The sequence below is a fragment of the Quercus robur genome, chromosome 2 (genome assembly GCF_932294415.1).
Source record: "Quercus robur chromosome 2, dhQueRobu3.1, whole genome shotgun sequence".
Lineage (NCBI taxonomy): Eukaryota > Viridiplantae > Streptophyta > Magnoliopsida > Fagales > Fagaceae > Quercus > Quercus robur.
This window is the reverse complement of record NC_065535.1, coordinates 72,168,776-72,229,723: the sequence shown is the minus strand read 5'-3', so window position 1 is coordinate 72,229,723 and position 60,948 is coordinate 72,168,776. Positions and strand designations below refer to the sequence as shown.

Here is a 60,948-nt window from a genome sequence, read left to right as displayed (position 1 = left end):
CTTTCATCAACTGGTAAATTTGTAACTTATTAAAAAAAAAAAAAAAAAAAAACTGGTAAATTTGCAAGCTTTATTGTAATAAAATTGGTAGTACGTAGTTTAAGTATTTTTTTTAATTTAAATACAATTTCTTTTATCCAAACCATATGAATAGGCATAAATAGGATGTCGTCCAACAATTTATGATGAAAATGACATAATAAGGTCCATAAGAATATAAAGACGGGTCGTTTACAAGAAGAACTTGAACAACAAAACCTCCCTACTTTTACACCCCCCTCATCTATTCTCATTATTGTGTTCTTTAACACAACTCCAGCCACTTCTCATTTAGTCCTTTGTCTTTAATTAATATTTTGGTCATATTGTTCATCATGTCCTTTATTGTTGTTAAGTCCAGTAAAAAGACGCTTTTATCACATATGTGAATTGTATCTATATTAGAAAACCACAATGAAATAATTTAAGGACTAAATTTTGGGGCGCCAAATAAACATTACAAATTAATCTTCAACTACGATATTGTTGATAGCAAAAAATTTGTAATTTATGGACTGCATTGCAGATAATCACATAGTTTAAGGTGTAAATCTTTTTTGTTTAAGATAAAAGTTAAATCACAAGCTCTGTTGTAGATTAATTTTTGGTAAAATGCTCAAATATAGTATAACACGCAATAAAAACATAAAATATAATTGTTTCATATACATGATACATAGATTTATTTTGGGGAGGGGGGGGGGGGGGTAATACATCTAATATTCTTTCTTAAACATCATTTTCAAGCCAAAAAAAAAAAAAATCCATGTTGTACCGTGGCATACATAGGAGTAATATCTAATTGATAAGATACGTTCCCATTTTATTGTTATTTATACCAATAATACATTAATTGGATAGGAAGTTTGCAATTGTCTTGCACACTTAATTAGGTATGCAACACCTTTGAAGCACTAACCTTGAGAGTCCAAGCACCAACAGTAGAAATCAGACCTTGAAATTTCCAATAGTTGTTCTGGGGTCATCTTTTCAAGTTCGCTTTGCCTCCATAATGCAAAATTGTTTTGATTTTGTCATTTTGTGGATGGTCCCCTTTTTGTGAACTTGGGATCTCATTCTTTTGTAAAGCCTCATTGATGCAACACAGTCCTCATAAGGGTCTTCACTGCCAGCTTGAATGTCATACCTAAATACTGAAGCTTCTTTACTTCCTCAAGGTATATATATATATATATATATATATATATATATATATATATATATATATATATATATATATATATATATATATATATATATATTGAAAATGAATAACAAAGAATGAAAAAGAGAAAAATAAAATAAAATCTCATGTAGGTTACTTACCCAAGATATGTTTTTGCTATGTATTTAAGAGAGTTGCTGAGCTTGTTTGTTTGCATCAGTGGGGGATATTTTGCTGTATCCCTGTGGTCACATTTTTTTTTTTTTTTGTACATCTCAAATGAAATAATCCTAGTATCTTAACATATATGGAGATGATATTGATGTGCATGAAATATATATAATAAAGTTCTCTCATATATGCATATTTAGCATTACTTTAATGTTATTTATTATTTTTGTCTTATAGGTGATAAAGGAATTACATGCTATTGCTAATAGGCTTTATTTGAGGTAGAATAATGGTCAATTAAGTCAAGCCAATTTGAGAGATCCAGCCCAAGCATGAAGTGAAGCAAGCAAAGATAAAAGAAAAGAATAAAAGCAGGCTGGGCAAGTCCAACAAGGTGTGAAGGAAAGAAAAAGAAAAATAAGAAGAGTGGGACTAATGTTAATCTGACGTGGTGAAGAAAAGTGGAGAAAAAAGAAATTGAAGGCTTGTTTTCGTTGTTGATATACAGATGGGCTTGACGGGGGCCACTCGATTTCTTCACCAAAACACATAGCTGAGAGTTCTTGCAGGGGCCACGTTGGGATTTTATTAATAAGGCTTTAGGTCAGCCGCATGTGATGGATTATAAAGGAGCAAATCAAAGCAATGTTAAGAATATTAGTCCGAATATCACTGTGCACTCTTGGTATGGTGATCACTCCACAAGTATAAATGCTTGTAGGGTGTGGGGGATAAAGGTCAGGATTCAAGTCTCTAGGAGGGAGCTTCACACATATATATATACTTAGATTAGGTTAAAGTAGAAATTCAATCTTGTATCCAAAAAAGAAAAGAAAAAAAGAATGCTAGTCCAAATTGTATTAGGAGTGACTTCTCTTATATAATGCTTTAGGTTAGTTCGTTTAAGGAGGACGGCTAGGGCTAAACGTATAGAGCCACGACTACTTCTTTGGTTTTCCTCCATGACAGTTAGTTTTATTTATTTGTTTAGTTTAATGCTTAGTATTTTATTTTTGTGTTTTTTTTTTTTTTCAATTACTATGAGTAGCTAGATTTTCAATTAAAGTTGAGGATGAAACCTTGTTAAGGATTATCTGTTTTATTTATGTGATTTGATCTTTCTCATAACCGTTATTCTTTAATGATTTAAATTATTCTAGCTTTATCTCAATTGACTAAGGTAGGATTCTAAATATGAGTTCAATCATGTTTTTCTCATGATTTAAGATTTATTTTAATTAATTGACTGCTTGATTTATTATTTCTTGATTTTAAAATTGGATATCTTTTATTATTTGTTTGTCAATGGATACAATTAACCGCTAACATCTTGTCATTGCGGTTCTTTTAATCCTAAGAATCTCTTTATATGAAAAAAAAAAAAAAAAAAAAAGCATTGAACTACTCGAACTGCGATCAAACCTTACAATTCCAAGAACTATGGCTGGTTTTCATGGTTCCTTTTTGTTTCGACCAATATCAGCCAAAATTGAAAATTCCACCAGTAACATTTTGGATTTTATTTTTATTTTTCAGATTTGGAATCAAATAATTTGTGAGAAGAAGAAGACGAAGAAGAAGAAGAAAGCACAAATCCAAGTTGAACAAATGAAGAACTTATTCCTCACAGCAGGCAGCCTTTATGTTGTGGGTCACTTGAACGCCCCTTCTTCTTTGTTTCATCCTCATCTCCACATTTCTCTATTGTTCTTCTCCAGTTGTTGGCTAATTTCTCTTTTGCTATTTTTGTTTTTTCAACTTTCTTTTGTACTGGCTTTTAGAGTGTGTTTGGTAGAATGAATTTTAGGGAGGATGGAAAAAAGGAGAAAAAAAAGGAGGGGAAACTTTTTGAAGGGTGTTTGGCTGGGAGGGAGGGAGAGAAAATTTGTGATGAGGCCCAAGTGTTTTCTCCCTAAGCCCACTAGAAAGTTTTCTCCCAAAAATGGGAGAAAATCGAGGGGAAGAAAATCACTCAACTAGGCTGACTAAAATGCCCATGTGAACAGTGCACATGGACGCTGTTCCTACCCCTTCTTCTTCTTCTTCTTCTTCTTCTTCTTTTTTTTTTTTTTTTTTTTTTTTTTTTTTTTTTTTTTTTTTGTTTGTTTGTTTCTTCCAGGGCTCTTCTTTTTTCATTTCTTTTTTTTCCCCACTTGCGCTGTGTATACACAATTATTTTTGCTAAAAAAGTATGTTACTTTTTTGTTTGCAAATACACAATAGATTTGCTAAAAATTGTGTAGCTTTTTTGTTTTATTTAATGGGGACACAATTGTAAATTTATACAAACTTCACTTTTCCATCCTCTCATTTTTCTTTTCAACCAAACAAATAAGTTTTCTATCTCTTCACTTTTCCATCCTCGCAACCAAATACATATAGGAGAAAATTAAATCTTTTCTATCTTCTCCTCATTTTCTATCCTCCCACTCTTCCACTTCTCAAACCAAACAGATCATTAGTTTTATAAGCCCAAGCATGTGACTAGCATTCAAAACGACAATGGAGAGTTAGAAAATTGAAGGGTAGGAGTGGATAGTGTCAGAATATACTTCCTTTTAATTTTGAGCCCTTCCACCATGTGATAATGATATGTCTATATCATGTTCTCTCTTTTTCTTTTTTTTCTTTTTGTGAGCGTGGTCTTCTTTTCTACTTTTTTTTCCATTATTTCTGGCTTCATACTATAATTATAATATTCTAAAAATGTAGTTGTCATCATTATTATTATTGGGTAGAAATTTGGGTTTGATATTAATATATTGGTTGAAATATCTTAATGAATTATATGGATTTTGACCAATAATATATAAATAAATATATTTTCATATAAAAAGAAATATATGTCTCTATATTTAATCAGACAATTTTAGTTAATTTTTTATATACTAATTTAATATATTCATATTTTAATTTAATTATGACGTATAACGGTCCATGGTATTTTTATAATCTTTTTTCTTTTAAAATATTTTTTTATCAGTTACTAGTATTCTTAGCTATGGAGTGTTTAGTCAAAGCTGAACTGTTGATGATACTATATATAGAACTATCAAAACTTTGTTACTTTCCCTGAAGAGCTTTAATTACCTCATCATTGTTGCTGGGTAATTTATTTGTAGGAGGCTCAGGTCACGATCCAAAGTATGACCCACAAGAATACTGGCTTTTCCATCAGTAGGTCTAAGCTTCCGCATTGGCTCTCTATTGTAGAGGAGGTCTTGAATCTTCCTCTGCGCTTGGCTCAGCGGCAATGCCTCCCTTAAGTATTCTGCTCGAATGCCCGTTGTTTGATACCTATAAGTTATTCAAAAAATGTAAATTATAGTGTTATATATATATATGTGTGTGTGTGAGAGAGAGAGAGAGAGAGACTGACCCAGATTTAACCATTGAGAATCCATAGCTCATCCAAAAAATGTGGACTACGGTTTTATTTGTTGCTGGTAAATATATATATGGTTTGAAATCAGGAGAAGCTTGGTGGAGACGTATCCATATATACCTATAATTTGTGGCTGGAGTTGGTGGCTTGACATAAGTATGGTAGATTATGCTTTCATATTCATCAATGAGGCAGACCCCTGCACAGAGATCTAGGGAGCCATCACTGCCACCACCATCAACCATTTTGCAAGCGAGTGCAACTACTTGTGGCCCTCTTATTTGAACATTATCGATAGTCAAATGATCAAAAATGCTCAAGTTAGCCAATTGAGAAAGCACTCCCTAGAACAAATAAAAAGGACAAAAAGATTTATATTCAACTCGATCAGCATCAGAAATACTTGATTTTAGTGCTAGTTGAAAGATATAGTATTTACACTGGGGAGTTGGCAAATTTCTTGGTGCAACTTGAGTGCATCTGGGTTATTGAGGATGATAGTTTTTAGACCCCTTAAAATCACAATCAGATTAACTTAGGTAATTAGCCAAGTGATTACTTAGTCAAATTAACAAATCTAGGTTAACACAAATATATCATGTCAATGTATAGCAGCGGAAAATAAAAAACACAACGATATGATAACCTAGGAAAACCAAACCGGTAAAAAACTTGGGGAGGATTTAACCTAGCTATCTTCAAGGTAAAAAGCAAATTCACTAGAAAAAATCGAAGTTCATACAATAAGACTTACAAGCCCCCACGTTCGACTTCTTATTACTATCAACCAGTAGAACTTACTGACACGACCACGTGCAAGCTCCGAATCCACGGACTCCTTCTTTCTTGGATTCACCACCAGATACAAGCACACCCGCTTGTGTTTTCTTTAAGTTTCAATGGCAACAACCGAGTTGATCATCAAGGTGTAGATAACATCTCCTCCTTGAAAACCCTAAGTTTGTGTAAAGGAAAGCTCCTCTAGATCTCACAAGAGATTTACACAAACCGCAATATGAGCAACACTAAAACGTGGTTAGGGTTTGCTTTTTATACTTAGGACAAATTATAAAACCCCAAAACGTTTTAAACAACTAGGGCTGAGTTGGAAATCTGTAGAAAAAAAACATTCTGCCAGAGCTTTGATCGATTGAGCCAGACCGAAATGCATAATGCTTTCTGCATTAGCTCGATTCCAACTTTACATAAAATGTACAACTTTGAGCAAGACTAAAACACTTCTAAACACATTGTTTTGATCATGGTTTGCCAACAATACACATTAGAGTTCTAAATACATAAATACTTAAGTCTTTAGAACCTAACAAACTCCCCCTTTGACAATCTGTAACAAAACACAACTAGAAACTCAAAGTTTATAAAATAAAAGCCCTTTACACAAATAATGCTCATAAAACAAATTCAATTCTAACTACTATCCATTAGTTGCAAGTGTAGACAGCAGCTCAATTGAATCAACCTGTATATTTCCTGAAACACTAAACAAAACGCATAAACGCATGTGTGACAGAAAAATCTAACTCTCCCCCTAAGTTAGATACAAAAACAATGCAATGCATGTGAATCCTAAATACAAATGATACATGAAAAAAAATTTTGGTCAAAAACATAGAAACTGAAAATTTTCAGTTGTGATCGATCGAGAATCAATTGAACATCAATCGAGTCAGGCAGACTCAAACCAAAAATTTTAATCGCAATTTTGATTGATCGAAAAACAGGTTCGATCGATCAAAAGTCTGGAAAAATCAGAGTTTTGAAAAACAGAGCATTTTAATGCAGAAACTCCTCAAAGCACATTGTTTTATAAAAAAAAAATGCATGAGTATGAGATGAAAAGTTTTTCTAAAACACTTGAATTCAACCCAAATCTTCCAAAATCAAGATTTTCAATCAATTTGTCCTCAAAGTGCAAACATTAAACACATTTTGCATTAAAATCAAGGAACTTTTAATCTTGGATGGCTACAACAAAATCACACACAATATAATGTACCAAGTTTAGCAAAGAGTAACTTGTGTAGTGTGTGCAACTAGCAAAAGCTTGAGATACATGTAAAGTGATATGTGAATAGCAATCAATCACAAAGTCTATAAAATTCATTACATAGAATTTAAAAGAGACTATCACCTAAAAAATTACATTATATAACTTTCACATCTCCTAGAACATAAGTTTGCAATCATGTAAGTTTATTGAATTTTGCCTCATAATATACACACCAATTTTAATTTATTCAGAAACTTATTAAAAAGCTAGGATAATGTACACACCAATTTTAATTATGTGATTTGGCATTAAGCCTAATAGTACACACCAATTTTAAGCATTAAGTAATTAAACCGAGGCTACATCTTATGTTCTTTTTGTGCATGTGCTACACTTTCTCAAGCACAAAATCTTAGAATATGCACTAAGGTGTTCATGATTGGCTAGTGAACAATAGTGAGATGGTTATTTATGCCTTTCTCAAAAGGTTCAAGTCCAACAGTCAAAGACATGTGACTTCAAGATCAAGACAAAGTGATCAAAATCATAAACATCTTTCCCACACAACATGCACTACAAAGCTCAAACTAGTAAAGTGCAATAAAAGAAACTCATCCAAGCTAAACAAGGTACATAAACATGTTATGTAAAGATAATATGGCAAATCCTTGATTATAAATCCAAGATGTGAAATACAAAACACAAAAATCTTTTTGGTTTTAAAAAAAATTTATGGCCAAAAATAAAAAGCACACATTATGCTAAATGAACAATGCAAATGCAATGCATGACAGTGTTTAACTAAGCTATAGAGGGTATACAAACAAGAAATATCAATTTCTTAATTAACCCTTGAGTACATGTACAACTAGTACATACTCACACAAAATCAGAAAAAGCTTAGCACTTATATAACACATACTATTCAAGCTTCTCCACAATGTCAAGCATGTTCTAAATCAAGAGAGAGATATCATAATTCATGTAATCCTCAAAAAGAAAAACTAGACACAAAATAAAATATTTTTGTCTTTTTGAAAATTTTCAATGTTTTTGGATTTTTTTTTTAAATAAAAAACAACCTAAAAAAAACACGACCAAAAACAGAAACAAAACATGTCCACAATTAATTGAAAGAATTAAATCAGGGACAAGTTAGCAATACTCACCTTGGAGAATCTTTTCTCACACATCTAGCACGAGTCTTCGGCTTTGTAGGTGAAAATCCATGTGAAGCAGAGTGTATTTGAAGTATTACAAAAATCTTCTGAGAAAGACTGAAATCCTGCAAATTCCTTTCACAAGCCAACAAGCTCAATTTTTTCAAAAGAATATGAAACAATTTATATGGACTTATGTCAAGAGAAATATCATCATAAATCCTAGACTGAAACATAGAATGCTTAAATTTCAGTTTATGACAATTAGGACGAATGTGACCAGAGACACCACAAAAGTGAGAAACAGGAATAAATTTAGGAACATCAGTATTCCTAACAACAAGTTTAGTCTCAGATTTTGGTTTTTTCCTCAACAAAGAACAATTTGGTCTAATTTGACCAACTACACCACAAAGGTGACAGGTAGGCACAAAAACAGATTTATTATGCTCTCTAAAAGTAGGTTTAGACATAGGTTTAGAAATTTCAGCATCTACATCAGAACTTTTATCTTTGTCTAACCTAGCAAAATAAGCATTTTCTTTATCATTCCTCTTGAAAGGAGAAATATAAACTTTTTCAGTTTTAGGCTTAAGAGAAACAGAAATACTTCTGTTATCAACAGCAAGCTTGGTATTAGTCAAATTTTCAATTTTAGCTTTAGATTCAACTAACTTTTGTTCCAAGCTTTTCATCTTTTCATCTTGAGAGGAAATTTGATTTCTCAAAAATTCATTCTTTTTATTAGATTCATCTAATCTAACAATCAATTCCTCTTTTTCAAGATTAGCCAATTTTAACTCTTCCTTGAATTTCTCAGCAATTTTCATAGATTTCAATAATTCCTTACGAAGAGTTTCACAGGCATCAATAAGATCAACAGAAGCATGAGTAGAAACATGATCAGAAAGACACTTCAAATAATCCATGACAACAGGGGTCAAGGATCAGCTCTTAAATCAAAAGATCTAAAACAAAAGAGTAACCCGCTCTGATACCACTTGATGGATTTTAGATCCTTTAAAATCACAATCAGATTAACCTAGGTAATTAGCCAAGTGATTACTTAGTCAAATTAACAAATCTAGGTTAACACAAATATATCATGCCAATGTATAGCAGCGGAAAATAAAAAACACAACGATATGATAACCCAGGAAAACCAAACCAGTAAAAAACCTGGGGATGATTTAACCTAGCTATCCTCAAGGTAAAAAGCAAATCCACTAGAAAGAATCAAAGTTCATACAATAAGACTTACAAGCCCCCACGTTCGACTTCTTATTGCTACCAACCAGTAGAACTTACTGACACGACCACGTGCAAGTTTCTAATCCACGGACTCCTTCTTTCTTGGATTCACCACCAGATACAAGCACACCCGCTTGTGTTTTCTTTAAACTTCAATGGCAGCAATCAAGTTGATCATAAAGGTGTAGATAATATCTCCTCCTTGAAAACCCTAAGTTTGTGTAAAGGAAAACTCCTTTAGATCTCACAAGAGATTTACACAAACCGCAATATGAGCAATACTAAAACGTGGTTAGGGTTTGCCTTTTATACTTAGGACAAATTATAAAACCCTAAAACATTTTGAACAACTAGGGCTGAGTTGGAAATCTGCAGAAAAAAACATTTTGCCTGAGCTTCGATCGATCGAGCCAAGCCGAAATGCATAATGCTTTCTGCATTAGCTTGATTCCAACTTTACATAAAATGTTCAACTTTGAGCAAGACTAAAACACTTCTAAACACATTGTTTTGATCATGGTTTGCCAACAATACATATTAGAGTTCTAAATACATAAATACCTAAGTTTTTAGAACCTAACAGAGGATAACTAGGCAGAATTTGCATCCTCGATTGCTGAAAATTCTTTTGCATTCTTCTTTTGGCAGTGGGCCTGTTAGAGGAGAGAAATTATCACAAGCTGTCTTTAATGGAATCAAGCAGTTTGAAGTTAAAAAGAAAAATTGCAGATTACCAATAAGATGTCCCCTTAGAGATTCAAAAGATCTGCAATGTTTTTTGCAAATTCTGCATGTGGGTTCATGAACTGAATGATATGAGGTTCTCATGTGCTCCACAAAGTGCTCCATTTTGACGAATTGCTTAAAGCATGCAGCACACTTGTTCCTTGTTGTGATTATCCTTGTATTTAAGTTAATACACTTTCAGCAACATCATTTTAATTAGTAAAACAATAAATGAAGTTTAAGTAATTAATCAATCTACTATACTTTATTTTTTGAGGGGAGTTAGTGAACAAGCATAAGTATAAAAACGCATAGTTACGTTGGCCATTGTTTTATGCATTGCATGGAAAACATCATTTGTTGTATACTTTCAAGAAATAAAACAAAAAGCAATTCTTTTTCTTTGGTTCCGAGTGTTTGGGTTCTGCAGTAACTAGCTAGCTACTCTACACCAATTCCTATTCTCCATCATCAACAACCTATTCCACTAGACCCAACATATTTTGTTCACAGAGCCTAGTTTACAATATATTTTTAAAAACTTTATGCGGCAGTGTGAGGATGGCTATGTTGAGCCTCAAGAAGCAAATTTGAGTGAAGTCAAGAAGTATGAATGGCAGCCGTACAAAGAACGTACGTGATGACTTTCTATTTCTTCAGTAAGGAATTTCCGAAGCGATTTTCCCACATATTATTGATGCCTTCAAAGCCAAAGATGCACGGGATATTTTGAAGAATAAATTTCTAGGCAACAAAGTTAATGAGCAATTAAGCATTGAACTTCAATCTCTCTAATGAGAATTGGAGAATGCCAAAATGAAGGAGATAGAAGATATGGGATATTATATTTCAAGAATTATGGAAGTTGTAAGTCAAATGCGTTCATATGATGAATGTATTACTAATCGAAACAGATTGTTGCGAAAGTTTGTTGCATCAAGGTATGTTTTCTCAACAGAAGTTTCTTGGAATTAGAACGAAAAGAAATTGCAGAGATTACCTCTAATTTCTAAAGCAGATCAAGAAGATTCATATATAACACCAATCAAGAGAAGAATATGAAAGAAATTTCACTGTTGCAATCACTTAAAGAGTAGAACCATCATTTCCCCAGGTCATCTTCATTAGAGCTCCTCCAAGAAGATGCATAACACCAATCAAGAGAAGACAATGAAAGAATTTTCATTGTTGCAATCACCTTAAAGTAGAGAACCATCATCCCCCCAGGTCATCTTCATTAGAGCTCCTCCAAGAAAGTTTAGAAGCTTTTGAGACATCTATGAATGTACAATTTTTCAGTTATTGAACCAGATGATTTTGAAGAAGCAGGATGTTTTGGGTGAAAGCCGTGAAAGAGGAAATGAAAATGATCGATAATAATAAGAATCTTTATCCTACATAATGATTCAAATTATTTCTTGACTTGCAAAGTCAAGAATCTTTATCCTATATAAAAATTAATATTTTTTATTTTTCATTCCGATATTTATTTCTTTAGTTTGAAAAAAAAAAAAAAAAAAAAAAAAAAAAAAAAAAAAAAAGACACATGCCACAACAATATTATTATTTGTAATTTTTTTTTGGTTAAATATTATTTGTAATTTATTAACATAATAAAGTTACAACAATATTATATATATATTATATATATATATATATATATTACATTTATTTATAAACTTAGATATTTTTGTATATTTATAAATTATAGATATAATCAATGAACTTATAAAAGGTTCAAAAGCCAAGAACATTTGAAAACTCTTAAAAATGCAAGTCTATTACCCAATCATTCACCAGCCCAAAAAGTCCAGACACTACAAAAAAATCGTCCTGTCCCAGCGTTTTTTTCCCAGCGTTTTTACAAACCGCCGTAATAGATAAGTCTGTACCAGCGCTTTTTGAAAACGCTGGTATAGGAAATCCTATTACGGCGGCTCAAAACCAACGCTTTATAAAGCGCTGCAATAGGAGGCCTATAGCGGCATTTTTCAAAAACGCTGTTATAGGAAGCCCAAAAACGCTGGGATAAGGTTACTGATTTCCCTTAGGGGGAAAGACCTATCCCAGCGCTTTTAAAAGCGCTGGAATAAGGTCGACCCTATTCCAGCGCTTCAAAAAGCGCTGGGATAGGTCTTTCCCCATAAGGGAATGAGGGACCTGTACCTGCACTTTTGAAAGCGCTCGGATAGGTGGACCTTATTCCAGCGCTTTCAAAAGCGCTGGGACAAGTCCCTACGTTTCCTTATGGAGAAAGACCTATCCCAGCGCTTCTAAAAGCGCTGGAATAAAGTCGACCCTATTCCAGCGCTTCAAAAAGCGCTGGTATAGGTCTTTCTCCATAAGGGAATGAAGGACCTGTTCCTGCGCTTTTGAAAGTGCTGGGATAGGTGGACCCTATTCCAGCGCTTTCAAAAGCGCTGGGACAAGTCCCTACGTTCCCTTATGGAGAAAGACCTATCCCAGCGCTCTTGGAAGCGCTAGAATAGGGTCAACCTATTCCAGCGCTTCAAAAAGCGTTGGGACAGGTCCTTCCATTCCCTTATGAAGAGAGGTCTATCCCAGTGCTTTTGGAAGCGCTGGGATAGGTCTTTCTCCCTAAAGGAATGGAAGGACCTGTCCCAGCGCTTTCAAAAGCGCTGGAATAGGTCACCTATAGGGATTTTTTTTTTTTTTTAACACAAGATAGAATTTCTACTATAGCCTAATTTAAGTGTATATGTGTATGAAATTTCCTCCTGGAGACTTGAACCCCGACACTTGCCCCTCACATCCTACAAACACTTATACTTGTGGAGGGATTTGTTAATTATCAAATGACCAATACTCTCCTAAACCTAAAAAAAGACCAAAGTACCCCCCAAAACATTGAAAAAGAGCAAAAACACCCCGATACCTAGAAAAAGAATAATATACCCCCGAAACCTAATAAATGACTAAAATAACCCCAAAATATCAAAAATGACCTAAGCACCCCCTAAGGCATTGAAAATGACTAGAGTACCCCTTGTGTCTAAAACTAGCCAAAATACCCTCGATTACTTAAATAAGAACAAAATACCCCTATAAGTCAAATAAATGACCAAAATGCCCCTAGAAAGACAAAAAATGTCCAAAACACACCTGACACCCAGAAAAGGATTGATACACCCCCAAAACATAAAAAATGACCGAAATATCCCCAAAACATTGAAATGAATCCTAAAAACTAGAAAATGACAAAAGCACCCCCCATGCATATAAAAGGTGGAAAACCCCTTGATTATTTGAATAATACTAGGGGTGGCAAAATCAACCCAAATCCATTTGCCCACCCAAACTCGCCTACTTAAATGAGACTCAAACCCACTCAATTATTAATTGGGTGAAATGAGTATTAACCCAATTAAACCCAATTAATATTAATGTTTATTGCGTTTTAAATTGGTACCTAATTATGATCCAAGTATCATTTCTACAAATCAACTAACTTTAAAATACCCCAAAACCACTAAAATGAGCAAAATAACCCTTAAACATAAAAAATGACCAAGATACCCTAAAAAAAAAAAACAAAATAACCCCGAAACCCAAAAAATTACCAAAATACCTCCAAAACCTAAAAATAAAATACCCTCGAAACATAAAAAAAATGACTAAAATACTCCCTGAAACCAAAAAAATGAACAAAATACTTCCAAAACCCAAAAAAATGACCAAAATACCCCCAAAGTCCAAAAAATGACCAAAATATCCCTAAAGTCCAAAAAATGACCAAAATACCCTCAAAACCTAAAAATTACCAGAATACCCCCAAAACCTAAAAAATGATCGAAATACCCCTGAAGTCCATAAAATGACCAAAATACTCCTGGTCGTTTTTTGGGTTTCGGGGATATTTTGGTCATTTTTAGGTTTTAGGGGTATTTTTGTCATTTTGTAGGTTTCATGATTATTTTGGTAATTTTTTGGTTTCGGGGGTATTTTAGTCATTTTAAAGGTTTTAAGGGTATTTTTGGTTTTTGGCGGGTATTTTGGTCATTTTAAGGTTTTGGGGGGTATTTTTGTCAAATTTTGGTTTTTGGGAGGTATTTTGGTCTTTTTTTGGGTTTTGGGGATATTTTGGTCATTTTTTGATTTTGGGGATATTTTGGTAATTTTTTTTGGTTTTTGGGGTATTTTGGTCATTTCGTAGGTTTCATGGTTATATTTTAATATTGTTGGTCCTCGAGTCACATCTTACAAATTTTTTTTAGCTATCACATTATATTTTAGTAATTTTTAGTGAGGAATTATATTTTATTAATTTGAAGTATTAAATTAAAATATATTAAATTAGTTTGAATTATTAAATTCAATTTTGTTAAATTGAATTATTAAAAAATATTTTTATTGATTAATATAATTTATTTTATTAAAAAATATTTTTATTAATTAATATAATTTTTATTAATCAAGAAAATGCTAATGGAAAGACCTATCCCAGGGCTTTTTAAAGCGCTGGAATAGGTGGAAAGCGCTGGGATAGGCCTCTCTCCATAAGAGAATGGAGAGACCTGTCCCAGCGCTTTTGAAAGCGCTGGAATAGGTGGACCTTATTCCAGCGTTTCAAAAAGCACTGGGATAGGCCTCTCTCCATGAGGGAATGGAGGGACCTGTCCCAGCGCTTTTGGAAGCGCTGGAATAGGTGGACCTTATTCCAGCGCTTTCAAAAGCAACGGGATAAGATCACTTATTCCTTTATGGGGATAGACCTGTCCCAGCGCTTTCGAAAGCGCTGGAATAGGGTCCACCTATTCCAGCGCTTCCAAAAGTGCTGGGATAGGTCTCCAAAAACGCTGGAATAGGTCCCTCGTACCACTTAAAAATTTTCAGACTTCCCACTTATTTTTTTCACCTTCCCACCACTTTGGTTTCTCATTTTTGGTCTCCCACTTCTTTAGTTCAGCTGTTTTCCTCTCACCCACATTTTTTCTCCCTCTCCCTCTTCCTTAACCCACTTCCCCTCCTCCTCTCTTCTTCTTTACTCAAAACCCACCATTTCTTTTCCAAAATTTTAACCACAAAAATACTACCCAAAACCACAGACCCTATCCAAAGTAAGGTAAGTCTCTCTAGCTCTCATTTATATTTCGTAGCAATATTTGTATATATATTTGTTGTTAAATTTCTAGTTTTTTAGTTTTGATTTTGGTTGAAGTTTGGTTTGGGTTATGTGTATATTTTTGTGTAACTATTGGTTGATTGTGTGGGTTTTAGTTTTGGATTTGGTTTTGGTTAAAGTTTACCCAAAGCAAGGTAAGTCTCTCTAGCTCTCATTTCTATTTTGTAGCAATATTTGTATATATGTTTGTTGTTAAATTTCTGGTTTTTTAGTTTTGATTTTGGTTGAAGTTTGGTTTGGGTTATGTGTATTTTTTTGTGTAACTATTGGTTGATTGTGTGGGTTTTGATTTTGGTTGAAGTTTGGTTTGGGTTATGTGTTTATTTTTGTGTAACTATTGGTTGATTGTGTGGGTTTCAGTTTTGGATTTGGTTTTGATTAAAGTTTACCCAAAGCAAGGTAAGTCTCTCTAGCTCTCATTTCTATTTTGTAGCAATATTTGTATATATATTTGATGTTAAATTTCTGGTTTTTTAGTAATTAGAAAACTTTTTCAAATGTTAGTGAGATTCTAAAACTATCAATTGCCTGTATATATTTCCTTATTAAACGATTCATTGTTAAATGTTTTTAAATCATTAATAGGAATTGATATTTGTATTGATTATATATTGCCAAGATTAACAAATCTTACTAACTTTACTAGGCCATTTCATGTTGATTTGATTAGTCAAAGCACATTTTTAAATCGTTAATATGGGAATTGATATTTGTATTGATTATATATTACCGAGATCAACAATCATATTAATGTTACCGGGCTATTTACTATTGATTTCATTAATCAAAGCAATAAAAAGAGTGGGGACGGCTTGCAAAACTTTCTTATTTCCTAAATATATAGTTAGATAGCTGAGTTAGTTGTATCTAGGGAGTGGGAACTGCTTGCAAATCTTTTTGGTCTGTTACATGGAGGCAAGACTTTTGAGCAATAATTTCGTCAAAATTGATATATTTTAAAATCTTAAAATTTAAGTAACTAGAACTTTGGACACAAGATTTAGCAAGGGTGTACATAGAATTATTAACTAGAGCTTTCTTCTTCTCTCTTGCATCCTAGCTCCTGCTCCCTTTTTTATCTTCATAGAATTATTACACTTCCAATGGAATTTTTCTTAAAACTGCAAAAGAATGGGTATAAGTTATGGTGCAACAAACCTTCTGGTGCTTGCTTTCAAATTTCTTGGGAATGAAAATTGAATTGTCTTTTTGGGTTTGACTATAATCATATGTTTGGCTTAGCTATAGATGCTTGTCACTTAAGGCTATTAGCTTGATGCTTAAGAAGAGCTTGACAATCTTATTAAGTGAGAAGGAATTTTGATTTTTAATAGAAATGGAATCAATTTGACCAACTTCGATCTCCATTCTGCTCTCACAAAGGTATACCCTTTTTCCTTTTCTACTTTTTTTTTTTTTAATTTTATTTGGAAACTATGTTCGAAATGTTATATTTTCACCATATGCGAATCAGATTGTAACCATGTAATTTTTTTATTTTGAGTTTACGATTCTAATAAAGCCATTTAAAGGCATTTGTATTTTTTTTCCTAATAATGAATTTGGGTTAGTATTTAGTGAGAAGTTAAACCTTAAGTGTGTAAAAATTAGTTGTATTTGATTTTTTAACAATGCAGAGAAAATGTGAGTTACTTTGAATTTTACAGTAGTGAATTTGGGATATTTATAGGTATTGGAACAAGTGGGGTTTGAGGTAATTGATGGTGGAGAATGGAAGTTCTGGAAGTATGTGGAGGAAGCTGAGTTTGGACTAGGGCTGCCGGTTCATACTATTTTCATTATGGGAAAACTGCTGGTAGGGGATCGAAATTTACTAGGTTTGTGTGTATATATATATGCTTTATTAATTTTTTTTAATTATCATATACAAGTTAAATTTTTTTTTTTTTTGCAATGCTAAATATGAGGGATGTCTTCATTGGGTCTTACATTAAACACATTTGAGAAACAAACTATTTTTTTTTTAGTGCTTGCTTTAAGAGCTTGTCTATTCATGCAGCGGTCTTTGACACTTTTATACCTTGATTTAATTGTGAGAATTTCTTAATCACATGAAAAATTTCTAAGTGATGTCCACTTTAGTTATGCCTACAAATTTTGTTTCTTTACCTCTATAGTTTTACTTGTGTTTAGGATCAACAAAGTAGGGAGCTTTCTCAATGTCATGTATCTAAGCTAGCCAAGAAACTGAGGGTGAAGGTATGAGTGATGAGTTGGTACTTTTCACCCTTATTTATGATATTACTAAGTTCATTTGTATTATTGCTATTGTTGTATTTCTTTTGCAAGTTTAGTGTGAAGTTTTTTTTAACCCTTAACTACAATCTTTTAGTCATTTAATTTTACCAATTATTTAGTTTTTATTTGTTGATTGTTTTTCAGGAAGAAGAGGTAAAATTGAAGCCTGTTATTGCATTCGATTGTGGTATGGTCTTCTTATAAGAGTTCTTTCAATGATTTTTAGTTACATCTTGATGTAATTGAGATGTGAAAAGGCTAATGCATTCAATACTAATAACTTAACGGTTTTCTGATTTTGGTCCTTTCATTTCATGGCCTAAAATGTGGCCGTTTCTTTTATTAGTAGATTTTTAGGTTATGGGTCAAATGTCCTTGTCTCACCATCCTTATTGAGTATCTAGACTTGGCTACGTTATATATATATTCCCCCCCCCCCCTCTTTTTTGCCAACATGGTACTTTGCAGGGCATTTATGTCAAGCTGAAGGCTTTCATTCATCTATGTCAATTCATGTCTGGTTTCTTAGCCAACCATTTCGTCTGAAGTGGACCCAACTCATTGAATTTTATTTTTTGAGTGCTTAATGTAGCATTGACCAAGTATACTAGTACTAAAAATATAGCTAACATTTGCAAACAGCTAGTTCCAAATAACAATCTAAATTGACCTGAATGACAATAATGTATAAATACTATTATTTAATATGTAACATGCCTTTGCAATTTGACAATTAAATAATTTCTACCAGTTTTATTCCTTTTGAATTGATGAGTGAGTTTTGCTCTTGACTTCTTGCAATCTTTTTTTTTTTTTTAATTTTTTTATACTAAAAATATTTGCATAGTGTAAGAGAGTGCAAGATTTTAGATACATCATCTATCAATATATATCCCAAGAGAGAAAGAGAGAGAGAGCTACAACTACAACTAGAACTACAAGTCTGTTATGGCACGTCTAATTTATCAATATTTCAAACACGAATCAAGCAAGTGTCTTTAACAATGCTTCTATGCATTAATCTTTCCACTCAATTTAGTTGATAATTTTATTTTACTTTTTCATTGTATTTTTTATTAAAATAAAAAACAACTCAATTCTGACTGTTGGATTTGTTAAATTGCTAGATTAAACATTTGGTGGCTACTGCAATATCTTTAGCATCCCCTGCGGAGCAAAGCAAGGTAGCAACTAGTAAGTTAACCTCTCATTCTCTGACTACGTATGATTAAATTATTAAATAGCTCATGTTTACTGTGGAACAAATGCAAACTAGGAAAATATTGGAGCTTATCTTCTGGTTTGTATATCTTTGTACACCTCTCTCTATTTTAGTTTATAGTTTGTTCTCTCAATGTACTTAGTTTAGTAGTTTCTTCTCTTTTTACATGATTTTGGACGTGAAGTCACCTAATTTACGTCTTTTAAGTGATCTTAGTAGTCTATAATTTAGACTTAGATTTTGTAAGATTAGCAGCTCATTGTAAGTTTGAGTTCCTCTTTCTGGGAGCAAACCAATGAATTGCTCAAGGGAGAGTAAAATCTACTTCAAAATACCCTATTAGTATATAATTATATGTCAAATTTTTTGTTGTGGTGAGTTGTTGATTCGGAGCAAGTGGGTGGTTTGCACGGTGATATAAGGTGGTTTACTTTTCATTATTGGGAGTGTTGATTGTCTTGTGAATATTGTGATATTATTGTTCAACTATGTGTGAATTTATTTTATCTCCTCTTAGTAAATTCAAATATTCTACTATGGTAGGTTGTTGATTTGGAGCAAGCGGGTTATTTGCACGAAGATATAAGATAGTGTATTTTGTTTTGGGAGTGTTGATTGTGTTGTTCCTATTGTGCTATAATTATTGATAATGAACTTAGTCATTCTTGCTGGAATTTCCTTAATAATTCTACCTTTTATGTGATCATCTAAGTTTACTTTTTATCTATTACTACTTGAGTAATACTCATGCATTGGTGTGTTCAGTGATTAGCCCTAGGCAGACCAAGTATGGATCTAACTTGACTTAGACTTATATTTTTTAGTTTCGTGAACACTAGGTTCCTAGGTGATTGGAGTGGTCTAGCATCTTAAAGCTTTTTCAACATAAGCTATGGAGTCAAATTCAAGGCATTCTTGATTATTACCCATGATTAAGTTCAGATTTTTCATCATCGATAAGTATATGTATGGCTCCTTTGGAAGAATGGGCATGGCAATTTATGGTACAAGGACAATTACTTAATGCCCTTGATGAGAGATTGAGGGCTAGAGGTGGGTTTGAAGAGGTGGGTTTGATGAGGGGAAGATTGAGTTGGATGAGTTAGAAAGTGAGGACATGGATATATATTTGCTCCAAAAAATGAAATCCAAGGATATGTGGTCTGAGTTTGAACAAAATTATGGCTCTTCATTATAGCCAACATTTGAAGATATTCTTGATTATTACCCATGATTAAGTTCAGATTTTTCAACATTTGAAGATTTTTCATCATTAATAAGTATTGTATTTGCTATTGTAAATAATTATAAGTAGATATATTTAATTTGTTGGTTTAATGTGGTATTGTATTTGCTATTGGAAAATATGAATTATGATTCATTACAGGTGTTATAAAATAAGTATTGAAAAATATGTATTTTAGGTACATTACAGGTGTTATAAAATAAGTATTGAAAAATATGTATTTTAGGTACATTACAGGTGCTAAAATTTTTTTTTTTTAAAAAAGGACCTATACCAGCGCTTTTGAAAGTGCTGGCATAGGTCCTTTTAAATTATATTGATTCACGACTTATACTAGCGCTTTTGTGAGCGCTGGAATAGGTATAGTCTATGCCAGCGCTTTCAAAAGCGCTGGTATAGACCTTTTAAATCATATTGATTCAAGACCTATACCAGCGCTTTTGAAAGCGCTGGCATAGGTAGTACCTATTCCAGCGCTTTCAAAAGCGCTGGTATAGGTCTTGAATCAATATGATTTAAAAGGCCTATACCAGCGCTTCAAAAGCGCTGGTATAGGGCATATGCCTTTCCCAACGCTTTTGAAAAGCGCCGGGACAGGTCCGTCGACCCTATACCCACATTCACTACGCGGCGGTTTGAAGCGCTGGGAAAAAAAACACCGGGATAGGAATTTTGACCCTATCCCAGCGCTTTCTGGGGCTATCCCAGCGGTTTTGAAAACGCTGGGATAGCCTTGTTTTTTTGTAGTGAGAGTACGAATTAAAATTTAAAAGCTTAGCCCAAAGAAATAAAATACTATTGCATTCTTAACTGGAGTGGAGGATATAGAAATACTATTGCGTGATTTTTTAATGGGAGACTTTCTAAGGCTTAGTCTATTGAGCGGAGGATTGGGCCAATAGGCCCCCGGGAAAAAGTTTTGGCCCATTTTGTAGCTCATTGTGAATCCTGTACGTAGGATATAGAAACCGTTGTTTTGGTGATTAGGATTACTTTATGTAGTTTTTTGAGAGAGAAAAAAACTTTACTGTCGCACTTTGTATTTTTTTTACTGATAATAGTGAAATCCCTACAACTCCGTAGACGTAAGCAAATTACCGAATCATGTAAATACTGTCTTGTACGTGTGATTATTTTTTTTTTGCGTGTGTTTTCTCTATTTTGTTTCTCATAGGTTTGGGAATTTCGTGTTTAATTCCCTACATAGATTATTATACTCAATTAATAAATTGTAATTTATATTCTAAAAAAGTAGTAATTTAATTTGAAAAACTAGAGCATGAGCAAGTAAAAAACTATTGAGTTATAAAACAGTATTAAACTTTTGTTGTACATTGAATTATGTTTATTAACACCATTCTATGTAGTATGGATATAGTACATAGTATATCAGGAGAAATTTTTTAATTATTTATATTTTCTTCGGCCCCCCAAAGATAAATGGCTCCACCTCTGATTTTATAGGGCAATTATCATGTACAACAAGCAACAAATGGTTTACGAGTTCAGACAACTAACAAGAATCAAATACCGAAACGGAATTCTCCTCAAACTACAAAGAGACCTATTAATTGAGTTATTAACATTTTTACATTATGTTATTGAAAATGGATCTAGTGTGTGTGGAGAGAGAGAGAGAGAGAGAGAGAACCTTGTCTCTGATGACGACTGATCATTTCTGTTGTCCATGACAGTTGAAAAACAGTTCTGAATTTTTTTTTTAAAGAGAGAGAGTAATAGGAGGACCTTAGAAGAAGAAGAAGAAAGTACGTTGAGGAAGCTATTCATAGTACTAGATGGATGAAGAGAATGGATTCCTTTTTTTTTTGAGACAGAATGGATTCCAAATTGATGAACAATGTCAACTGAATATTTTTAGGGTAATTCTTTTCTAGTCTCACATAGAGATGGCCCCCACAAGACTAAATTCTATTGTCCTAATACAAAACATTTTTTATGATCCAAAAGATTTGGACCCACTGACAAATCAACTAGAATAATTTTACCTGTGTTTTTTTTCCTCCTCTCCTTTACATTGCGAGTACCTTTCATTCGAACGTTTCTCCAAATATGCCTTCTGCATTCTTTGTATGGTCCCAGTTTTCATCAAAATAGATTATGAGATTTGCACCATGAAATACCTGAAAAAGTGTTTTTTTCATTATCGTTTTCAATAATGTGATAGAAAGAGAGATTTGAACGCGTAAGCATTTATGAACCTATGTAAATGGAGGATCAATGGAATATTGGTATACGTATGAACTTTGGAGGCATTTCAAGTAGGTTTTCTTTTCAAATTCATATTTTCAAACAATAATTTCTTGACTTTTATTGACCCCATATATTTTTCATTACCTTCGGGCTTAACCACATTCTATGACCAAAATCCTAAAGCATTAGGGTTTCGTGCTCCGGTTTCATCATTGGAAACATTACCATTGTAATACAATGTGTTTAGTAAGGTCTATCTAACCTTTTGTGGTAGAGTTTATAAATTCTGCCGCTATAACACATGTATTGTGAGTAAAAACAAACTGGGTACGACTCCCATGTATAGGGCCAATTTATGAACATTTTAAGCCGTGTCATACATTTGTGGTGTCTAAAGGAATGCTAGGCTTGTCATACCCATGTGGTGAATAAAGGAATTAATACTAGACGTTATAAGTTATAATACAATGAGTAAAAAAAATTGGGTACAGCTCCCAAGTAAGGACCAACTTATGATCATTTTAAGACGTGTCATGCCCTTATGGTATCTAGAGGAATACTAAACGTGTAATACCCATGTGGGGAATAAAGTAATTAATACTAGACCCAAACCAAACCAAAAAAACTAAGGGCTTGGCCTCATCTCATAGTACCGTAACAAATAAAGTCTAGAAGATTCATTATTTTTAGAAAATCTAGGACCATCTAAAAAAAAAATTTTTGCCACAATTTTTATGTGGCATATTGCTCCACGAGCCTTCTAGTATACCTCAAATGACCAAAATTAAATGTTGAGGTCCACTCTTTTTTGGTTAAAAGAAAAGTTCGTTTAGAGATATGTACAACTCCAGATGCTTGAGAGGGGACCATTTATATTCTAGGAATCCAATTATCACTATTCAGAGAATGATGTTCATCCCAGCAGTCTAGATCTGCTCCATTCATGCACCTTGGATCTGCTCCATGAATGCATCTTAGAGTGGACCTCAATGCACTTTTTTTTTTGGAAAAGAACTTCAATGCACTTTCTTCTTTTTTTGAGAATAAACCTCAATGCACTTGAGAGTACAGTTTAGACCCCTTTGTTTTATTTTAACAAAACTAAGTCGACCTATTAGGTTAATCATTTATGATAGTCAATTGATTTATGATTAACAGGCATCAACAGCAATCATAGTTTATAAAGGAAAATAAAAAAGAAACTCTTACTTCTAATGCAACCTTGAGTAGAATTTACAGTGGAGCATCTAATTAGTTGTGCAGCTTGAAGTAATAACTAATAAGCTTTGTACTTTGGACCTTTCTATTCTAGCTCAGGCCATGTCTATTACTTGATCTTAATTAGGGGTGGTAAAATCAATCCAAACTCATTTGCCCAACCAAACTCACCCATTAAAATAAGACCAAATTCACCAAATTATTAATTTGGTCAAATGAGTATTAACTCAATTAACATAAGTATTCATTGGTAATTTTCTAGATTTAAGGGTATTTTGGTCATTTAGAGGTTTTTGTGGTATTTTTGTTATATATATTCATTGATTATTGGGTAATCGAGTGGGTTGGTTTTTATCTATAATAAATGGGTTGAGTTGGGTTGGGTTTGAATTATAATTAATTGATTAAATGAGTTAAATGCCCAATTCAAACCCATTTATAATGAGTAAATGGGTTTTGGGCCCATTTGAGACCCATAAACTTAAGTCGGATGTCCAACCCCAAGGTCACATATCATTAATTCTCTTTACGTACAGCTTTGTCCTACAATCTCAAACCTGTCCTACTTCAATTTTAAAAGTATAACAACAAACGCTGATATTATTCAACTAAATCATCCTTCAGGAAGCAGCAAATTCAGAAGCTGCTCATAATTTACGCAAGACTGTCATCATATTATGATCAAAACGGCCCATGACGCTATCAATATCATCCAACACCCCTACACAAAAACTTTACATGTTCTTAGCACATTCAAAATCTAAATAGTAAACTTTCTATCTTCACAGTAGTAAAAAAAATAAAAAATAAAAAAATAAAATAAAAAAAAATCTAAATAGTAAACTGGCATCCATGTTGGTCCCAGTGGGCTTCACGCCTTAAAAAGTCATTTGGAGATGGATAAGACTACTGTGGTGATTGGTGAGCTGGTGATGATCCCGAAATATCAGGCTTCACTTTACATAAGGCACCCCCCCCCCCCCCCCCCCCCAACAATATATAAAATACTATTTAACCCATAATTTATTTTCATTTAATTTTTCTTTTGGAAAAGTGTCCAGAGCAACCTAAAAATCATTTTAGTCCTTTAAATTTGAAGTTGGTCAATTTAATCAGGTATAAGCTTTATCCAATAATTACTTAAAATAACAAACTTAAAGGACCAAAATGATTTTTGGGTAAAGTTATCGGACTCAAATGATAATTTTCAAACTTAAACCTGGTAAAGACCTCCTTATAAGTTTTGACGTCTTTCATCAAATACCTAGTCCTAGATGGTCTTCAAAAGGACTTTTGCACAAACAACACCTTCTTACTTGGACTCAGGTTCCTCACTTATTTACAGTTGACCCCTATGGCTCTTTGAGAACCAAGATCATCAATGATTGTTGTGCAAATAGCCATTCTAAATTCCTCCTTAAAAATCCAAATCCCTTATGGAAGAATCCAGATTTTTTTCATACACCTCCCTTTCAAAAAGAATGAAGATGTAAATCCCACAAAAGCAAGCCATAGAGGAATGAACCCAGAGCATTTAGCTTTAGCCAAACAAGAATTGTCTACCCTCCTCTCCGAAGGCCTTATTGAACCCCTCACCCCCCCCCCCCCCCCCCCCCCCCAACACACACTTTTCTATCCCCTCTTCTCCCCCATTCTTTCAAAATAGTGACTCAGTATCAAACCACACATATATACTTTGCCAATTGAAAAGCATTTATTGCTAACCAATTACCAGCTTTTTTTTTTTTTTTTTTTTGACCCTCTCTTATACCCCTAAAATTATTCTCATGAGTCATATACAAAAAAGAAAAAAAAAAGATAAAGTTATTTTATTTTATTTCATATTATGCTTTATATATGACTGATGTGAAAAATTCTATTATTAGTCGATTTTAAGTAAATCTATCTTTTCTTGTAAAGGTTGAGGCTATTGAGTGATTATATTGTTAAGTTAAACTACTATAGTATCTTTGATAAATCATATTATATTATTCTACACTTTAAAATTTATTTTATTATACCAATATTATAATTTTATATTACAGATAGGGTTCCTTAAATTGTGATATTGATAGTTTATAATTTTTTTTAAATATAAAAAAAAGCTAAATTCTTTTTTAAAAAATCACTTATAGAAAAAAATTCCAATTGACCAATGAATTAAATTATATTAGTAGTTTCGATTTTTTTTTTCTTCTTTTCAAATGCCTATATCACTTACAAAATTTTATTTCCAAGTAATGCTACAGATACAAAATTTTGTACAACATTTTTACTAAATTTTGACGTGACCAACTTGTTATTGATTTTCATCTAGATTCACAATTAATATCACTTTTTTATTTATTAATAATCACTCACCACATCAGTAGTTTGTAAAATTTTTTGTTAAATAGTTTGTATCTCTAGCATTATTCTTTTTATTTCTTATAAAAAATAATATCAAAACTTTCCTAAAATAGTTCATTAAGAAATTCCCTAAATGGACCTATTAATTGGATCCCTTTTTCTTTAGCTTTAACACCTAGGTTCCTATTAATAATTAGGTTCTTAGGATGTGGATTACGTGTTAGAATTAGAGATTTTAGGAATTTTTTATTTTTATTCTATGAAAGAGTTTTAGGACTTTATATATAAAGAAATGCTATGTTCACAACTTTTTTACAAAACTTTCACAATAAATCTTAAGTGGTAGGTTGTTAATGGTTGTTACTGGTGGACAAATATATATATATATATATATATATATATATATATATATATATATATATAAGAGAAGTGTTCATATGGTGCCTACAAATCTTCTTTGGATATTTGGATGTGTATTCAATTTTTCTACTTGATTTTGATTAGTTCAGATCCTATGATTTTAGTGTTGTCATTCTTTTTATGATCTTTCAATGTGTACATATCATGGTAGTAGTAACTTTACAATTTTATTGCATAGTTAGGGTAAAGACCACACTTATATTGTAAATCCTTATTTAAATAGTATAACTTATGACCACTGATGTTGGGTAATTAACATATTTTCATAATCATTAAGTATTAGTCGTAGATCCATGCGATCATTGGGATAGTTACAATTTGTTGTTGTTCATGGTACCATTTGTTGTTGTTGATGTGTGTGTGTATATATATATATATATATATATATATATATATATATATATATAGTAAAAAGTTTGATATTTCTTCTAACCACACAACAGAGCCATTAACATAAATAGCTTGTTTCATGTGGTTTTGTTTTGTCATATTAATAATTTTGAGTGCATGTATGATAATATATATGATCATTACAAGATGAGCTTCATACGTCAATAGAAAAAAGCTTTCATATCCTCAGGTGAGTGATTTAAAATTTTAAGAGAACTATAATTACAACAATCTCCTAATTTTTATCTAAAATATAAAAATTATTCTTCAAATTCAAATTATATCATTTGAAAATACTAAAATTGTGTAATTCATAAAAAAAATAAAAACACTAATATCAACTTTGGGGGGGGGGGGGGGGAAGAATATAAAGAAATATTATACCACAAATCATTAAATTAAACAATTAAAAATAATAATATTACTTTTTGTCATATATATTTTTTAATAAATTCAAATTTTTAGATAATTACTCTCAATTCAAACCCGTCTTTTCCCATTTCTAGGTAAGTGAATCGAAATGAATCTAATGTAATGAACCAAAGTAGATTGAATTGGACAAAAGTGGACCAAATAGACCAAATAAGACCATTTTTTATGAAATTGGACCAAATGGTCCGAGTTAGACCAAATCATCGGCCACATTACCATTTTTTAAATTATTTTGATCTTCTAATTTTTTTGATAATATTAAATATATTAGCCAATTAACTTTACACATTCATCTTGGATGTTAATGTAAGGACCCGATTTGAAATCCTAGCCTAAGGTATTAATAGACTTAGGCCTAAAAAGTCCAAAATAATGAATTTGTAGATAATGGGTTAGAAAAACTGAGTTTTAGTTAACCAAACAACAAGTTAGGTAGGCTTGATGACAAAGGAGTGAAAATATACAAGTTTAAATTGAAGGAAGAATGTCCTCAGCAATGTCCGAGGAGACTGATTCTTATATAATGTTCTTAAGTATGGTTACGAGTCTAGTTCTAGATTGCTACAGTGTTTCTTTCTTGATTTCTGCGATCCCTCCTTTTCCTTGCATCGCTTCCCTTTTATATTCTCTTTTCCTTTCATATTTGCCTTCCACGTGCATGCCAGGTGGCTGGTGTTGATATTTGTCCCATCAATACCTCCCATAAGTCTTCTGTAGTAGCTGTAAGGCTGGCCTCTACTGTTCAGGCATCACCTCTACATTAATATGGCTAGAGAGTTAGCTGTAGAGCAATTAATGCGGTGGTAGCAGCTTTCTCTTTAGATATTTTGGGACTCCCCTCTGTACTTTGTTTCTACAATGCTCATCCATGTCAGCAGAACTCCCTGGAACATCCCCCAGGATGGCGACCCACATATTCGGACCTTGGCTTTGGCTAGCCGAGGATGTATTTATCCTTGGCCCACCCTCTTAAACCATTATGATCAAAACTAACTTCTCTATTTACTAACACTATCTCTTTTGACAAAGATATATCCTTCTCGGACATACTCTCCTCCTCGGCTTGGGCCACGGGCCCAATAGATAAATAGATAATGAACTCCTGGGCCCAACATCCCTACAATAGCCCCTCGAAATTCTTCTTTCTAGCTCCTCGGGAAGAAAGGAGGATTTCGATGTTACTATATTTGCTTATGAAGATGCCTTTTTAACTGCCTGAGGCACGCTCCTAGTGCTACGGCATTCAAGACGCATCCTCATTAAATTCTTACGGCTCCTTGTCCCCCACTATCTACGGCATGATGCGAATCCAACGGTTGAGGACTTCACTGGGAATCAAACAGGAATTTTCCCGCTCACAACTTTCTCTCCTTGGTATAAATACTCCTTAAATCAATCATTCATCCCATCTTAGCATTCATTTCGTTTTAGCGCACATATACTGAACCTGTCAATTCTCTTAACTCTCTTGTGCCTTCACAAATACAAAAGGCCAGTTCGAGGATATCCTCATTCTTTCTGTAAGTCTTCACAAACTTTTATCTTTCGTTTTTCCATATATTTTTCTTTTCTCTATAATTTCCTTCTCCTCAATTCCACTCTCTTTTCTCAATCTTTTAATTCTACTGAACTTCTCTAAAAATGGGTAGATTCAAAAGCCTGATAGACTCTGAGGAGGGGATGGTGAGCTTTAGAGCTCTGTATAGGATCCTTCTAGGGGTAGGTATTGGATATTGTAAGGAGGGATAGTGGCATGAAGATAGGCAAGAGGGAGAGGTAGTGATTCCGATGATTGCCTTCATAGAGGGAGGGATGAAAATCCCTATGGGTGGAGTTTAGGATCTTAGGCTCCCACTCAGTGTACCCCTAATATGTTTAGGATCTTAGGCTCCATAGATACCCTTAATGAAAAGATGGGTTTAGGTCTGACCCACCACGATGTCAACTGGGTCTATAACCTTCACCATCCAAAGGGGCAGGGGTACTACTTGAAATCAAGGTATCCTGAGGTTAGGCTCATCCAATGTCTCCCCGAATCCAACAAGGGGTTGAACAAATATTTTTTGATCATGTCAGGAGAGTGGCATGATGGCCTTCCCTACCTGACGAGAGAGGGGTAACCAGGTGGGGTCTTAGGCTTGGGAAGATTATTTTAATTAACTTGTTCTCTTTTATCCGTTCAATTCTTGATTCTAACAGCTCTTTGTTTCTTTGATGATTTTGCAGATAAACACGATGCCGAGCTGAACTTAAATCTGGTCAACAAGGATAGCCTAGACAAAATCCTTAGGGCCAAGGTGTTTGTGAACACGGACGGTCAATTACGAGCGGCTCACCTAATCCTAGGATACAAGCTGATCTCATTCAACTTTCAGGTGCCTAAGTGCTTTATAAAGGCTAACGACCCCCGCCTTCATCGAATAAGTGTAGTTGTCCCTGGCTTTCTCCTCCTTGAAGGTGTTCTTGTTCCAGGAGGCATGCTCATCACAAAGCCCATACTTGTAGACACGTTCTCCACAGAGCCCATTTTGGAGGGTATACCAAAGGTAACCTTGCCACTACAACAATCAACTGGAGTAGCCACCTCTTCTCACCCCACCAACATAGAAGAAGAAAAAGTGGTTGAAGTACCTAATTCTGAGGACGAGTTTGAAGTTTTCAACCAAGCTTTGTCCCCAGAAATTTCAATTCCTGATCTCGACCCACCATTCTCACCAATACTTGATGAGATGGGGATTCAACGCAAACCAAAATCCAGTCTGTTGGATTTGATAAAGTCCTAACCGGGGAGGGACGCACTTGGGAAGGCAGCCTAAACTAAGCCTCCCACTCCCCCTCCTATCTTGCCCCTTCTGTATGGACTTGCTAACCTGAAGAGGAAGAGGGAGCTCAAAGGCAAATAGGTAATGGATACAAGCAAAATCCACCCCTCTCAGGAGGATGAGGCCCAGAGGGTGGCTAAGCAGGCCAAGGTGGGGCAGAAGGGTGCTGAAAGGAGAAGCGATTGACATTCAAGTCAAGCCTTCAGCCTAGCTTCCCGCGCCAATGCTAGATAGGGCCCCTCTGCTAGCTGATGTCTCTATTAGGGATTTCCAAGGAGGAAAGGCTGGCTATGTGGCCAACGCAGTGGAACAGGCTCTACTGCTCCCTCGGGACATGGCTGAGCTGTGGTCCATGAGGAGGCATGAGGTTTTCCTCAGCCTCAAAAGATACCTTGCCATGGTATGACCCCTATTTAGCCCTTTTTTCTTCTCTCTTTTCTTCTTTCTCTAATCATTTTCCTCATTTTTTTTTTCTAATCTTTCTTTCTTTCCTCAGCAGGCTGTTCAAGCCTCTTTCCGAGCAGAGGAGATGACCAACTACTGCCATCGACAGATGAAGGAGGCGAAAGGGAGGCGTAATGCCGCCGTGGAGGCCTTTAACGTGGTCAAGAGGAGCATCCAAGAGCTTAAGAAGAGGCTGCAGGAGGAGGAAAAGGAGAGAAAGTATGCAGCAGTTGCTCTTGAGAATACCGAGAAGCAAGCTGAGAGCCAAAGGCTGCTGCTCTGTAATGCTGAGGATCTGCTGGCCACCTCCAAAACTCAAATTGTTACACTGAAGAAGAGATTGGAGGAGGTCAAGAAGGCCAGGGCTCTAGCTGAGAAGGCCAAGGAGGAGGCAGAAAAAGCCAAAGAAGAAGTAGAGCAGCATGAATACGATGTTGGGGTGGCTGAGACCGAGGACGCGCTTAGGGCCAAAGTCCCTAGTGTATGTAGGACTTACTGCGCTTTGGAATGGGATGAAGCCCTCAACCAAGCCGGGGTTGAGGCGTCTTCCCAGTTATACGCCTTTCAAGCTCTTTGGATTCTAAGGCCGACCCGACGTCCTTGGAGGCAGGTGAAATCCAAGGCAACCCACCCAAAGCTCCTCCTGCAGCCAACACTTCTTCAAAGGTGGCAGAGCAGGCCGAGGACACTACAAAAACAGGGGATGTCAACAAAGAAGTAGTCCAAGGTGCTGACCTACTCCTAATCGCCCCAAAGGATCTCTCTAAGGAAAAAGAAACTTCTCAAAACATGGAGCTGGTATTGGCAACTCTCTCCATACCCTCAAAAGAGGATCTCAAAGACAAAACCCAAGTGTCCACCACGGTAGTAGATACCTAACCTCCCAAGAATCCAAAAGAAAAACTTGTAATAAAAATGAAACAATAGGTTGCCCTTTTATTTTATTTTTTTACAATTTGTAATCAACCTGCCTCTTTGTATTTGGTCTGCCTTATTTTAAGGCTTTTATTAATGAATGTTATGGGCATTTTCTTTCTCCTTGTGATTCACATATTGAAGCTGATATGATTTCTTTCTATCTAACACTTAACGAAAGTAGTAATGAGGTAAAACTTCTCTCACTAATCTACTTAAGTAATAGAAAATTTATCCCATTTCATATGATCAGCAGCAAAAACAAGTGAAATTTACTAAGACCACCATCTCGGCAAGGCATAATTTCAACTTCAAGAACATACATAGTAATATAACTTGCATACAGGTTTAAATTTGCTCTGCTCCTTACTTATTGGTAAGTTTAAAGGACACTAAGGATAATAAACTCTTGAACAAATACAAGTAAGCCTGTAAATGCTTTAAGTGACGCTCATGAGCATCCACCTGAGTTTGTTACCACTACGAAGATCTTTGTTGTTTAGAGTAGATGATCACCCTTGACATTTAAGTAATCCATAAGAAATGCTTGTCTTACCTTAAGTATGTGGGATGAATTAAGGTTTTGTCTGGACATTTGTTAAAAATGATAGGAAGTATTGGTGATTAAAGGACACTCATTTATCTAAAGTATGTGATCCAAGGAGTCAGGCACGGCTAAAGTTCTGTTTGATACTTAGTTAGAAGTCAAGGAGTATTAATTTTCCCAAGGTATGCGTTCCGAGGAGCCAGACATGATCAAGGTTCCGTTTAATACTTAGAAAAATGATTAAAGGATATCAATTTACCTAAGGTATGTGGTCCGAGAAGTCAGGCATGACCAAGGTTCTGTTTGATACTCAGTTAGATGTTAAGGAGTATTAATTTTCCCAAGGTATGTGGTCCGAGGAGCTAGGCATGACTAAGGTTTTATTTAATACTTAGAACAATGATTAGAAGATATCAATTTATCCAAGGTATGTGGTCCGAGGAGCCAGGCATGACCAAGGTTCTATTTGATACTTAGATAGATGTCAAGGAGTATTAATTTTCCCAAGGTATGTGGTCCGAAGAGCCAGGCATGACCAAGGTTTTGTTTAATACTTAGAACAGTAATTACAAGATATCAATTTACCCAAGGTATATGGTCCGAGGAGTCAGGCATAGCCAAAGTTCTGTTTGATACTTAGTTAGATGTCAAGGAGTATTAATTTTCCTAAGGTATGTGGTCCGAAAAGCCAGGGATGACCAATGTTTTGTTTAATACTTAGAATAGTGATTAAAAGATATTAATTTACCCAAGATATGTGGTCCGAGGAGCCAAGAATGACCAAGGTTCTATTTGATACTTAGTTAGATGTCAATGCGTATTAATTTTCCCAAGGTATGTGGTTTGAAGAGTCAGGCATGACCAAGGTTTTGTTTAATACTAAGATTTATAGTAGAACGCATGACATACAATATAGTAGACCCAAATGTGGGGAAGAAAGCTTTTATTAATAATAGTACATTCTTAGGTTATTTACATTGTAGGGGCATGGTACAGCATTTTCTTCTAAATCCTTAAGATAAAATGCCCCTATTCCGGCCACCGATGTGATACGATATGGCCCTTCCTAGTTGGGTCCCAATTTTCCCCATGCTGGGTTCTTTGTAGTGCCTAAAACCTTTCTTAAGACCAAGTCTCCGACTATCAATGGCCTTAGCTTTACTTTGGCATCATACCCCTACTTGAGCTTGCGTTGATAGTAGGCCAATTGGACCATGGCATTCTCTCTTCGTTCTTTAATTAAGCCTAAACTCTTCTCCAAAAGCCTATCGTTGTTGCTTGGAGTGAAAGAATTCGTTCTCAGTGTGGGGAATCCAATCTCTAGATGAATAACAATCTCTGTCCCATAAGAAATCGAGAAGGGCGTCTCCCTAGTGGATTTGCGAGGAGTAGTCCGGTAGGTCCAAAGGATGTGTGGCAGCTCTTCCACCCATTTCCCCTTTGCGTCGTCCAACCTCTTTTTAAGTCCACTCACTATGACCTTATTGGCAGCCTCAGCCTGTCCATTTCCTTATGGATAGGCCGTAGTGGAATACCTGTTCTTTATTCCCAAATCGCAACAGTATCTTTTAAAGGCTTTACTATCGAATTGAAGTTCATTATTTGAGATGAGTGTATGTGGGATTCCAAACCGGGTGACAATTTTTTCCAAACAAATCTTTTTGCATCTATGTCCCTGATATTTGCTAATGGTTCAGTTTCAACCCACTTGGTGAAATAATCCATGCTAACCAATAAATATCTCTTATTTCCTGCTACCTTGGGGAAAGGACCTACAATGTCCAAGCCTCATTTAGCGAAAGGCCAAGGGCTGAACACTGGATTGAGGACTCCACCAGGTTGATGAATGTTTGGTGCAAATCATTGGCATTGGTCGCACTTCTTCGCATATTCCTGTGCTTCTTTTTGCATATTTAGCCATCAATAACCTTGTGTGAGGGCCCTATGAGATAAATATTTGCCTCTCGTCTGGCTTCCATAAATCCCTTCATGTAATTCTTCTAGGAGTAGCTCAACTACTTCAGGGTGTACCCATAGCAGGTATAGGCTAGAGAAGGATCTTTTATACAACTTGTGGTCCTCGGATAGCCAAAATCGAGGGGCTTTTCTCCACATCTTGTCGGCCTTGAACTTTTTCTCAGGCAGGACATCTTCTTTAAGGAATAGCATAATAGGGTCCATCCAGTTAGGCCCAACCTTTATTTGGTGAACATAAACCACATTCCTTTCCACTTCAGATGGTTTGCACAAGTCCTCCACAAGGATTACCCGAGGTAAGCTCTATGTTAAAGAGGTTGCTAGTGTGGTGAGAGAGTCCGCATGTGCATTTCTACTTCTAAGAACTTGTGATAAAATAAAAGACTCAAATTTAGACTGCAAGTGTCTAACCTGGCTCAAATATTCTTGCATTCTAAGATCTCTTGCTTCTAGCTCTCCCTAGACTTGGCCTACAACCAACCTTGAGTCAGAGAAAATCTCCACTACTTTTCCACCCATTTTTTGAACCATGGTCATCCCTACCAACAGAGTTTCGTACTCGGCCTCATTGTTTGTGGCCAAGAATCCCAGTCTTAAGGATTTCTCAATTATGATCTTCTTCGAAGATACCAAAACTAATCCCACCCCAGATCCTCTGTGATTAGCTGCACCATCAATGTAGACCTTCTAGGACAAAGGCTCTTGCAAGGAGATTACACCAACCAATTTTCCATCCATATTTTGCTCTAATCTATCTTCTGATGAGGTCTCGGCAAACTCAGCCACCAAGTCGGCGAGGACCTGACCCTTGACAGAGGTGTGAGGCATATATTTGATATCAAAGGCCTTTAGGATCATGCCCCATTTTGCAATTCTCCTCGTATAGTCAACGCTCTGAAGTAGAGATTTGAGTGGGAGCTGTGTCAAGACAACAACCGTGTGTGATTGGAAATAATGGGGGAGTTTACACGTACCATGCACCACTACCAAAATGGCTTTCTCAAGTGGTAAGTATCAGACCTCGGCTTCATGTAGTGACTTGCTCATGTAATAGACTGCCCTTTGCACACCACTGTCAACCCGGATCAGCACCAAACTTACTGCGTGGGAGGCCACTGCAATATAAGCAAATAGAACCTCGTCCACCTCGGGCCTGGACATAATGGGTGGCCGAGAAAGGTACTCTTTCAACTGTTGGAAAGCCAAGGCACACTTCTTGGTCCATTCAAATCCCTTCCATTTGTTTAACAACTGAAAGAAAGGCCTACACCTGTCTGTTGACCAAGAGATGAATCGATTTAGAGTATCAATCATCCTAGTTAGTCTCTGGACCTCTTTGGGATTTCGAGGTGGTTGCAGGTTGTTGATTGCCTTGATTTGGTCAGGGGTGACTTCAATTTCGCAGTGTGTGACCATGTAGCCCAAGAACTTCCCTGATTCGACACCAAAGAAACATTTGGAAGCATTAAGTCGCAGCTTGTGCCTCCTCAAGATATCAAAAATATTCCTGAGGTCAGTGATGTGCTCCGATTCCAATTTGCTCTTGACCACCATGTCATCTATATAGACCTCAATGTTTTTCCCTAATTGTGGCTCAAACATCCTGGCTATCATCCTCTGGTAGGTAGCCCCTGCATTCTTTAAACCAAAAGGCATCACCTTGTAATGGTAATTCCCAATAGGGGTGAGAAAAGCTGTCATCTCTTGATCGTCCAAGGATAAAGGTATCTAATGGTACCCTTAAAAGGCATTCAAAAAGCTCATTTGAGGATGGCCTACCATTGCATCCACCAGCTGATCAATCCGAGGCATGAGGAAGGGGTCTTTTGGGCAGGCTTTGTTCAAATCCGTAAAATCTACACATACACACCACTTCCCACTCTTCTTCTTTACCACCACTGTATTAGCCAGTCATTCAGGGTAAAACACCTCTTTAATAGCCCCGGCCCACTTAAGCTTCATCACCTCGTCTTTGACGGCATCAGAATGATCCTTAGATGAGTATCGAGGTGATTGCTTTCTGGGGACGACGGACGGGTTGACGTTCAAGTGATGATAGATGAAGTTTGGATCCACCCCTGGAGCTTTGTAAGCATTCCAAGCGAATACGTCAATGTTCCTCTTAAGGAATGCCACCAACTCCTCTTTCTCTTGAGGTGGTAGCTGAGCTCCAACTTGAAAAAACTTCTTTGGATCACTACTTACATTAAATTTCTCTAAATCTTCACATTTGGCATCCTTAGCTGGCCCCTTCACGGTTAATACCAGAGACTTTGACTGCTATAAGCCACCCTCAACAAAAGCCGAGGCCTCAACTACTAGCTGATGCAATTGCAGACACAAGGTATTGTTTAGCCATTGATTTATCCCCTATTAGCTCTTCAATCTGGTCTCCTGATGGATACTTCACTTTCTGATACAAAGTTGAAGAAATAGCTTCTAGGGTATGAAGCCATGGTCTGGCCACAATGGCTGTATAGGGTGAGTATGCGTCTACCACAATGAAGTCTACTTCCACCACCTCTAAGGCAGCTTGAACGGGCATCCTAATTTGGCCTTTTGGAATAACAACTTTCCCATCGAAACTTACTAAAGGTGAATCATAGTCAAATCTTTAGGCTTTAAGTTCAGCCTCTTGTACAAGTCAGGGTACATGACTTCTACACAACTGCCCTGGTCTACCATTACTCTCTTAATGTCATACCCCCATATTCTGAGGGTAACCACCAAAGCATCATTATGTGGTTGGATGGTTCCAATCTTTTCTTCGTCCGAGAAACTCAATAGTGGTCAGACCTCTATCCTAGCTCTCCTCGACTCGGAGTAAAGGTCCTCGGGCGGTTGCCTAGCTACAGACATTACCCTAGAAGGGTGAGAACCAGTTATACCAAGCGTAGCAAAAATGACATTGATGGTACCTAGTAAGGGCCTTGAAGGAGTATTCCCCCAAGCCCCTGACCTTGATTGGTCCCCTTATTCATTGGGCTGGTATAGAAATTGTTGCAACTTCCCTTCCTTGACCAATTGCTCCAGATGGTTCCATAGTGTTCTACAGTCCTCGATGGTATGTCCCCTCTCTTGGTGGTATTGGTAGTGAAGGTCTTGGTTGCGCCTCAAAGGGTCTCCACTTGTTCTATTTGACCACTTGAAGTATTGCTCATTTTTTATCTTCTCCAAAACCTGATGTACCGGTTCTCTGAACACAATATTAACTGCTTGAGGAGCTGTAGGCTCAGACTCCCCAGAAAAATCCTTCCGAGCTTTGTTATTGTTGTAATGGTCCGATCTAAAATCCCTCTTCTCCTAAGAGATAACATTTCGCTTTCCCTTACCTTGCTGCTGGTCCTCTTCAACCCTTTTATACTTGTCAATTCGATCCATGAGCTAGTGTACACTGGTAACAGGCTTCCCAGTCAAAGATTTCCTTAAGCCATGCTCGGCAAGTAGGCTGAGCTTGAATGTGCTGATGGCTACATCGTCAAAATCCCCATCGATCTCGTTAAACATCTCCTAATATCTGTCCAAATATGTTTTTAGGGTTTCTCCTTCTCTCATGGACAAAGACAATATGGAAGCTAAAGGACAAGGAACCCTGCTGCATGTAATAAAGTGGGATCCAAATGGCTGAGTGAGTTCCTTGAAGGAATTAATGGAACCTACCCTCAGGCCATCAAACCACCTCATCGTCACAGGCCCCAAACTGGATGGGAATACTTTGCACATCAAGGCCTCGTTCTTGGAGTGTATAGCCATTCTTTGATTGAAGTGGCTGACATGCTCCATAAGGCCTATTCTACCATTGTACATAGTGAATGTGAGCTAAATGAACCGCTGAGGAAGTCTCCCTCCTTCAATCCAACGCATGAAAGGTGACTTGGAAATTTGGTTGAGTGCTTTACTCATAGCGTCATTTCCTAGGCCTACCGAGAACAAATTTCTATTTCTGCGTTCATGATGATAGTCTTCATCATATGAGAAAGACTCACTAAGAGGAGTCCTTGATCTGCGCCTATAGCTGCCATCCTCTTCAGTATTGGAAGAGAAGTCAGAATTGGATGGAGCTTGCTTTTGCCGTTCATGGCACAAGCTTCTCTTTAGGTGATCAATTTCCTTCTGCATGGCTTTGGTATTTTTCTCTTGGGTGAGATGGCTACCACCTCGAGAATGGCTCTTACTAGTATGGGTAGTACGTACACTCTCCTCCCGGTCTCTTCTTCGCTCGAGTTCATGAAAGTGATCTTGACGTTAAGACACCATGGATTTTGATTGGTTTGAACCAGAACCTACCATAGTTGGATGTCAAACTCACTATCACACCAGTAATTTCCCACAGACGACACCAATTGTAAAGACCAGATTTGAAATCCTAGTGCAAGGAATGAATGGACTTAGGCCCAAAAAGCCCAAAACAATGAATTTGTAGAGAATGGGTTAGAAAAACTAGGTTTTAGTTAACCAAACAACAAGTTAGGTAGGCTCGATGACAAAGGAGTGAAAATATACAAGTTTAAATTGAAGGAAGAACGTCCTCAACAATGTCCGAGGAGACTAATTCTTATATAATGTTCTTAAGTATGGTTACAAGTTTGATTCTAGATTGCTATAATGTTTCTTCTTTGATTTCTCCAATCCCTCCTTTTCCTTGCATCGTTTCCCTTTTATATTCACTTTTCCTTTTGTCTTCGCCTTCCACGTGCATGCAAGATGGCTGGTGTTGATATTTGTCCCATCAGCACCTCCCATAAGTCTTCTGTAGTAGCTGTAAGGCTGGCCTCTACTATTCAGGCATCACCTCCACATTAATGCGGCCAGAGAGTTAGTTGCAAAGCAATTAATGCGGTGGTAGTAGCTTTGTCCTCAAATATTTTGGGACTCCCCTCTGTACTTTGTTTCTACAATGCTCATCCATGCCAATAGAACTCCCTGGAACATCCCCCAGGACGGCGACCCACATATTCAAACCTCAGCTTTGGCTAGCCGAGGATGCATTTATTCTTGGACCACCCTCTTAAACCATTATGACCAAAACTAACTTCTCTATTTACTAACACTATCTCTTTTGACAAAGATTTATCCTCCTCAGACGTACTCTTGTCCTCTTCTGACAAAGATTTTCTACATGACAAAACAACCTTAATTTTAGGACCTAAAGTTTCTTAAGTTTCGGTAAACAGGTTTAAGAGAATTTTGCCCCAAGAAACAAGCCGAAAGGCAAATGGGTCAAGAAGAATCACGTCACATATAGCAAAACATAACCCTAGGCTCTCATGGGCACAAAAAGACAGAAAATGAATAAGAAAAAGGAAGAACATGGATGAGTTTTACTTTAACCAGTAGTCCAAACTCAACACCATTTCATTCATGTCATGACCACAAATGCCAATGTATAAATCTCCCTGGATCAAAATCAAACTACAAAAATCATTTTGAAATTTATAAATGAAAGACGGATCCTTGAAAAAAAATTCATCAATATGAATTTAATCTAAACCCTAAGAATAAAAAAAAAATCAAATATAATATTGCAACAATTCGAGAACAATAAAAACTTAATAAGCAACAAAGAAAATTACAAAGATTTGAAAGAGCTAAACCAATTATAGCTATGGCATTGTCTCCATATTCTTCTCGTCCTCCTTATTGCATAAATTTAAAAAGTACAAAAAATGTAAAACAAAGGGAAAAAGAAAAGAGCAAACAACAGATTTTTAAAATTGAAATCTATAAACAGTTAGGTATTAAAATAGCTTGATCTAGAAATAAATTAGCAATGTTGAAACAGTTGAATTTGTTTGTGACAATCCCAGCGATCATCGTAACTAATTAAAAAAAAAAAAAACTAAATGAATATAAAGATTAATTTAAATATAAATATAAAGATTTCAAAATCAAAATTTTATGGTGGAATGAAGAGAGAGGAAAAAAAAAAAATTTCCTCTACTTGTTTTTGGCAACCCATCCATCTTTTTTTTTTTTTTTTTTTTTTTTTTGTAATGAAAAGTAGGAAACAAAATATAATTATGAATGTGCATTAAATTAGTAATTGAAAAATCAAGGATCCGTTATGAAAATTAATGGCAGCCTTTTTGTATAAATACATTGTTTTTAGAGACATAAATACATTAATCACTAATAACAATATTAAATTCAAATTATGTTACCTTAATAATCAACACCATATGTTTGGATTCATGGACATATTTCCAAGTACTCATAATTCAATTACTCTACTACATTACACATAAGCCCTTTTGAATATACACTATTGTCATTTTTTTTAAGACCTTCTTATCTTTCTCTATGTATGTATGTTAAAATACTTAATATTCTTTAAAAAAAAAATTTAAAAATACATTAATTACACATATTTAGCACATTTTAGAACTTGTTTTTTAGGCTACTCAACATAAATAAATAACAACATACATTTCAAGTTACTTTAAGTAAAATGATAGGTTACCACTGCATACCCTTGGTGCGATAGTCACTCCACAAGTATAAGTGCTTGTGGGGTGTGGGATATGAGGGGCAAAGGTCGGGGTTCAAGTTTTCAAAAGGGAACTTCACACACATACACTTATATTAGGCTAAAATACTTAATATTCTTTAAAAAAAAAATTTAAAAACTACATTAATTACACATATTCAGCACATTTTAGAACTTGTTTTTTAGGCTACTCAACATAAATAAATAACAACATACATTTCAAGTTACTTTAAGTAAAATGATAGGTTACCACCGCATACCCTTGGTGCGATAGTCACTCTACAAGTATAAGTGATTGTGAGATGTGGGGTGTGGGGTGTGAAAGACAAAGGTCGGGGTTCAAGTCTCTAGGAGGGAGCTTCACACACATATACACTTATATTAAGTTAGAGTAGAAATTTTATCTTGTATCAAAAAAAGAAAAAGAAAAAGAAAAAGTAAAATGACAGGTCTCTTAATAATACATTAATAATTGAGTGGTGCAACAATCATTTAAGAGGGAAAAAAAAAAAAACCCACTTTGTAAAACCGTTAAAACTTTTTTTTTTTTAATTGAGAAGAATAAAATCTTTAAACTTAGGGAAAAAGAGAAGGAGAAAAAAGTATTATGGACAATTTAAAGGAGGTAAGTGGATATTTAAGTAATATTATGTAAGAATTTTCTAATTTATATTTAAATAAAATTAATTAGAATAACATATTGACCATGTAAATTTTTTTAAAATTCATTACATAAGAATTATATGTAAAATTTTGATGAAATGCAAATGGGATAAATTTTGATATATATATATATATATATATAGAATTTAGAAGAAAATAAAAGAATTTTTTTTGAGAAAGAAAATAAAAGAATTTAATAGTGAATGAATGATAATTTTTAATAAAGTCTCTTTGTGAGTTTTTTAGTTTTAAAAAGAGATGACGTGTCATCATGGTAGGTTTGGAAAAACGGACATGTATCATCGCTATGTGCATCATCCAATTTGAAAATCCAATTTTTATAATAATATAGATAAATTGATGATTGATTTTTTTTTTTAGTAAACAATAATACTTATTAGAATAAACATGAAAATAGTAATAATAGTGTTAATTGAATAATTGATTGATTGTGACGCTTCTTAACACCATTCAAATTGAATGGATTCACCTATTCCATTTTATTGCTATAGCTAGCCAAATTAGATGGCAATACAAATTCACATTTAAACTTCAAGTTTGAAAATCTCACAAAACAATCTTAGGCTAAGAATCATCTCCTAAGTAGCATTTATAATTCATGCACCTATGTGCACGAAATATAACGAGGAAATAGAACATCTCAACTCATTTTACACCCTATACTAACATACGTCACTTATCAACATTAAAAAAAAAAAAAAAAAAAAAAACACACAATTTCATCAGGAATTTACAGAGATTAATTTCACATTCATGTAAAATAAAATATGTTTACTCTTCATGTTATTTAAATAAAAATCATGTGAGTAAAAACATCTTATTCAAAACATGAAACATGTTAATAATATATCATTTTATGTGTTTATACAAAAAAAAATCTAATCGACTAAGAAGTGAACTTCGCTCTGTCTTACTTATTGAGCATTGCTAGAAAATTCCAATTTTCTTTGATTTATGTTTCCAAAAATCAATTTTGTTGAATGAATTTTGCGCAAGTTTTCCGTCAAAGAAAAAAAAATCAAACCAATGCCGGCAATTTATGACACCTCCATTACTCTAAAAAAAAAAAAAAAAAAAAAAAAAAAGCAGAAAAGATTAATTGTACATGCAACAATATTAATTTTAGTAGGTTCCATGCACCCTCACCCTTCTTTTCTTAAAATTTAATGTAAAATTAATTAATTTTGTGAAAATTAATTAGTTTTTGAAAATAACAAAAATTTTATACTAAAATTTTCAAAAATCCACAACCCTAGACGGGCTAGCCATGTGGCCATGATACTCTTTGGTGAATCACAGTACCCTCTTAAATGAGGGTAGGCATGGTTCTTAAAAGGTCATCTACAATCTTGGTTAGGTTTTTTTTGGGTAAAAAATTAGAGAATTGTGGAGACCACTTTACAGCCCACATAAACCTCATTTTCTAGTCTTTTCACCCCACCAATCTTAGACCATTGTAACATCTCGTGGAATTATACACGTTTGGGTTGTGAGTAGAATCAAATATAATTAACAAGTGATTTCTAAGACTAAAATTTTGGCAATCATTTTTAACCCAAAATACAAATGCAACATCTCACAATATACTTAATCAAATCATGCAAGATTTGACTTTGTTCGAATCCTCATCATGAGAGGGTTCTTTTAGATAATCGTGGACCATCACAAACTCATTGACGCCAACAGCTAGAAATCCAAAAATAACAGTATTTCCATGTATAAAACTACTTTAAAAAAAACATATCAAGGATTTATTTTCTTACATACTTCTATGGAGGAAAACAAAACTTAATTTTGGCTTTAATACCACAAAATGAAATTTATGAAAAGTACATTAACATACCTTATTTAAACAAATTTGAATATGAAAGTAGAAGCGGATGGATATGGGTTGTTTTACACTCCCTATATGAATCAATCACCACAGATATACCAAAACACTGTACTTTTCTATAGTTCGAAAACTAAGATGCAAGATGGAAACTAAAGAAGTAATCTTTTGCATGAGAAAGATGGAGAAGGAGAGAGAATGATAATCATCCAACATGTTCTTGTTAAATATTTATAGAGAAAACACTCATTAAATAAAAAATAGAGACCAACTTCCAATAAGTAATTCTCTTTATTTAGGGCTTGTGGAGACCTTGCATCGGGTCCTAACCCACCTGATCAATTTTCAATACACATGGATGATCACTTCCTTTTAAGGTTTGCTTGATTTGAGTTAAAGATATATGCCAATCGAGATTAAAATCTCTCTATTTCATAATACTACAAATTAAAGGAAAATTTTATTTAAAGACTAAATAGAAAACAAAGTAAATGTCTCAACTATATATAAAGGATTCATATTTGATCATTGACTTCCATATAAATTATAAAGTATTCATTTAAGCAGCTGCATGCATATAGCATAACTTTGGTTTACATAGTAAAAGTAACTATAACATCTTTTGGAAATAACATATTCCCACTTTATTGTTATTTCTAGCTAGTCATAATGCATTCATGCACTACATATCCCTTGAGTCCAAGCACCAACAGTAGTAATCTGACCTTGAGATTTCCAACAATTGTTCTGGGGACATCCTTTCAAGCTCATTTTGCCTCCACGATGCAAAATTATTTCGGTTCTGTGGGTCAGAAGCCAGTGGATAGTCCTCTTTTTTATGAACTTGGGATCTCATTCTCATGAAAAGCCTCAGTGTTGCAACACAATCCTCATAAGGGTCTTGTATGCCAGTTTGAATGTCGTACCTGTATATATATAATAGATCTAACATCGCTATACTCATAAAATGTCCATATTTGATAATTCACACAAAAGAAAAAGGGTTAACAAAATTGATATTAGAGGTACTTGCCCAAGATATGCTTGTGTTAGATACTTGAGTGAATTGCTGAGCTTGCTTGTTTTCATCAGTGGAGGGTATTTAGCAGTATCCCTGTAGTCACATATATTCAATTTACATTTTTGAAATATAATACATTTCTCATCATGGGTTGCTGTTATAAATTCAAATCATCTCTTATAATTAAAGAGACCAGAGAGCCACAAAGATGCCTGACCTGAATTCAACATCTTAAGTGGTCCAAGTGACATTTTTAATTGTTAATTTTTTAGGCAATCTTATCACTATTGTATATAGAGCATTTTTGTACTGCTTTTGCAAATAATCATTACAGAAGATACAATCCAAAGCATGTCTTTAACTTAAAGTTCGTCAACTCAATAATCAACCTCCATTCATTTTTCTGTATTTTAAAGGTTCGTTGGAGATAGTACCTCATCATAATTGCTGGATATTCAACCTGCAAACGGTCAAGGTCATGATCCAAACCATGACCCACAAGAATCCTGGCTTTTCCACCTTTAGGTCGAATTTTCCACATTGGTTCTCCATTGCAAAGGAAGTCTTGAATCTTCCTCTGCACTTGCCTAAGTGGCATTGCATCCCTTAAGTATTCTGGTCGAATGCCTGTTGTTTCGTACCTATAAGTTTCAAACAAAAAATAGGTTAATTCAATGCATCACTCTTAGGGTCCGTTTGGATACAGTTGAAAACTGAAAACTGAAATTAAAAAACACTGTAGCAAAATAATTTTTAAATGTGTAAATAGTAACGTGGAACCCATTTTTAATGAAAAAGTTGCTGAAAAGTGAAATTTGTGGCTCCGTGAACAGTACATGATGTGCACTGATTGGCTGAAAAAAGTGAGAAAAGTCAAACTTTGCGGCTACTGTTCATTGAACAGTGCATGAACAGTAGCAGCAAGTCTCACAAACGCGTGAAATAAAAAAAAAAAAAAAAAAAAACGTAGACGCAGACGCTCTGGTTTTCAACCCAATCCAAACGTAGCCTTATACTCTTATATAGTTCAAAATCAACCAAAACTTTATGTAGACAGTGGACTTATATATATGTATCCCACCTATAGTTCGTGACAGGAATTGGTGGCTTGACATAAGTATGGAAAATGATGTTTTCAGATTCATCAATCAGGCAGACCCTTGCACAAAGATCAAGGGAGCCATCGCTGCCACCACCAACCATTTTGCAAGCCAGTGCAACTACTTGCGGCCCTCTTGTTCCACCATTTTCAACAGTCAAATTGTCGCGAATGCCCAAGTTTGCAAAGCGAGCAAGTAGGCCCTATAACAAGGAATAGCAAGAAAAGATCATATATTTTCAAAGGTTAGCTATGCATCGAGGAAAAAAAAATGGAGAAAAGCCTGATCTATGATTAGAGTAAAAAATAGATACAAAGAGAAGAACTTATGATTTCTAGTTGAGGATTAGTATTATACAGAATTTATGCTCGAGAATTGGCATCTTTCTTGGTGAATCCAGCGAGCATTAGGGCTATCAAGGATAGCTAAGCAGAATTTGCATCCTCGGATGTTGAATATATTTTTGCATTCTTGTTTTGGCAATGGTCCTGAAAGATGCAAAGTATGTCTCAAAATTTATCCATAATAGAATCGTGATATTGGAACTTACTCTTAGCTAGATAAATTGAAATTACCTATAAGATGTTCTCTGAGAGATTCAAATGATCTGCAATGTTTCTTACAAATTCCACAGATAGGTTCATGAACTGAATGATACGAGGTCCTCATGTGCTCCACTAGGTGCTCCATTTTGTTGAATTGTTTGAAGCATGCTACACACTTGTTCCTGTTTTCAATAGTCATCAAGTTAGAACTAGGATCACGCATTTAAATATTTGATGTGAAATCTTTGAAACTAATCTCAAATCAAGCCAACCAAAAGTCTTGTAGTTTAGTGATATTGCACTTTTTCAATCGAGGAGAATTTGTGTTCGAATCGTCTTTTTCACTTATTGCAAGGAAAAAAAATCTCAAATCAAGCTAAACTATGTAGTGTGTGTGTGTCATATATAAAGAAAGAACCTGAGAGTTTCTGATGACTCATATCTGTAGTCCATGATAGTAGCAAATCTTTTGTATATATCTACTAAAGAGAAGAAGATTGAGAGGAGTTCTTGAGGAAGAAGGTTGGGAAGGAAGGGTATTTATATTAGTAGAGGGAAGAAAACTGCCTCCAACTTGAGTGTCAGAATTATTCCTCAAGGCAATTCATGTTGACTAAGTTTTGGAGTTTTCTTACTCTATAGTCTATAGAAGGCCTTGTGTTATCATCCTAACAATGAACATTCGTAGCAATCCAAATACTGGGGGCCAATGGCGGCGCCACATTATGGCCAAAATGGTCCCAAGACCACCCTGACTTGGAAATTTTTTTTTATTTATATATATAATAATTTAAAATTTTATATTTATTTACCTTTAAAGAAAAAATTGGGACCACCCTGAATATTTTTTATGCCAATAAAATTAAATTTTGGTCCATAATTTGAACAATTTAACAATATATTGGGGTTTTTCAAGCAAAAAGGAAAAACTTAAAAAAAAAAAAAAATGAACTAAAATCTAAAGAAAAAAAATTATAATAAAACTACTAAAGGCTGGGCAGTTGATTGATTCCTTGACTAAACACACTGCCCAATATAACACAATTTCCAACATTTTATTATTTTTTATTATTATTTTTCCTCACTAGACAAATATTACTTCTCATTTTTAACTTTTTTTTTGTCTTGTTTATTCTTAACCACACACGTCTTTTGTCTCCTCAATTTCTATACTTTAAGTCTGTTTGGATACCACTTATTTTACTGAAACTATAAACTTATTATTAAAATTATTGTAGATAAAGGTAAAAGTTAGTTGAAATAGTACAGTGGGGCCCATGAATAGTACCAAAAAGTGCAGTGAGACCTATAAATAGTAGCAAAAATAAGCTGAATAGTAAAATAATTTTAATTTTTCATTTCAATCCAAACGCATGCTTTGTGTGTGTTTGGAAAAATTATTTTTAGCCAACTTATTTTACTATTCAGCTTATTTTTTCTACTATTTATGGGCCTACTGCACTTTTAGTACTATTCATGGATCCCACTATACTATTTCAGCTAATTTTTACCTTTATCTATAGTATTTTCAGCAAAAAATTTTCAGTTTTAACAAAATAAGCAGTTCCCAGACCCTTTAACATCTACGTTTTAAATTTTATTACATCTTCATCTACACTTTTACATCTACGTTTTGTCTTCCTCCTTGTTCGTAATTTCTGTGTCTTCTACTAGAACCAGTGCGGCAGTATCTCTTCTCAAGTTTTGAGTTTCAAATTTTTCAATAAGTTTTTTTTTTAGCTGTACAGGTACCTTTGTTCATTTTTTTTCCTTTTGAGGTTTTTCGGTGTACAGAATGTAAATTTGTTTTGGTTTTAAGAACAATTTTGTTTTTTTTTTTTTTAAGCGCAAACTTCATGCCGGCCAAATTTTGAATTTCGGCTGATATTATCGAAACATCCCGAAATAGACCAGAACGACCCGAAATTTTTTCAAAGTGGAATAGGGTGGGTTACTATTTTGGTTTGTTTATTGGCACAGTATTTTCCGACCGTTCGGCCGAAACAGAATGAAATTAATAACATTGAATCAAACCTAATTACCTAAAGGCTAAAAGGAAATAAGATTGTGTAATTTATGCTTCTTAGGGAACACCCTAGATAAAATTCTTGGAGCCGCCACTACTTGGGGCCCACGATTCAACTAGAATATTTCTCTTGCTTCTTGATTTCTCTCTCTTTCGATCTCTGCAGCTAAGATGCGCATAACTTTTCATTTTATGGTCTTTGCTAATTAAAGATGACTTCTGCATTGAAAGTTCTACGGAACATTTCCCTTTCGCTTATTTTTATTAGAGACAAATTCTGATAACTGCATTAACATATACAGCCACTGCATATTATGGAATAAACAATGCTATTCATATTGGAGAACTTTTCTTTTTCTATGTTTCATTTTCCAGAATGAACTTGAAAGGCATATAAACATCTCAGCTGATAAAGAGGCACTCTTTACTTTTCTGGCTATGATGTCTAGCAATATTTGGGCATCATTAGGGTCAATAATATGGTGCTAGACCCCCAAGGACATTAGTTGTGGTTCAATTTATCAAATCTAATAATTGCACGCTTATACATACAAGTTGCTGTTCTTTGCATTCAGCAGTCCTATTTTTGCTGATTTCCTCGAGCTTAGATCACCATTCTATCACCAAAATGGCATTAGGTTTTTTCATACATACATGCACCATTTTTGGCATTAGAAAGTCTAATACATTGGATATGCAAGCTGAAATTTTTGACACTTATGTGGTGGAATTTTCACATTTCTATTAACATAGAATTGTCAAAAATTGTTAGTAAAATGAGTCACAAACACACATCAATAACCAGTAAAAGTGATGTGTGATATATCATTAATGAGATGAACCTTATAACTCGCTTTTACTCTGCATCTTTCAAATATGAGAAACCTTAAATTAGATTCTAAACTCAACGCTGTAAAGTAGTCACACTTTTTGTGACTTTTGATTAATGTCATATACAACGCAATACCCATTCCATTTTATTGGTTAAGTATTTCATGCATCAAACACATCCAAAAAAATATTATATGTTTTTCCATACTCATTATGCTCTTCAAATATCAAAATGATAGGAGGTAAAACCATCCATCAGTAAACTATTCAAAACTTTAGTTTTTTTCTTTTAATGTTTTTTTGAATTTATTAAATGCGTGGATTCATGAGTTTTATATTATAAATTGATACAAAATTTTATATTCACAATAAATATAAAAAGATGTGATTTAATGGTGATATTGACAAAATACTAATACATTGATGTGAAGTATAGTTATTACAAGTAGTGTAATTTTTATTAAAAAATATTTTATGGGATATAAATTGAATTAAACCTACAAATTCAATAATTAAGTTATCTTTTAGCTTTACTGTAGACAAGAAAAAAAGTATTATCCTATTCACTGACATGACAAAAAATTAAAAAGATGTTTTAATGGATCGTAGCTAGTGGAGTTGAAGATAAACGCTCAGATAATTTGATGGAAAATCAAGGTTAATTAATCTTGGCTTACTTTCGGCAAAGGCGCCCCATGGATCTGCAGATAAGATTTCTCAATATATGGGATATAAATTGAATTTAACCTACAAATTAAATAATTAAGTTATCTTTTAGCTTTACTGTAGACAAGAAAAAAAGTATTATCCTATTCACTGACATGACAAAAAATTAAAAAGATGTGTTAATGGATTGTAGCTAGTGGAGTTGAAGATAAACGCTCAGATAATTTGATGGAAAATCAAGGTTAGTTAATCTTGGCTTACTTTCGGCAAAGGCGCCCCATGGATCTGCAGATAAGATTTCTCAACTTGCAAGATCATCGACACTATCTCTTTTGTCTCCTAGCATCATAGTTAGTATATACCATTGCATCATAGTTAGTATCTCTCTATCTCTCTGTGGGTCACCGTTTGACTTTACAAACGTGGGAATGTCAGCAAGACTTTCTTTTGACTATGAAGGACCCCCAACAGATTCGATATTCATTGTTCATGCGTTGAGGAATACCCAAAAAGAAAAGTTGCATAGAAGAGAACATTTTGTTGATGATTCTGGTCCACTAACATGCATGGTGCCAATGTCACCACTCACATTTACGTCTCTAGCTATTTCGAATGTCAAACCAAAAGGCAAGGGATAGAAAGTGCCTTTTGTTAATGCATGAAAGTTGTATGAAAGTTCTTTCCATACTAGAAACTAGAAAGATTGCTGTGTGTGTATGAGCGCGTGGCTTTGGGCCTCTTATCGGTTGCATTAGACCACATAGGCAGGGACGGAGGCATATATTGACTAGGGGGGGTGCAATGGGCCCCCACTCCAAATTTTTTATTAAAATAAATAAATAAATATATATATATATACACACGCGCGCTAATTTTAGCAATTTTGTTCAATAAAATTACATTTTTTCCTCTTAATAATATCATTGATTTTTTAGAGTAATGTTACAGGCACAAACTTATCTACAACATTTTTACAAACTGTTGAGGTACAAAATCTTATTGGTTTGTATTTGGGCCTACAGCTTACATCACTTTTTTACTTGATAATAACCACTCACCATATTAGGAATTTGTAAAAAAATTTGTAACTAACATTTTTCTCATTTAAAGGTCATTAAAAAATTTATAGATCTAAAATCTAAAACAAAATATACAAGCCCCAAAAAATTAGCGCAATAACAAAAATTACTAATAGTAAAGTTAAAAATAATTAAGCCTAATTAACAAATTTTACTCAAAACAAACAACTAGCCCTTTAAAAAGTTTTAAACAAAATAATTGTGTCTTTACCTAGCAAAAAACGCACACATCAAAAATTAAAAAAAAAAAAAAAAATTAAATCTCAATAGCTAAGAAGCAGCAAAGCCAACGTTCAGAGCCGCCTCCCCTAACTTCAAATTCTAACTCTGTCCCTACACATAAACTGCAAGAGACATTCCAAATACCAGAACAATTTTAATTAATCCATGCCATGGATTATATGTTCCACGTTTTTGAAGAGAAAAATGAGTGATATTAGGGAAATTGCAGAATTTTACTATATTAACCTTACAACTAATGTATCACCAATTACAAAAAGATAAATCACTTTTTTTCTTTTTCTTTTTTTATATTACATTATTGAAGTTTTACTAATAGCATTTGTAAACCTTTTTGGTGAGTTCCACTTTGCTCAATTAGGAAATTAACGTTTCTTATCGTTGAATAAGAGATTTAGAGTTTTAATCCTACCTACACCAAAAAACCAATTGATGTCTTAGCTTGATGATAAAGAGAAATCATCATAGAGAGAATTCATAAGTTAAAATTCTATCGTATCTATAAAACAACAGTGAATCTTTTTGTAGCGAAATTTAAAATAATTTTATACAAAAGAAATAATTAATTGATTAAACACATCCATGGATGCTGAAAATAATTCTATTCATCGTTTTACTTTAAATTAATGAAAATGGTCTATTTTACTAATAAGATTTTATTTTATGAATATGATAATATGAATATAGTGTTATATCAATAAAATCATGTAAAATCATGAGTGATAAGAACTCAATTAATCTCAGTCAATTCAGCCTCTTTATTGATTGCTAATTAACCTAAGAGACTATACGTTCAGCTGATAAAAACAAAACAACAAAAATAACCCACCTCTGTGCATGCTGCATGGGTTGACTTTCTTTTAACCCACCTCATACAGACGGCTGCAATAATTCATCATATTCTCTGTCATTGTCAACATATAATATTCCTACTATCATGTTCATCATTGAGTCTAGTGTAGTTTTTTTCTAAAATTGTAAGACTTCTGTTACTCTAGTGGATTTTCTTTATCAAGGACGCTTTGGAATAGTTTTTACTTTCATTTTTCTTGCGTCACTATATTGTTCTTCCATTGTGTTTGATTTTTTGCGATTGATGACATTATTTAATTTGTCATCACATGCTTAGATTATTCGCTTGTGAATTCAAAATTTGCATAATTGTATTAATTTAACTGCTTGGCTAATTCACTTGTAATTCAACAACCAGGGTCTAATCTTTAACATATATAATAATGAGAAGATGGAAAAGTGGAGATAATTTAGTAATTTAATTTTCTTCTTAATGTCATTTCTCCTCCCACTTTCTTCTCAATTTGAGAGACTACAGCTTTAACTATTAAGCCATTTATTACAAAATGAGCCAATTGGATGTATATAAAGAAATATTAACCTAAGTCATTCATAGACTAACCCTAAAGATGTCATATTATAAGTTAGGTTTGCAGTACTAGTATACAATGAACCTAGATACATTCCCTTTCAAACTAAGATGGAACTTTAAGATCACCTTGAGTTTAGAAAACAAGTGTTTCTATGTATGAAAACATGCGGGATTACATCAAATATGAAATGAATTAGGCTTGATCGACATGAAATGGAAAATAAAAGATAGTTGTTGGCAGTAGTGAATGACAATTGTTGGTAGCGATGGTTGGCGATGAATGATGACACTGATGACCATAGAAGAGCGGCACCATTGGCAAAAATACATTTGATAGAGAAAAGTACTTTGGGAGACGGAAATCATCAACAGAGAACAATGTCATGGTGAGACAGATGAACGAGTTAGCAACCTTTGGGGAACTAAACTAGGTTTTCATTTTAATACCATATTAGAATTATTATTAAGATTATGTGAGAGAAATAAGAGAGATAAATAAAGGGTTGAAGCAAAATTAATATGATTCAACCTTAGATATTGACATCCATAACAGGATGCCCTCAAGAGACTATGTCTTTATTATTGAGAGATTAACCCATGGGTGCGATACAAGTTAGGATTGTGATTCGAGAACTGTCACAGTATTAGTACAACCAACCTAAATAATTATCTCTATCAGTGAAATGCATCAAATGGAAGATGATACGTCCATAGTATAGAGACCATTTACTAAAGACTTGGACGCAAAGACTTTTTTTCCCACTTCATTTCCATACTTTTCGTTGGTAATGGAAAAGATAGAGGGAAGCTGGGAAGCTCATGTTTGATTCCTTTGCACCTGGTCATGTTGAAATCATGATTCACGAGGCCATGGTCATGATGTATTCATGCTTTCTTTGACGATGTGATGTGCCATATAGGTCCACTTGATTTCTACACAACCAAAAGTCAAACCAAAGAGAAACCGAACTTTTTTTGGTGGAAAAAAAAGAAGAAAAAAGAACCTTTTAAAAAGATAAACGATGCAGCTCCAACCAAAGATTGCATATACATTAATATTCCTATACAACTCTTTTCACAAAATATTTTATAATTGTTAAAGTAATTGACTGCATTAGAGTGGTGAAAATAAAATGTTGAATGTCAATTTTGTTTACTACTCACACTCATTTAATACAACAAGTACGAAATTTGTTATGAAAAAATTTGTGTCGTTAATATTATTGTTGCATATGTGTAACTTTCATCGTTAGGCCTCATCATTAGGGTAGTAAATGAATCAAACCGATCATGAATAACTGCAGTCAACTGGATAAAAAGCTCGTGCATGTTTGTTTGTTTGTTTATAAATAAGCCAAACTTGAGCCTTAGTTTTAGGCTCATTTACAAATACCACATTTTTGCAAAATATTTTTAGAAATATATAGCAATGTACCACTATTTAAGAACTCAAATTCCTCAAACTTGAGTTTTCCATGGTACTCGAGTTCCACTAGAATTGGCCACTGTGGCAATGGCTGAGCTAGAATTTTTTTAATTAAAGATGCCACCTTGAACTCTAGGTGTGGAAGCTCGAGTTTTATGTTGATAGTACTTGAGTTCCTTAAACTTAAGTACCATGTAAACTACACAGTACTCAAGTTCCTTAAACTTGAGTACTGTGTAGTTATATACCAACATTCCATTGGATCCCATCTCCCTTTCACCCACTCTTTCTAGCAGGTGCAGCCCAGATTGTGAGCAGTTATGCAACTCAATCTCTTCCTCCGATCTCACCTGAAACAGAAATCACATGTCTGTAACGTAGTTTGTCTCCTGTCAACAAATTTGTTCCATCAGATTTAACACCAAAAGGTACTATTCTTAAGTGGCCATTTGTGTTATTTTAAATTTTGTTGAGAACCTTGATTTAAATATGTAGTTGATGCTAATAATGGCCAAATACCACTTGTTTGCAAAATATGTGGGGATCTACCAAACGATCCATTAGATTTAACAGAAAAATGTATGATTCTGAAGTGGCCATTGCAATTTTGTAGCTCAGTCTCTTCCGCCGATCTCACTTGAAACAAAAATCACACGTATAATGACCCCCCCAACTGTATAGATATTGTCCGCTTTGGGGCCCACACCCCTCACGATTTTGTTCTCTTCCAAAACACATAGAAGTGGGGGAAAAGGGCTTTGCACATTAAAGGGAGGTCATTTCTTATAAGCACATCCTCATGTGCTTCCCTAGGCGATGTAGGATTCCATGGAATGCAAGACCCCCTTTTGGGTCACTACAATCCACCCCCTTTACGGGCACACACGTCCTCACGTGTGGGGCTCACATTTCCGGCTAGGGCATGCTCTGATACCATCTATAATGACCCCTCAACTATATAAATATTGTCCGTTTTAGGACCCATACCCCTCACGGTTTTGTTCTCTCCCAAAGCACATAGCAGTGGGGGAAAAGGCCTCTACACATTAAAGGGAGGTCATTCTTTATAAGCACATCCTCATGTGCTTTCCTAGGCGATGTGGGATTCCATGGAATGCAAGACCCCCTTTTGGGTCACTACAAAACCTTTGTAACGTAGTTTGTCTCCTGTCAGCAAATTTGATCCATCAAATTTACACCAAAATGTACGATTCTTAAGTGGCCATTTGGGTTATTTTAAATTTTGTTGAGAACCTTGATGCAAATATGTAGTTAATGCTAATAATGGCCAAATCCCACTTGTTTGCAAAATCTGTGGGGATCTACCAAACAATCCATCAGATTTAACTGAAAAAGGTACAATTTTGAAGTGGCTATTGGGTTTAATTTAATTTTTGTTGTTAACATTGATGAATATATGTTGTTTGAATACATAATTTAATACTTAAGTTGCAAATGATATTTATTTAGTATTGTTGGAAAACAATTTTTTAGGTTATTTGGAGGATGTATTCAGTTTAAGTTGGGATGTTTATAGTTGAAAACTAATATTTCATATTATTGAATAAACATAATTTTTTATTGAAAAAAATTTAACTTTAATTTGGAAATATATAACCCAATGTTCTACTCGAAACTTTGACTACTATTTTAATTAGTGGATAACATTAAAATGCAACCCAACAAGGCAGAAATATTAAAAGATAAGTTCCCATAAATTCTTCCTGCAAAATACAAATAACAATAGATAGAACCTTGTAGAAGGTGTTGTCATAGTTAGCACAACGGCTGACTTTACAAAATTTCAACATGCATGATCACCTTTTTGTTACACATTAACAACAATGTCTTATGTTGGTAGGTAGAAATTTTTAGAAATCGTCATTGCTTGAATCTAAGAATTATGAAATATCTTCATCATTATCTAAGTTTATAATTTCATTAATGGACTTGATGGCTTGCTCTTGCGCTTTTCCCTTAAGATGTTTTCTAGCCACAGTGGCAAATTTTAGTGGAACTCGAGTTCCTAAATAGTGGTAGATTGCTATATATTTTTAAAACAGTGGTAGATCCCCACATATTTTGCAAAAAAATGCTATTTGGCCATTTTAGTTGTTGTATTCAAGCTTTATTCTTTGACGATGTGATGTGCCATATAGGTCCACTTGATTCCTAAACAACCAAAAGTCAAACTGAAGAGAAATCAAACCTTTTTTTTTTATGGGGCAAAAAAAAGTACCTTTTAAAAAGATAGACGATGCAACTCCAACCAAAGATTGCATGTACAATAATATTCCTATGCAACTTTTTTCACAATAAATTTTATAATTGTTAAAGTAATTGACTGCATTTAAGTGGTGAAAATAAAATGTTGAATGTCATAACCACACTCATTTAATTCAACAAGTATGAAATTTGTTACGAAAAAATTTGTGTTGTTAATATTATTGTTGCATATATATAACTTTCATGTCACGCCCCAAACCCCAAAGGGTCCAAAGCATGAGAAAGACATCTCAAAGTACCTGTAGATTTTTCCTTTTTTACAATCCAATCCACATAAATCATACCAAGTACCAACATCAAGAATTATAATAATAATTCCATTGAATATACTCTCAAAATAAGATAGAGCTCTAAGCAGTAAATACAAGGACCATTGGCCACAAAAGAATAGAGGTATGAATAAATAATTACATAATATTAGCTTGTCCCATTAGTGGGAATAAAGTCACAACCACTATAATATGCAAAAGAATGAATCAAGTCTATTCTAAGATGTACATCATCTAATATCTCCATTACAAAAGTTTAGCCTTCATCAGTAGTTAGTCTAACTACTGTTAGCCACCAAAAAGCTGTCTCAAAATATTGTTGCCTACTCTGAAAAGTTCATAAAATAATGGAATGAGACAAAGCCCAGTAAGTAGCATAATTAATGGGGGTGGGAGAAATGTTAGTTTCATTTTCAATAATAATAATATGCTATGACAAGAATGATTTAATAATGAAACACAAAGTTTCTCAAAGTAAATAACTTGAAACTATATAGTATAATTTATGAGCACCAACAATATAATTTCCAAAGCCATAATATCTAACGTAAGATAAATTATCACAAATATACCACACTACCATATAGACCAATTAGGGGATCCACCCATTCACAACTGACATGATATTGTCCTCCTTGGTATGCAGACTCTTGGCCCCATGGATAGCAGCCTTACCCATAATCTCAAAGTTTTTCTCTCCCCCCGTGGGCAGCAGAGAGAGCGCGTCAAATAAGACCTCTCTTGCATGTAGTCTCTTGGCCCCATGGGCAGCAGCCTCACCCACACACAATCAAGGAACCTCTTCCCCCCTTGGGTAGCAAGGAAAGCGTCATCCAAAGTGAAAGGGCACTGACCTGGATTTGATTCTACAGTCACAAAGACTACGGAAACCAAATCGAGGTGATCACCAGGAAATCACACATGGCATGGTGTTAAAAGCACATAAAACTCATAGGTTACATATACTTTGAAACACATAGTTTATATCTAGGTAATTTCAAAAAAAAAAAAAAAAAAAAAACTTAAATGATCTAATTTCCACAAAGTTTGCAAAGTTTTCAACTTCATTCTTGTCAAGAGATTTTCTATCGATTTCCCACATAACAAGATAAGATAAGCATCTTTACATTTTCTAATATACCATAAAATCCATGATTTCCTTAGCAAAGATTAAATAAAAGATGCTCATTTTTCCATGTCAAAAATTCATGCATTTCCCCAAATGCAATACCAAATATGATGCATTTTCATATATAATCATACATATATTAAGGTTATGACACAATAGTTTTTAGGAAAATATAATTTCCATAGGTAGTTTCCAAAAGTGTGTCTAACCCAAAAACAACATTTATGCAACATGTTTATTTTTCAAAAATCCCATTAAAAAACTACTTACCTTGCAACTGCAAAAGCCTAATTCTCCAATCTCCAAGGAGATTAGCTAGAACCTAAACAATATCAAGTAAACCTATCACAATAAGCATAGAGCTTGAAATTGTATCTGACTACAATTTAGGAATTGCTAAATAAGCACTTAATTAGGCAAGCGTAGTATTTAACCTCATCAATAATAATATATTCCACTTCCAAAGTTTCTCAACAAATTGATTCACAAGGCATACACTCCAATTTATAAAGTTAACCCATTTAATATTGTCTCCAACATTATGACTAGCTTCCATAAAATTTACACCACATCATTAAAGAGACCTATGGAAGCAAAATCAAAATATCCTCCAAGACAAGAAATTTAAAACTTTAACTAACTCCAAATAAACCCAATGACAATGGAAAAATTAGATTTACCAATCATCACATGTTATAACTCAAAACCCCTAAATTTTCCACCATACATAAACCTTAAGTAGTCATCATTAGCACAAACCATATACCCACTCATCAAATAATTCCACCAATACAAAACTCATACATATAAACACATAAATATCACTTCCAACTCATAAATCACATGGGTATCATTATTAAAACTTAGATAAAAGTAACCTCAAGTAAAAGTGTAAAACCCACCAAAGAGATTAGAAATTTTTACCTCAAGAAAAAAGGATGTGAAGGTGCTTATGGGTTCTCAAGAATTTTCCAATGATCTTGCCGGAAGATGGTGGTGGTGGTGCGGAAGTACCGGTGGAGAGGATGAGAGTGATAGAGAGGAGTGTGTTTAAGTGAAAAGAAAAGAAAAAGAAACAAATGAGAGATATGGCCGGACATGAGAGGGTGAGATAGATTGAAATGAGTGGTAGGAAGTGGTGTTAGGTGGGGGGCACGTGGGAACTTAAATAATCTGATCTTTACTTTCTTTTTTTCTTTTTTTGTCTAACTGATTGGGACGTTACATTTCATCATTAAGCCTCACTAGGGCTGTAAATGAACCAAGCCAATCATGAATAACTGGGGTTGGCTTGATAAAAAGCTCGTTCATGTTTATTTGTTTATAAATAGGCCAAGCTTGAGCCATAGTTTTAGGCTTGTTTACAAATACCACCTTTTAGCAAAATATTTTGGGATCTACCAATGTTTCAGAAATATATAGCAATAAACCACTATTTAGGAACTCGAGTTCCTCATACTCAAGTTTCCAATGGTACTCGAGTTCCACTAGAATCGGCCACCGTGGCAGTGGATGTGCTGGAATTTTTTTAATTAAAAATGCCACCTAGAACTCGTGGTGTGGAAGCTCGAGTTTTGTGTTGACAATACTCGTGTTCCTTAAACTTGAGTACCATGTAAACTACACAATATTTAAGTTCAAGGAACTCGAGTACCATGTAATAAGTAAATTACACAGTACTCAAGTTTCTTAAACTCGAGTGCTATGTAAGTACATACCCAAGTTGATGAAACTTGAGTATTGTGTAACTATATACCAACATTCTGTTGGATCCCATCTCCTTTTCACCCAGTCTTTCTAGCAAGTGCAACCCAGACTGAGAGCAATTCTGCAACTTAGTCTCTTCCTCCAATCTCACCTGAAACAGAAATCACAAGTTGGTAACGTATTTTGTCTCCTGTCAACAAATTTGATCCATCAGGTTTGACACCAAAATGTATGATTCTTAAGTGGCCATTTGGGTTATTTTAAATTTCGTTGAGAACCTTGATGCAAATATGTAGTTGATGCTAATAATGGCCAAATACCACTTGTTTGCAAAATATATGAGGATTTACCAAACGATCCATCACATTTAATAGCAAAAAGGTACGATTCTAAAGTGACCCTTGAGTTTAATTTAATTTTTGTTGTTAACGTTGATGAATATATGTTGTTTGAATACATAATTTAATTCTTAAGTTGCAAATGATGTTTATTCAGAATTGTTGGAAAACAATTTTTCAAGTTATTTGGAGGATGTATTCAATTCAAGTTTGGATGTTTAAAATTGAGAACTAATCTTTCATATTACTGAATAAACATCATTTATCATTTAAATAAATTTAACTTTAATTTGGACGTATATAACTCAATGTTAATTATGATGGAAACTTTGACTATTGTTTTAATTAGTAGATAATATTAAAATGCAACCCAACAAGACAGAAATAATAAAAGATAAGTTCCCATAAATTCTTCGTGCAAAATGCAAATAACAATGGATAGAACCTTGTAGAAGGTATTGTTGTAGTTAGTACTATGTTGACTTTACAAAATTTCAGCATGCATGATCACCTTTTTGTTACACATTAACAACAACATCCTATGTTGGTAGGTAGAAATTTTTGGAAATCGTCGTTGCTTGAATCTGAGAAGTCTATAATATCTTTGTCATTATCTAAGTTTGTAATTTCATTAGTAGACTTGATGGCTCGCTCTTGTGCTTTTCCCTTAAGATGTTTTCTAGCCTTCTGGATTGCGTGGAAATGGTTTAGCCTTCACTGCATTTGATTGTTCTCCCTTTCATGGCGTGCAAGTACATTTGTTGATTTCTCTCTAGGTAACTCCGTTGAACGTACTTTTGGAACTTGAGCTTCCAAACCTCGAGTTTAAGGTGGCATTTATAAATTGAAAAAATCCAACTCAGCCACTACTATGGTGGCAAATTTTAGTGGAACTCGAGTTCCTAGATAGTGGTAGATTGCTATATATTTTTTAAACAATGATAGATCCCCACATGTTTTGCAAAAAGGTGCTATTTGGCCATTTTAGCTATTGTATTCATGCTTTCTTTGACGATGTGATGTGCCATATAGGTCCACTTGATTTCTAAACAACCAAAAGTCAAACTGAAGAGAAATTGAACTTTTTTTTATGGGCAAAAAAAAAAAGAATCTTTCAAAAAGATAAACGATGCAGTTCCAACCAAAGATTGCGTGTACAATAATATTCCTACACAACTCTTTTCATAATAAATTTTATAATTGTGAAAGTAATTGACTGCATTTGAGTGGTGAAAATAAAATGTTGAATGTCAATTGTGTCCACTACTCAGACTCGTTTAATTCAACCTGTATGAAATTTGTTACGAAAAAATTTGTGTCATCAATATTATTGTTGCATATATGTAACTTTCATCGTTAAGTCTCACAAGGGCTATAAATGAATCAAGCTGATCATGAATAACTGGAATCGAATTGATAAAAAGTTCATTCATGTTTGTTTGTTTATAAATAAGCCAAGCTTGAACCATAGTTTTAGGATCGTTTACAAATACCACCTTTTTACAAAATATTTTGGGATCAACCACTGTTTCAGAAATATATAGCAATGTACCACAATTTAGGAACTCAAGTTTCTCATGGTACTCGAGTTCTAGGAACTCAAGTTCCACTAGAATTGGCCACCGTGGCAGTGGTTGAGTTGGAATTTTTTTAATTAAAATTGCCATCTTGAACTCTAGGTTTAAAGCTCGAGTTTTGTGTTAACAGTACTCGTGTTCCTTAAACTTGAGTACCATGTAATCTATAGAGTACTCGAGTTCAAGGAACTCGAGTACCATGTAATAAGTAATCTACACGGTACTCAAGTTCCTTAAACTCGAGTACTATGTAAGTACATACCCCAAGTTGATGAAACTCAAGTACTGTGTAGTTATATACCAATATTTCATTGGATCCCATCTCCCTTTCACCCACTCTTTTTAGTAGGTGTAGCTCAAACTGTGAGCAGTTCTATAGCTTAGTCTTATCCTCCGATCTCACCTGAAACAAAAATCCCACGTCTGTAATGTAGTTTGTCTCTTGTCAACAAATTTGATCCATCAGAGTTAACACCAAAAGGTACAAATCTTAAATGGCCATTTTGGTTATTTTAAATTTTGTTGAGAACCTTGATGCAAATATGTAGTTGATGCTAATAATAGCAAAATACCACTTGTTTGCAAAATATGTGGGGATCTACTAAACGATCCATCAAATTTAATAGAAAAATGTATGATTTTGAAGTGGCCATTGAGTTTAATTTATTTATTTTTGTTAACGTTGATGAAAAATATGTTGTTTGAATACATAATTTAATTCTTAAGTTGCAAATGATGTTTATTCAGTATTGTTGAAAAACAATTTTTCAGGTTATTTAGAGGATGTATTCAGTTCAAGTTTTGATGTTTATAGTTGAG

The 60,948-nt window shown here is 34.3% G+C and overlaps 3 protein-coding genes across 3 annotated transcripts; all 3 read right to left on the bottom strand.

The window, feature by feature from the left end:
• Window positions 1–953: 953 nt before the first annotated feature.
• LOC126702807 (RNA exonuclease 4-like) lies at window positions 954–10,074 on the bottom strand. The gene is given in 8 exon segments (XM_050401667.1): window positions 954–1,086; window positions 1,088–1,186; window positions 1,366–1,446; window positions 4,466–4,672; window positions 4,881–5,104; window positions 5,200–5,240; window positions 9,764–9,835; window positions 9,917–10,074. Coding segments are annotated over 8 exon segments (972 nt in total). The 5' UTR covers window positions 10,032–10,074.
• A 26,402-nt stretch (window positions 10,075–36,476) lies between these two features.
• LOC126702799 (uncharacterized) lies at window positions 36,477–37,010 on the bottom strand. Its single transcript, XM_050401660.1, has 2 exons — window positions 36,897–37,010; window positions 36,477–36,806 (listed from the first exon to the last, which is right to left on the bottom strand). Exons 1-2 carry the CDS (start codon window positions 37,008–37,010, stop codon window positions 36,477–36,479), a joined length of 444 nt encoding a protein of 147 aa, XP_050257617.1.
• Window positions 37,011–43,038: 6,028 nt separating this feature from the next.
• LOC126714891 (RNA exonuclease 4) lies at window positions 43,039–45,766 on the bottom strand. The gene is made up of 7 exons (XM_050415299.1): window positions 45,590–45,766; window positions 45,202–45,353; window positions 44,984–45,114; window positions 44,608–44,828; window positions 43,961–44,167; window positions 43,539–43,619; window positions 43,039–43,431 (listed from the first exon to the last, which is right to left on the bottom strand). Exons 1-7 carry the CDS (start codon window positions 45,622–45,624, stop codon window positions 43,188–43,190), a joined length of 1,071 nt encoding a protein of 356 aa, XP_050271256.1. The 5' UTR covers window positions 45,625–45,766; the 3' UTR covers window positions 43,039–43,187.
• Window positions 45,767–60,948: the final 15,182 nt, after the last annotated feature.

Bases quoted from the DNA above. Each gene is read 5' to 3' on its own strand.
- LOC126702799 (XM_050401660.1), bottom strand. From the start codon at position 37,010: ATGTTTAACGAGATCGATGGGGATTTTGACGATGTAGCCATCAGCACA. The intron at 36,807-36,896 runs GTACACTAGCTC...GTTATCTCTTAG, and splicing joins CTGGGAAGCCTGTTACCAGT to GAGAAGAGGGATTTTAGATC.
- LOC126714891 (XM_050415299.1), bottom strand. From the start codon at position 45,624: ATGGACTACAGATATGAGTCATCAGAAACTCTCAG. The intron at 45,354-45,589 runs GTTCTTTCTTTA...TATTGAAAACAG, and splicing joins GAGTCATCAGAAACTCTCAG to GAACAAGTGTGTAGCATGCT. The intron at 44,168-44,607 runs GTGGGATACATA...TGAAACTTATAG, and splicing joins ATTCCTGTCACGAACTATAG to GTACGAAACAACAGGCATTC.